Source organism: Lytechinus pictus, chromosome 12 (genome assembly GCF_037042905.1).
Source record: "Lytechinus pictus isolate F3 Inbred chromosome 12, Lp3.0, whole genome shotgun sequence".
NCBI lineage: Eukaryota > Metazoa > Echinodermata > Echinoidea > Temnopleuroida > Toxopneustidae > Lytechinus > Lytechinus pictus.
In genome coordinates, this window is record NC_087256.1 from 18,634,485 (window position 1) to 18,696,369 (window position 61,885).

General features: G+C 36.5%; 3 protein-coding genes and 1 long non-coding RNA gene across 5 annotated transcripts in view; all 4 read right to left on the reverse strand.

Moving 5' to 3' along the window:
* LOC129273640 (coiled-coil domain-containing protein 142-like) overlaps positions 1-12,343 on the reverse strand; it is a 15,297-nt gene extending 2,954 nt beyond the window's left edge. Inside the window, exons 1-5 of the mRNA XM_054910707.2 lie at positions 12,149-12,343; positions 10,447-10,626; positions 9,214-9,328; positions 8,360-8,537; positions 6,743-6,948 (exon numbers count right to left, since the gene is read on the reverse strand). Coding sequence (XP_054766682.2) covers positions 6,743-6,948; positions 8,360-8,537; positions 9,214-9,328; positions 10,447-10,608 — 661 coding nt within the window. The 5' untranslated portion in view covers positions 10,609-10,626; positions 12,149-12,343. The remainder of the gene's footprint in view (positions 1-6,742; positions 6,949-8,359; positions 8,538-9,213; positions 9,329-10,446; positions 10,627-12,148) is intronic.
* LOC135156202 (uncharacterized) lies at positions 1,939-5,291 on the reverse strand. 2 transcript variants are annotated; one of them, XR_010295331.1, is made up of 4 exons: positions 4,796-5,291; positions 3,163-3,259; positions 2,658-2,777; positions 1,939-2,179 (listed from the first exon to the last, which is right to left on the reverse strand). It is a non-coding gene; the product is annotated as an uncharacterized LOC135156202 (long non-coding RNA). The 2 variants fall into 2 exon arrangements; XR_010295330.1 differs by having other exon boundaries at positions 4,800-5,290.
* Positions 12,344-33,049: 20,706 nt separating the features above from the next.
* On the reverse strand, positions 33,050-42,942 carry LOC129273641 (uncharacterized). Its single transcript, XM_054910708.2, has 3 exons — positions 41,254-42,942; positions 37,145-37,240; positions 33,050-36,010 (listed from the first exon to the last, which is right to left on the reverse strand). Exons 1-3 carry the CDS (start codon positions 42,929-42,931, stop codon positions 35,826-35,828), a joined length of 1,959 nt encoding a protein of 652 aa, XP_054766683.2. The 5' UTR covers positions 42,932-42,942; the 3' UTR covers positions 33,050-35,825.
* Positions 42,943-50,176: 7,234 nt separating this feature from the next.
* On the reverse strand, positions 50,177-56,417 carry LOC135156137 (uncharacterized). The gene is made up of 5 exons (XM_064107567.1): positions 56,003-56,417; positions 55,093-55,316; positions 54,167-54,363; positions 52,782-52,946; positions 50,177-51,812 (listed from the first exon to the last, which is right to left on the reverse strand). Exons 1-5 carry the CDS (start codon positions 56,334-56,336, stop codon positions 51,071-51,073), a joined length of 1,662 nt encoding a protein of 553 aa, XP_063963637.1. The 5' UTR covers positions 56,337-56,417; the 3' UTR covers positions 50,177-51,070.
* Positions 56,418-61,885: the final 5,468 nt, after the last annotated feature.

A 61,885-nucleotide genomic window follows, 5' to 3' on the forward strand; every position in this document is an offset into this window, starting at 1 on the left:
CTAAATCGTAGTTACCATACTTGTAACTCATGATGAAACGGGCCCCAATTTATCATGTTTAATACGTTTCCTGTCCCCTTTATTCTCCAGCATTTCTTACTCTGTTTTTTTCTCCATTTAATCATTTACCCACTCAAAATTCTTTTGTGCCGCCTTTCTCCTACATATGTAGAGCTCATTTTCAAAAGGGGTTAGGTCCATTTTTCATCAAACTTGATTCTTATGTCTTAATGTAAAGATTTTTAGTAGCTATATAAGATGATACCATAGAAAAGTTGAAATTCCTATTAAAAAGTGAACTAATATGGCAAAGAAAAATCACCTTTTTTCAAAAGGGGTTAGGTCCATTTCAGTTTAGTTGCAAAAGGGGTTAGGTCCACACAGACTTTTTTTGGAAAATGATATCTTAAAAAATATGAAGACAAGTAGATATCTTTTATACCCAATTTCATGTTCTCATCGTAGGGTATCATGAAAATTCAGTTTCGCATAAGAATATTGCAATATGGGAGAATTAAAAAAAAAATATTTTCTTGGAGTGGACCTAACCCCTTTTGCAACTAAACTCTTCTGAAGAACTCATTTGTCAAAAGGGGTTAGGTCCATTTTTCATATATTTTATTGTTTTCTGTCTCTAAACCTTTAAATTTTCAGTCACTCTGATGATACCAAAGAAAATTTGAAATTCAAATGAAAACGTGAATGGAAGTGGCAAAAAAAAATTTTTTTAATCAAAAGAGATTGGATTCACTTCAATTTACTTGCAAAAGGGGTTAGGTACACAATTATATTTTTTTTAAGTATATAGAAAAAAAATTGAAGACGGGTAGATTTCTTTTATACCCAATTTTATGTTCACATGATAGAGTGGTACATCATGACAATTTAGTTTCTCATAAGAATATTGCAATAAGTGAGAATAAAAACATGTTTTTTCTCGGAATGGTCCAAAGTGGCCCTAACCCCTTTTGCAACTAAACTCTTCATATATTTCCTTCTTCTTTTCCCACTTGTTATCTGTCTCCTGGTTTCCATAAATCTCGTCTTATATTCTTCCACCCCTTTTGTTCCTACTTCCCACATTCTAGCTCTCTTACCACCCCCCCCCCTCTAAATTATCTCTTCATATGTGCCCCTCCATTTCTTTCTCATCTCTTTTCAATCCACTTCTCATCACTCTTTCCCTCTCTCGATCTTCATCTCATTTTGAATTTTGCAAATTCCAAATCCCTTTCATTTTAGCTCTGTACAAATGCTATATGAACACAAATGAAAGACATAAAGGAATTCTCTGGTTAGTGGTGAATTTTATTAATTAGCCATAAAAAAATATCACATTATCAGAGGATTAAGCTTTACCTTTTTCTTAAGCGTATGTTAATACTTTGAACCAAAAGAATATTTTTTTTGTATGCTGGGGCAGCGATCCTGGGGAGGGCACAGTTCCCCCTACTTCTTTAAGCACTGAAAAGTGCCTTTTTATGCAAAAAAATGCCCCCTCACGAACGTGTACTGTGTCCCTTTCACCTGACGAGAACCTGTTTTAGGTGTTACCAAGTGATCTTCCTTTTATGCAATTATTTTACCCAAAAATGCCCCCCCCCCTCCCGGAACGTGTTCTATGCCCTTTCATCTGAGAGCCCGTCTCATGTGTTGAAGAGTGCCCCCTCGCCTTCTTGTAAGTGCCCTTTCTCAAATCACTGCCCCCTTTTACCCAAGAAAAGTGCTCCTAAAGAACTTGTTCTGTGCCCCTTTCACCTGAGGACCCGTTTTGTGGTCACCATGACGATTTCCCTTTGAAACAAGAAAACAATATTCTCATTTTGATAATATACTTATGAAGGATATCCTTTGTGCATTAAGTTTAATAATTCATGAGTGGGGGTATGTAAGCAGTTTCGTACAGATGGAGGGGGGGGGGGCTTGAAGGACACTTTCAACTTCACTCCGCCGCTCCTATTTGTATGTTTATAGCTTCTCCTTTTGCAACCAGTTTTAATGAAAATCAACAAGAAATTTCATACGTCATGAATTTGGGGTTGTGATATTTTTTTTTTTTTTTTTTAAATCGGACTTGGAAAAAAAAAACCTTTTCCATCTTCATCAGGTGGTTCCTAAGTCAGACTCTTCAATGTTGAATTGTTGGATTTCTTGAATGAAAACATCTGTTACACCAGTCCTGCAGATTAAAAAAAATAGAGAAAGAAAATCAATGAATTTAAATTAAAATTGTCGTGATTTATAAAACATAAATGTTTTAAGAAAAGTTAGACTAGACATATATATGTTTCTTCAACACATAACAGGAAATCTTACTTCTACTACCGGTAATTATAAACTTGTACTTCTATAAAGCATATTACTTAAACCTGTTCTATGCAGTTTACATACCACTCTCCATTATAACTACATGTACTCTATGAAAAAATGTCAGAGAGTTCTCATAAATATATGAATCAACATATGTAAATTATATAAATAGTCAGAATTAAAGTTGATATGTTTTGTTGAACAGAATATTTTGATCTGTGATTAAAAACGACACTAACTATAATCTAAAAACAAAATTAAAATGGGTTTTTCAAAGGCAGGTCTATTTGTTGCCAAAAAAAATGTGAACAACCTCCATTATTAAAAATATTCACTAATTAACTCACTCATATAACTGCTGTAGGTTGTATTTCTCTTTGTGGTCTAGTCGCTGTTCTATTAGGCCTACTTCACCAATTATTTATCATCATCAATCACCTCCATGGAAATTGTAAAACTGCATCATCCTATTGGACAAAATGTAAAATAAAAAGATTTAAAAAAAATCGTAAATCTACAAATATGAATATCACACTAAAGAATGAATAAAATTAATTTTGTAAAATATAAAAAATAAATATTGCTTTGTTTATAAATAAATAGGAAATAAAAAGGCCATTTAATTACTAGTAGATCAAGGACATGACCTTATTTTATAAATTTGCCCCAAGGTACATAACTTTTGGCATTGGTTCTATTTTAGACTCGAGAGCCTGTATATTTAAGAAGTGTATATTCATTACAGATCCTACCTCTTTGTGGCTCGGATTATTTTTATTTAATGTAAACATGGTTAACATTCAATGCATGTAATGTATATGTAATTTTGTAAGGTTAGTTTAAGTTTTATACCTGGATGAGAATCTGCAAAATGATGCATGCACTTATGATCATCATCTTGAACCATATAGGTAGACCTCTACTGTTTTTCTTGTTCTTCAAACTCAACCTGTTTGTGAAAGAAAAGAGAGAACAATAATAAGTGATCTTTTTCATGGCCGTATGTATAGGGGGAGGGGTTTGGGTAAGAGCTGAAATGTGAAACCTTCATCAAAAAGAGAATTGCATGACATCCTTCAATTTTACTTTAGAAAATGCACAAAACGGCCCTAGGTAATATTGGTCGTTTCTGGCCCTCGCTTTCTGAATTTTAGGTTTCTCTAAATTTTTTTCACATGTCTGCCCCCCCCCCAAAAAAAAAAAAAAAAAAAAAAATCTGGATCTTTTTATTTCCGAATCTTATTTCATTTGATTTTAACATAATTTCATAATCTCATGCACTAGGTCTAGATCTATTTGTAAGAAAGTATAGATCTAGTCCAACGAGACTCAGTTCTGTGCGACAGCATTCATGTATCTAAATTAGGTCTACTCGTCTAGATCTAGACTAACGATGGACTCTCGATCTATCTAGACCTAGAAAGTAAAGCTTCGGTTCTAAACCAAGATCTAGACCCTATATCGGTTTAGAAATTTTTGATGTCTGACTCTGGCTTTTATTCCTGGCTAAGACTTCATTTCCATTATTGACCGAGAGTAGATCTAGATCTAGTCCTTGGTCCACTGACAGTCATACTCGTACATGTAAATGGAGTCGTTTAGGCCCAGACCTAGGCCTAAATTACAGACCTAGATCATAAGCCCTGGCCTGGGGGTAAGTGTCGAGGGTTGGGAAAGTATGAGTTAGACTAGATTTGAATTAGGTAGGCCTAGCTCTCGATAGCATCGATGAATAAATAAAACTAAAGTAAAGTAGCCTAGATCTAACTAACTCTAAGTAAGTATAAAGTAAGTAAAGTAGGGCCTAGGATTAAGAAGATCTAGGTCCTAGATCTATTGATAATAAGACAAAATGCAGAGCAGCATGTTATTTCTAAGACCGAGTCTAACTTTATTTATAAATAACAAGAGTTAAAATGGGTGGGGGCTAAATGCAGAAGCCTGAAGTTATGCAAAATAAATTTGATATCTGAAACAAAGACAAACAAAGTGAGGACTGAGGATTGACACAATGACAGGCGTATCTTCATCCACACTCCGCTTCACAGTTTATTCCTGACTGAGTCTCGATCTACTGAAGATAGATGCAGATCTCCCTGTAGATCTAACGTTACAGTGTACAAAAAGAAGCCTCATTCTTCTCTTGTTTTAATCAATCGTGGGTTGGTCCTTGTTAGAGGTGAACCAAACCAGCCCGATTATCTCTCGATTCCCAGCCGGCTAGGAGCCCGTACAAAATACATGTGGTTAACACAATAACACAGCGGCATAACCACAACACTGCAAGACTGCAAGCTACAGGCTGCACTGGGCGACGATGACAATCTAACTTCAATTTCAAAGACCAAATTCTGCTTTCCTTTAACAGAAGAATGATAGCAAACTCTCTAATTTGTTAAAGAAATAACCTAAGATCACAAAATACAGTATATGAAATGTGTAAATAGTCCACTGAATTCATGTGGTTATATCAATTAATACGTACTCACCGGAGTGTTCGTAGGTCCATTTTGTGTGTGGAAAGAAAAGTTTCAGAATGAATAAATTAGATGACGTAATGAGGTCAAATGAATAATTAATTCTGTAACACGATACCACTAGTATCGATGACAAAGAATCGGGGAAATCGCGTATTATTGACGCTCTTAGCCAATGAAAAGGCCGGATTATGAATATCTTCATGCTCATGAATGTCAATGAGGGCTTATTTTTGTCTTCAAATGATCGCGGTAGGCGGAGCCTAATCTCATTTGTTTTGTGCTGAACGCGCACGCAGCTTTCGGTCTAGTAATATATTATAAGGTCTTTGATCCCAACTATGCCATTGTCTCCACTTTAATAAAAAGACCCGAGAGTAATATCTGTCTTCTATAAGGTCAGCCACTATGTTTCCTATAGGTAATTGGTTATATGCCAGCTTGGCGTTTACCAGCAAGACGCTGTCCTGCCGAGTTCCTACCGGTGTTACCAGTAACAGACATTTTTGTTTTACATGTCTGCATATATTACGTCTATTGCAAACCTAATGTAATTCAGCCCTTCGGCTGCTATTTTCAGCATATTCATAAATAAACCATTCCATAAAAATGCTATAAAAGAAATGACCACTATTGTAAGGTATCAACCTCAACTGCAGTTCACCCAATTAAATTTTTTGTGGTTATTTTGTTGCAGGGCTTTAGGAAAAATATCCATCATGTATATACAATTTTTACAGTCAAGCTTGTGCATCAATTCCAAATTATACGGCCGGGTGACCACATCTAACCAATGATAAAATTATATGAAAGTACATTAATTTTGATTGAGAATATTAAATCTTTAGAGAAATTATTTTAAAATCCTATTGATCATATTGCTTACTTAAATCAACAACCGAGTTCACACTTTATCTTTGGTTTCATCTTCAGTTTTGGTAAATACCCAAAATGTGTGTCACTGTTCTATGTCATTTCTAGATTATATTAATGTACATGTATGTACCCCAAAAACAGTTGTGGTGTGAAGGATATGAACTCAAAATGTGTTGGGGGATAAATTTCCTGATTTTACACCAGATTTTAATTTGATCAGTTGCTTTCTGAATCATGGAATGGGCTGAAAATATCAGGATATAATCTTAGTCATTAGCTGTCTATTATCCAATTACTAAACATGTAAAGTAAGCACTCAAACAGGTATGTTAAATGTAAGCGAAATTACCGAAAGAGGGTGCTAGATTTAAATTTAAATCCTAATGGCCCGAAAAATGCCATATTTAAATTCTAAAGGGTAAAATATGCATTTAACGACTACTACGCCTTTTTAATTTTGTAAGGTTCGATTATACTCGAGTATAGTTCACATAACTGACAATTTACCAAAGCTAAACACATGCTTTAATACCAACACCAAACATCCGACTTAAAGAAGAAGTTCATCCTGACGGAAATTTTGTTGTAAAAATAGCAAGAAAAATTATAACAAATATTGGTGAAGATTTGAAGAAATCTATTAATTATTAAGAAAGTTATTAGAATTTCAAGTTTTTGACTTGTGACGTCATAAACGAGCAGCTGCCCATATGTTATGTAATATAAAATGCATAAATTTAATTTTTGAATGGTTCATGACGACTTAATTTTAATTTTCTTTTTAGGAGCGCATGTGAATGATTTGTGTATTGATATAGTACTAAAGGTACAATAAAAAACATTTTTAATTTTCTGAGAAAATGACATTTCATTTATTTTTTACTATATGATATCTAGGAAAGCTGCTCACATATGAAGTCACAAATCAAATGTTCAAAATTCTAATTAGTTTTTCATTCTATGATGGATTTTCCTCAAACCTTCGCCAACATTTATTATTTTTTCTGCTATTTTTACAATAAACTTTTAGTCAGGGAGAACTTCCCCTTTAAAATCACCCAATGTACACGCATGCTTACTAATCTCTTCTCTTGAGGAAGCACTGGCCATTGCAGTGCGTCTCAGTGGCTGCTGCTTTAGAAGGATGATGGCGCCCTCAAAGTTGCGTATTGCATCGAGGGACAGGACGCTCTGTTTACTTTCCGGATCCAGCTTACTGGCCTCAGACGACAACCACTGTCGGACGTAGCAGAAGTCTTGTTCTAACTGATGTGCCCCATGCACACTGCATAAAAAAATGTATACATGGAATCATCACAAGGAATTACTTGTATTTCATTTGGGTTGTTCAGACATGGTTAAAAAAATTGTTCTAGCTGATGTGCCCCACGCACACTGCATAAAAAAAATGTATACATGGAATCATCACAAGGAATTAGTTGTATTTCGTTTGGGTTGTTCAGACATGGTTAAAAAATTGTTCTAGCTGATGTGCCCCATGCACACTGCATAAAAAAAATGTATACATGGAATCATCACAAGGAATTAGTTGTATTTCGTTTGGATTGTTCAGACATGGTTAAAAAAATCTCTTGAAACCTCCATACACATTAAAGAAGTTGATCGATCATATCAGTCAGCCCTATGATCAATTGCTAGGCTTTACGCTATGAGGCCCTATGCCAGTATTCAGTTCCATATATTCCAGCCAGAATTTTAAGTATTTTACTTAGTATTCTGCTTAAGTAAAATGCTTAACCATCTTTGCTATTCAATTGCCATATATTACTTAAGTGTACAAATGTACATACGCGAAGTCAAACATGCTGTGTGCACAGACATGTATAGTGCACATTATTTGACTAAAGCTTTATAACATCACTATGGTGATTGATAATTTTTTTGCTTAATGTTGGCTAGATAAAGTTTTAAAAAATTTGTTTTATAGCCTCGTCGATCTGGCACTGCACAGCAGCTGCCGGGATCACGATCAATTGGGCAAAGTATTTCATGTCTATTTCAAACAATAAATTTCAAAACTATGTATTTTTAAAGCTTTTTGCTTTGCCAAGTAAAATACTAAGTAATTTATTTATTCAATGAGTACTTTGAATTGTACACCGGCCAAGGTCTCCAGCATGGTTGGAACATTGATGCTCACAATTATCTATTCCCCACCTTCTTTCCTCCCTTTCCCTTCATCGAATCTCTTTTCTTACCACCACCCACTTCCTACCATCTTATTTTACAGCATTAGCAGAGCGTCTCTTGAGGTGCTTCAGTTATGTATGCCTTCACAAAAAACTGGGATTCAAGGTAAGATTACCAAAGAAATCATTCAAGTGAGCCTGAATTGCAGACAATTGCAATTCCATTGAAAAAATAAAAAGGGAAAAAACATCCACATTGCCAGATGCAGATTTGTCCCAATTAATGCGAATGAATGATAATGATAGTTCATCTGCGTTGGTTTAAAACATTTATTATTTAAGCTTTTGTTCTCAAAACAAGAAAAAAAATCTTGAAGAGTTACCTCAAAATTACCTAACAAATATGCATTAATGACACAACATTGGCTGAGGTGATTGAAATTAATTACGGATCCCATCTGGATTGCATTATGCCAGTTGATCATAAAGTCATGCATAACTTTAAGTACAGCTTTGTGAAACTGTCCCCTGCTCATTCTCCCTTACCTGAACTTTGGTTTCTCTTTCAAGATGAAGGTCATCCAGCTTTCTAGCATGGTCTGGACTGCGATGGACATTATGGTGATCTGAGCTGTTGTCTTGAGTTTGGTCACGCCTTCAGCAATTGGCACAAGGAGGTTGTCTACGATGGTGGCCGCGTAGGAATTGTGGACACTCGGTAATTCTTTGGTGGGAGAAAAAAAGGCATGTCAATGAGAAATTTGAAGGAAAAATTGTTATACGTGCTATAATCATCTTGGTACAATACTACGATTCCAATAGAAGACATGATAGTGATCTGAGCCATTCTGAGATGTTGTCTTTAGTTTGGTCAGGCCCTCTGTGATTGACACCAAGAAGTATCTATAATGGTGGCATTTTCGTTGGAAACAAAACTCTTTATAAACATATTAACAAAAAGGGCACTGACAGAAATCAAAAGGCCAGAGCCCCACCCCCCCCCCCCCCCCCACCTTCAAACTGATGCTATTGGTTATAAGGCCTGTTGACTGGCCCAAAAACTGTTATATGTAAAAAAAATAAACAAAAACATAAATGCAAATTAAGCATGGAATGAAAACACAGGGACAATTTGCTTTCAGCTTACATGCGCTGAAGTTAATTGGGAAGCCATGATCTTTTTTTACAGAACTTTGATGCTTTTTGTGGATGAGTTATTCTATAACTCACAAATATAAAAGGACTGTTTCGTATGCATACTTTAAGTTCAGCTCAATTTGCCAAATCACATGACAATTGAGTCCTATCAAAAGACAGGAAAGGGTTCATTTTCAAATTATGTTTCAAATATTTTTGTTTGATTTCCTATAAACAGGTTTTAGTTGCTGTGACATTCTTACCATCAGTAGTCTTCTTCCGCCAGACCTTTCCCATTGGCATAGCCTTAGGCCAGAACTCATCGCTGATCTTCAAGCAGTCTCGACAGAACTGTCTACTGCAGTGACTGGATAATCCCTGTTAAAAAGCAACAAACATACAGTTATTGTTGGGACGTTTTGTTCTAGGCCCCATCTTACAAAGAGTCACAATTGATCCAATCAACCACAACTATGGAAAGCAAGCAATGCCAACTTTTAAAATGCATGTTTGTTCAATTTATTTCTCAATATGATGTACACTCATACCTGTACATTCATCATTGTCTTGACAATTCAGTGAGCTTCCTCTTTGTTTACAATGGACTTTGTACAAATTTCCTGTACGAAAAATTATGACATTAATGGATTTCCATATAGATGATGTTCATTGAATCAATCACCATTCTTTGTAAGACAAAACCCAGGTATTGACAGTTAAAATGAAAGAAGTGTTCTAGTGGGGGATTGCAAGAAAACGATGTTCAATTGCTAATCAAGTGTAAGTCTAAAAATGAAGTGTAAAGGGGGTGCTGTAACACGACATTTGCATCTGCGACAATTGCTCCCAGTTTCATTTTGTCTAAGATGTAGTAGGGTTAGAGTGAGTGCTGCAATAGGGTTTTATGTTAGGTTTTGGGACAGGTTTGGGGTAGGGTATAGTGCATTAAGGTATTGTAGAATACCATGGGTTTCTCATTACATTGCAACATTTCGTCCGCCTCACATCCGGAGGTCGGGAGTTCAAGCCCCGGCCGTGTCAGATCAAGACGTCAAAAGATGGGAGTTGCTTCCACCCTGTTTGGCATTCGATGATTTAAGGGATAGAGCGACGTCGATCTGGCACTGCACTGTGGCTACCGGGCCCACGATCCATTGGGCAAAATGAATTTTGGGATGATTTCGAGTTCAGATTTTGAACAATAGAATATGGATTTTTATTTTTTCATTTTGTTAATATTACATATGATAGAATATAGAAGAAATTGTGATTTGTGATGTCATCAGTTCTGTCAGAAGTATATCAACCATGCTGTAATATAACTTTTTTGTTAATATCAAAACTTTCAAATATCATAATTTTCTTATTTCACATATGATTGTGATGAAACTCTCATTACTATATTTTTCTCTAGTTATTCAAATCAACTTATTTGTTGGGGTGGACGTGACCTTCAAATGGCCCAACACCTATAGATCCGCAAATTGACATCTTACCTGCAGTCTGCTAAGTTCAGCGTTGAGTCTATGGTGGAGGGACTCCATATGTGAGTTGAAGTTAGCGACCGCAATCTGAGGTTGCTGGCGCCTTGGACTGACAGGCCCTTGAGTAGTGGAGAGTAGTGATCGCAACACTGGCAGGAGTTTCAGTGTGGCCATTGCATGGTCATTCACCACCTGAGAGAAATGAAACAAGATAGTAGTGTCATTGCAATATTGCATATAGGTCTGTATTCCATTTCGTCTCACCCGGCATGGTCTAACCTTTCAAGTAAGGATGTCCAAAATTAATCTTCTATCCACTTGGTCTAACACCACTTAGTCCACATAGTTAAATTAACTAGTTATGAACCAAACTTTTATGTGACAAAATGCAAAATAAAGAGGAATTCAGACTAGATGGGAATAAGGCTAAATGACAATTAGTGGAAAGTGGGTATAAGACCTGGGCCCCATCTTACAAAGAATTATAATTCATCCAATCAATTGTAACTCTATGGAAATCCATCAGTGTCGTAATTTTTTTGGAGGAAATTTGCAAAAGTAAATAGTAAACAAAGGAGAACACACCAAATTGTCAAGAAATCAATGAATTTATGGATACACATTCATATATAAATTTTTTTTTAACAAACATGCATTTTATATGTTGACTTTGCTGGCATACCATAGTTGCGATTGATTGGATCAATCGCTTTATAAGACGAGCCCCAGGTGTAGTGTATACCAAATGGCAATGAGACCAATTGGGTGATGCCAATGTGGTACTTGACTACCTGATAGGTAGACCAACTGCTTGTAGACAAAATGAAAATAAAATGTTCATTTTAGCTGAGAACAATGATGGCTATATATCTGAAATGTTCCAGTAGAAATAATTTTCTATGTCAATTCACCCACTGTCCAGGTGGGTGTTTCATAAAGCTGTTTGTAAGTTAAGAGCGACTTTAAGAACGACTGGTGAGCCTTTCTTGTGGTAAATGATACTCACCATTAAATGTTCGTTGGTGGTTATTTAGTGCATAAGAGAGGATCACTTGTCGTTCTTAAAGTCGCTCTTAACTTACGAACAGCTTTATGAAACGGCCCCCTGATATACATAGGTTTTCAGCAATTTCATAAAATTACTTTCATAGAATCACCAAGTTTTTGCTATCTGATGCCATTGTTCTTTTCTGCTTCAAATTCACTTCAACAAAATGTTTAGTTTTACAAGGCATCAGACTAATTCATTCTGTGCCATATTTCTATGGTAATTTCTAAAAGAGTTCTTAAGGTATGTCTTACTAAACCTAATTCATGCACTGACATAGCGACAGAACTGGCTCATTGCATAACCTATTGAAAGTGCTTATGTTCTTCCTTGGACGTCCCCCATTTAGTGCTCCGAAGTTGGATTCATCTACAAATAGCAAGCTGGATGGTGCACAAGCACAATTCATATAATATTGCTATGGTATACTGTAAAGATGGTTTGCCACATCTTGGAAATCCTTTGGATTGTAACAATTTTTTAATGTTTTATAAAACAAATAATGCACAGGTTTCAGTGATTTTAAATGACATTGCAGACATCTCAGGTATTTATAATTTTTCGCAAAAGCACCATTTGCAAATACCCTTGAGTGTGTTGCAGGGCCAATAATACACTCTCGCCTGTGCATTCGTGCATTATTTGTATCATAACATTCAATCTTACCCTTAGATCACCGTAGGATATAAGCAGGAATGGTCCAACGGTCCAGTTAGCGAGGAAGTCCTGGCTCTTCAGATGGCACCACTGAGCAGCAGTTCCTAGACTGACCGCTAGCCTGGTTAGGGCCTGGACCACTCCATTTTGGCAGCTGGAAATCTGTGCCTGTGCCCCGTGGATCAGGTAGTTAAGACCATTCTTCCCTGAAAATTTGAGGAGATACAGATAAAAGAGAAAAGAGAATGCAGGTTTAAACATTTTTCAAATCAAATGACTTTCCTGAGCTAAAGATTGTAAATTTCCATGACAGGCATCAGTCACTCTTTATGTACAAACTCAAAATAAAGACACATTAAACTACAGTTACAATAAAACATATTATCCATAAAGGCCTGGCCAAGCACAAGTTTGCAAATGACTGTAAACAGTTTAAATTCATGAATTTCCATGGCTTTCCAGAAAAAGTACATATTTCCAAATATTTTGCATGTTTGTTTCTACAACAAAGAAGAAATTCCACAAGATATTCATACCTACAGGAGATAAGAGGATATTCTTAATTGACTTGAACAGTCGTGTCATTGGTATTCATGAATTCAGCACAGCGGGATACAGGTCCAAAAATAACACAAGTTTCTGACATGGAATGTTAAAACAAAATTATGCAACATACCAATGAAATAATTTTTCCATGTTACAGTAGGCCTATGTGTCTATCAAACATGCAATGTAAAGTCACAAGTTTGTGTAAAATAAAATATATAATAAAATGGTTCTATGGGAATATTAGTAATTAATATTCCCATAGAACCATTTTATTATTTTTTTTAATTTTTATTCATCTCTTGCACTTCAAACATTAGTTTTAAGACTTAATATGGAAAACCTGCAAAAAATATCGAACATATATTTGACTTTGGCCCCATTTTGAAATATCCAAAATAGAAAACAAGCCATTTGTCTGATGTCAGGGCACATTTGGGCACATATGCATTATGGGTGTATTGGATAAATGATGTATAGTTAATAAATTAAAAGCGAATCAAAATTGTATTTTTACTCATCCAAGTGCAACTCAAGATTCTAGATTCTGAGCTTTATCAAACAAAAATAGATGCATCTGCTTTTAAGTACATTCCTATAAAATTCCAGGAAAAGGTAAACTTATATAATACATAGAAATTAACAATTATTTATACATTAAATAAATATCATCTATAATGAGCAATTGAAATTATATCTTACTGCCCGAACATTTTATAATTCAAACACGTACGCATAGGCAGACATAAATTGTCATCTTAAAAGCATTAAAAGCATTAGCATCATTCACACGACCTTTAACTTAAGCGTCTCCTTTAACGATTTGACATTCAAGAAGGCAGCTCTCAGGTTACGATGACTACCAAGAATTACATTATTAAGAACTGTGCCACCCTCTTTGTAGAGCGACGATCCGAGGAGCACCACTCAGGCAAATTTAAATAGATGCGCACATATATGCGGGACAAGATATATATGAATTGACAATGAAAATGTAACCGTAATCTCAATAAACATTATCTGTAATGTGATAATAAACACTTGAAGCTGCTGATCATGCTTTCGCTGGTGTGATGGTAATGAGCTTGGAAACATCACACGGCCGTGTGCCCTAGGAGATGGTGAAGAGCCTTCGCATTGACGGGGTGGCTTTACATCCGCCAATGTTTGCTCAGTTTCAAGATTCTAGCCGAGTCAGCCCTCCTTGTTTTATCAGAGTATAGTTACAGAAAACAATGATTTTTAAGAAAAATTTGTAATCAATTGAAGACTAATTGTCACCATCTGGTTTAATTCCATAAACCTAACCATGTGAACTCAAGAAATCATAAATGGTTTAATTCCAATTTAGTCTATCTACCGTTTGGCACTTTGTCAAATGAAGGCTTGGTTCATTAGTAGACCAAATGGTCCAGTCTCACAGGGAATTTATAGACAAAATAGTAAATAGGCTAGGTGAAAATTGGACCAAATTTAAAAGAACTGGTTCTAGAGCAAAACCATTTGAATTAGACCATATGGGGTGAGATGAAATGGAAAGTTTAAAACGTGGTTGCAGACCTGGTGGCAATTTAACATGGCATCTTCTTAACATAACCATTGTCGGTTTAGAGAGAGATAGAGAACTTTATATTCACCCACCTGGGCTGATAAAGACAAGCTTGCTCAGGAGGGAAGAAGACACGATGTGACTGATCGCTACTGATAAAATAATCCCTACAGAATATGAAGATGATGTTGGGAAATGGAAGCTGAACAGAATTATGAAGTGCAGGTAAGGATAATCATAATGAACACTTATTGCAGGGTTGACATAACTACAAATTATAATCAGATTCATTGTGGGTGTGATGTCGGATACGTACATGCTGATCTTTGTGTCTCTTTTCCGACAACCTTCTCCCCTCTCTCCTTCTTCCCCCTCCCTCCTCTCTCACTCTTTCCCTCCCCCTCTCTGTCTTCCCCTATCTCCTCATCTCCTCTCTCCCTCTTCCTCCTCCCTTCTCCATCTCTCCCCCTTCCCTATTTCTCCCTCTTCCTGTCTCTCCTTCCTCCTCTCTCCCCCTCCCCTATCCTTTCTCCCTCTTCCCCTTCCCATCTCTCCTTCCTCCTCTCCCCCCCTCCCCTCTCCTTTCTCCCTCTTCCCACTCCTCTTTCTGCCCCTCTCCCCATTTCTCACCTTCCCCCTCCCCTCCCCTTCTCCTCTATCCTCCTTTCTCCTCTGCCCCTCCCCTCTCCATTCCTTCTCCTCTCTCCCAACCAATGAATCTCTTAATAACATTTTTTCACCTCTGTAAAGACAAAACACATCCCTAATTTCAACTTTACTTGACTCCTAACATGAAGCTATATACGCAAGCTACCTGCGTCAAACATCAACCCATCTCTTTTCACCCATTCATTGCATCAAACTTGACATTCACAAAACAGGGGAATATGGTATATTAAGCACTTAAAAAAATGCACTCAAAATGAGTAAACTTCATTCAAAACTGGCAATATTTGCATTCATACCACCTGAGATATTTCATGCAGTAGAAAAGAACAAATTGAATTCCCCCACGTCATTCACCACAATCACAATGTAGAAGAAAATAGAAGATTGATTGTATAGGTACTCTCCTTTCTCCCTCTTCCCACTCCTCTTTCTGCCCCTCTCCCCATTTCTCACCTTCCCCCTCCCCTCCCCTTCTCCTCTATCCTCCTTTCTCCTCTGCCCCTCCCCTCTCCATTCCTTCTCCTCTCTCCCAACCAATGAATCTCTTAATAACATTTTTTCACCTCTGTAAAGACAAAACACATCCCTAATTTCAACTTTACTTGACTCCTAACATGAAGCTATATACGCAAGCTACCTGCGTCAAACATCAACCCATCTCTTTTCACCCATTCATTGCATCAAACTTGACATTCACAAAACAGGGGAATATGGTATATTAAGCACTTAAAAAAATGCACTCAAAATGAGTAAACTTCATTCAAAACTGGCAATATTTGCATTCATACCACCTGAGATATTTCATGCAGTAGAAAAGAACAAATTGAATTCCCCCACGTCATTCACCACAATCACAATGTAGAAGAAAATAGAAGATTGATTGTATAGGTACGTCTGGAAGTGAACCATGATTTAATTATTCACAATCTAAAGGGTGTGTTCGGACAATCTTCAAGGATGCCAGTCAGTTTTACTTACTGGGTATAAAATACAATAACACAGTAAAGCCTGATATCATGTACTACATGTATACCATACAAAGCATGAAAAGTCTGGATATACTTGTCAGGGCCCAAAACCTGGCAAAAGCCTGAAGATTGGCATCTATGAACTTTCTTTCGTTCAAGTAACTCCTATGCTACAGTCACACCAATGAAACTGACTCCAAACTGACGAATGGAATGTCATTGGAAATAATGTAGTAGTTTTGGGTCCCGTTTTCATAAAACTTGTTATAATAACAAATTTACAATAACAGTTAAAAGCTACTGAAATCCTTCAATCTGATTGGCTCATAGTATATTTGTTATAGAAATTGTGCATTTGTAATTATAACAAGTCTCATGTCAGACTTTTTAGTCGTGTCGCCGGTGACTATGACATTGGCACCTGCAGTTTCTGCAGCATCACATTATACTTTTTTTTCAGCATTGCATGTTTGCATTTTTACACTGATTTGTTCGACCAATGAAAAATGGTTGATCACAATATCTTTGAAACCCTTGATTCTATGGTGAAAAATAGTTGAATGCATTCACAAAATTCTTAAATTCTTGTATACAGCTCTAAATGTGAGGTGGACAGGGAGGGGGGTGAGATGGGAAGGAGTGCGGGGAGAGGAGAGAAAATGGGGAAAGAAAGTGTGGGGCAGAGGGATGGGAATACAAGTGGGTAAAGTATGGCGGGACAAACACTTATTATAATACCATTTTCAATCAATTTAAATCTGATTGTTGGACAAGTAAGCAAAGTTGAACTTCAAAGGGGGGGTTTAGAGGACACATTTACTTTATAATAGTGGAGAATAGAGATAAAAGTTATAAATAGCTATAAAGGAAAATGAGGGAAGCTAGGCAAGTACGCCCCCTTGGCAAATGGTAACTGATATTGGTGTTGGGTGATAACCAGCGCTTGGATTAGATTAGGTATTATCTTGAAAGGTTAGGATGCCATTTCCTATAAATGTGCATTGCTGAGTGTGATAATTCAGCATTATAATATCTTTGAAGAGAGTAAATTCCCAACATTTCATACCATGAGACAGATGGGGGAGGAGGGGGAGTTGAGAAAGACCCAAGGGAGACACAGATGAGAGGAAGGTCAAGAAAGGGGAGAAGGATGAAGAGAGAAACAGAGAGAATGAGACAGACAAAGTTCTTTAAAAAATAAAGAATTCCTTCACATTTTACAACTGAGACAGGGTGGGAAGAGGAGAACGGGCCAATAGAGATGCAGATGAGAGAAAGCTGGAGAAAGGAAGAGGGACGGAGGGAGAGAAATAGAAAGAGACAGTCAGTGTTCTTTAAAGATGGAAAATTCCTTCGATCGGAAGTAGTGAAAGGGCCGGGAGAAGGACAGAGAAGAGGCAGCTGGAGATAGAAGGTAGGAGGGTGGGAGGAGAGAGAAAGTGGGAGAGGGAGATAGCTTGATGGAGAAAGAGGAAGAGCGGATGAAAGTAGAGTGATAATTTTCAATTGATACAAGGGAGGAAAAACACTAAATCTGGAGTTCTAGACAAGAGCTAGACCAATTAGGCAGATACTTTTAACCGGACACATCTTGATACAAAACACCACCCCCCACGCACACACACACATCCCAATAAGAGCTGGATGCAAATACAAATTACAAGCATATCTCAAACTATTCAGATATGCCTGATCAAAACAAAAAAATTAAAAAGCTTTGTGAAAGATGCATGTGCATGCACCAAAAACATACACCTACATGTACATGGACAATGTGAAAAGACTCAAGAAAGAGTACATTTTCTGATGCACTCAACCTAAAGTATAGAATTACCATAATTATGTGTGCACATATCGATTGGTATTGTCTCTGTGTATAGAATGTCACTGCCAAATTTATTTCCTGTCTGGCCAGGAAACATTAGGACAAACATTTTCTAATCAGATGGACGAACTCCCCTTTGGAAGGACATCATGGCATCTCTGCCGGCTGAAACTGGAGCAGCCCCTGCTTTTCAATTTAGGAAGGGCAGCCAGCCACTGCTCGTTATAAATCAGTCCACATGCTCTGATTATATTTGGCTCTGATGCGAGTCGGGGGGTATCGCAGGAGGGCGGACGGTGGAGATAAGCGAGGACTCAGTTGATCTGACCCCTACCTAACTAATAGATTGTCCCTATTCATGAGGGGTAAAGTGGGGATGATGATCAGGCAAATCTGCTTAGCCTGCATCAGCCGTAGACGAGGGATTCCTCCGCATTCGGCTGACATCTGAATCAGCCCTACTGCTCCCTTTATTTATTCAGAGTCGTCTACTGTTCTAGTTTGAAAAGAAAACATAGGAATTGTGTCTCGTTCTACGAAAGAGAGGAGTGTTCATCTTTCATTGGTGGTACTGGTAGTGTCGTACTGGCTTTTAATCTGTGTTTTAAGAACATCAATAGGTCAGCTGGAGCAACAGCAACACTGCACCAAGAAAAAATGCATTAGGCACATTATACAGTAAATGAGATGTACATGTATTATCATCATCACCATCATTATCGTTGCAGACCACCCAACATTTAAATTAAAAAGGGGATAATTTTGCGCAGATCACGCATGAAATAAAAAAAAGTATTTCCCAACTAACTGTTTGATCTAACTATTAAAAAAAGGGAAAACCTGACCTTACTCCAAAACATTAGAAGGAAAATATGGAATGGTTGATTATAAGTAGTATGAATTTCATGTGGTTGAAATATTAGTTTTAGCCTCACCTCAAAATATTTTTCTTATGTTATCAAACACATACAAAATATTGTAGCTCTATATCATTCTTCTTAAAGATAATTATGAAATGCTTGTTTACAGCAAAGCAACAAAAAGTGTTAGAAGTAATTGATGAAATACTATTTCTAAAGCAACTAAAAACTGATTAGTTGGAAAACACTGGAATCATTATTAATGAATTATCGACTCAATTCTGCCAAGACTTGCAAGCAATGTATACATATGTAAAAGCATGTATGGGATTACATACAATGTTCGGCCTTCCTATTTATTTTCTTCCATTTTTTTTTTTACTGTGAGTTCACCTAGTGAGTACATTTTAATGCGAAAGAAATGGACTATTTGTTTATGAAACTCGCCCTTAATGTCATAGAGAGATTTTGGTAGCTCATCAATTATTTAAATATTAAAAAAAAAACCTATAATAATCTATTTATGAAGAGCAATATTGAGAACAAAATTATCAACCAATAAATTTTATTTTATGAAGTGAGGGAATTAAAGAGTGATTGGTTTTCAATCATTTTTTGCTTGATTGTATGTTGCTTCTATTAATGATGTAGTTGTTCTTTTTGTTGTTAAACCACAATTGCACTAGAACAGATTTCTAAAAACCACTTTAAAAAAAAATCAATTCATTGGCAGACAGGATTGTGGGAAATTGACCGCATATCACATTGGATTGGAATTGCTTCATCATAGTGAAATAAAGGAAGGAAAAACCTGAACATGTATTAAAAAAAAACTTGTTACAATAACAAATTTAAAATAAACAGTTTCAAGCTCCTGAAATTATAGGATTTGATTTAAAAATGGATAGTGAACTTGTTGCAGAAATTGTACATTTCATTTTGTTACTTTTATTATAAAAAGCTTTTATGAAATGGGAGACAGTAATGGGATTCATACAGACGGCAAAAAGTGAAATATGATTTTTTTTTTTATCGTGATTAAAAAGAACTTTTGTTTGGGTTTTTTTATGTGGACATTAAATATTTCAAGGACACTCGCAATTTAAATTGCAACACTTTATGTATTAATTACATGTACAAATCAAATACATCAGGAAGGAAAATGATACCAAAAGTGCAGTTTATCAACAAAAACTAAATAAACTTTTGAAAAAAATCAATTTACTACCTTTTGTTAAAGTTGACTGTGATACATGACTAAAAATAGCATATACATAATACACTCCATATTTAGCTACATGAATTCATTTTCTATGAAGAGAATTTAATTGTTTAACGTGGCATTTCCAATTATCGATTCACCAGTCGATTTTTCACAATGCAGTATTCACTTTTGCAAGGTCAGTTTATGAAGCTACGATAAAGTAGGGCAAGTTTAAACAGTACAGGGTTAAGTGGTACAGTAAGTATAATAAAATCAATATTCTATTCAGTGCTACAGTACAACTGGGTAAACAAAATGTTTTGCTCCAAATACGCCAACAGAGAACCCCCCCCCCCTCCCCCGACCACCATTACCCCCCTCCCCCAAAAAAATAACAAAATAATAATAATCATAAAATGAAATGAACAAAATTAAATGGAATGAAATGAAATGAAATAAAATAATAAATGGATAGAAATTAAAGGAAAAGTTTCACCTATTTTCTCCCAAAACAAGAATTCCAGAGCAAAGCCATAAATTTCTTATGGTTGAAACAATGAAAACATGGACATCATTATCTCCAGTAATCCACATGCCTGTCCAAATAGGCTAAAGAAGGATTTTAAGATTTATGTCAAAAAATTGAGCTTTATCTTCTTAAAAATCCAGGAAGATAAATCCAGGACAGGGCAGACTACATGGACTTCGAATTATTGATTACTTTATACTTGTTTATCCTTATACAAAAAGGTCAATAAAAAATAATAGAAAAGTTCATATAACCTGCCATTGTCATGTTGTACATGTACCGTCTAACTTTATCTGTACAGAGGTTTTTTATTATGAGATGAATTTAAACTATCACTTACTGTACAACAGATAATAATCCAAGATTTGCATGTTCAAAGGAAAGTTGTAAAAGGACAATGCCGTGGGTAGAGATTATGGAAATTATAGGATTTTGCTAAATTAGCCTATATTCACTGCTTTTCATGAATAATGTGAATTAATAAAGTTCTGAAGTACATCATTAAAAAAAAATAATTGCACAACTTTGCTTAATATGCAATGCTTAAATTTTCAAGTTCAATTTGATCTTTCTACTAGTCAATAGTAGGCCTTGAAATGAAATATTGGTCGATATCAAATGGGTATATTTTTCCTAATAACCTCTGAAATAACCTTAGTATACATCACAAACCTTAAATTTTTGCTTAATAAGTCTTCTTCATTAATGTACAAATAGGTTTGATTCCTCCACGAACATACATATAAATGTCATTTTGATGTTGGTGTGGTGTTGGCCTTTAAAGGTCAAGTCCACCCCAGAAAAATGTTGATTTGAATAAATAGAGATAAATCTAACAAGCATAATGCTGAAAATTTCATCAAAATTGGACGTAAAAAAAGAAAGTTATGGCATTTTTAAGTTTCGCTTATTTGCACAAAACAGTGGTATGCACAACTCAGTGACATGCAAATGAGACAGACGATGATGTCCCTCACTCACTATTTCTTTAAATTATTGTTTGAATTATACAATATTTCATTTTTACAGATTTGACGATAATGACCAACTTGACTGAACTATATAGTATAAAACACTGCTAAATCCACATGTTCATGGAGGAATAATCGTTGTTTCACTGGACAATGAGGAGAAATTTAGAATATTTCATATAATAAAATACAAAAGAAATAGTGAGTGGATGATGTCATCAGTCTCCCCATTTGCATGCCGACCAGAATGTGCATATAACTGTTTTTTTTAATTAAGCAGAAACTTTAATATATCATAACATTCTTTTTTTGCATCCGATTTTGATGAAATTTTCAGTGTTATGCTTGTTAGGGTGGACTTGCTCTTAACACAAGATTTACAATTGGAAACAAGCATGATCAATGTAATGATCAATCAAAAATGAATTTCAAAATTGCGAGTAAACTAGATCAATCAATTATCCAATACAACATCCAGTGTGGATTGTGTGCAATACACCTCAGTGTTTAATGGAAGCCAAGGCAGCGGATCTCAAGTGTAACACAAGCATTTCAGAGCATTGCCAGAAAACAAAGGTCATGAAAATAATTGCTTTCATTACAAAACTCTGGACTGAATTACCATCCAATATCACTCAAGATTAATTAATTTTTATCAAACTCTAATGTTTTCCATTGATACAATATTAATGTAAATTTCTACAATGCACTCATCTCCTTATGAATAAAATATTTGATGTACATTACAGAAAAAATACAAGAAAATAACATGATATGAACTGGTCTATAATTGAATCAAACAGTGACAATACTGTCAAAAGCAAATACGTCATCTGGATACATATTTTTGATATCAGTAGTGGTGATGATTTCATTTTTTTATTTGATTATTAATAACGTATGAATGTGCTTGTTAGTAACAAGAAACCAAAGGGTTAAGGGATAAGGCCTTCTCAAAGGGACCTGGAAATGAGGATAAATCCCTTATCAAAGGACCAAAGCGTATTGATCTGGTACCAAACACTGGTCACTAGATTACGACAACATCACACTATACCGTCGCTCTATATCATCACTCTAACAATTTTGCCCCTTCAATGAGCTATCATGCCTTGTTAAAGCTAACATCTAAATAATGAAAACTTGAGTTAAGTATATAAACAAAAATCCATCAAAAGAGATAGCTAACTGTATTTGCAATCAAAATGATTTCCGATGCCTTTTTCAAATGAAAGTTATCTTCTTGTAACTTGTTGAACATCATACTGTACGTTCATATCTACTACTGATTTCAACATCCAAATCCTTTCACAATTATATCTGGGTTAGGTTCTCTTACCCCTCTCTAACAACACAGCAAGGGTAGAACCAGGATTTGGAAAAGGCCTTTTCATTAAAAATTATGACAAGCCCCACGCTCTCCCCCCCCCCCCAAAAAAAAAAAATATATTAAAAGGTCGAAACTCCCGAATGAAGGTGATTTATGTCATGAAAAATCAGACAAGGAAAAAAGTTTTCACTTGCATAAAATGACCGATTATTTCCACTACAATTATTTTTAATGGATCTCCGGGACAGGGGGTGGGGGCAACGAGCTGGATGTGCCTATTCCTCTCCTGGATTAGCAACTGCAATACAGTTGCAATATAGGTACACAGATTTCATTTGTACAGTCTAATCTGTATTTGGTCCTCAATTTGGCAAAAATTGTTAAAAATTTTCTATTTTATTTTTACTTTTAAAAAATAAATATGGGTAGCCAAAAAATTTGCCTACAATAGGGGCGGAGGCTGCAGCTTTTGTCTTTGCCTTTACAACTCTTAAGCTGTTACACAAAACGTCAGCAATACGTCTGATGTGGAAGATTATGAACCATGGTTGCGAAGCATCCCCCGCCTATACACTCTGGTCTCGCATTTATAGCTGTTTCTTTCTTTTTTTTGGTGTGTGCTTTTATACAACAGGAAACAACAAGCAGACAGTCATCTGAACAATTTAACATCTACTCAAGATCATTGTCTTCCTCCTTAATGACAACACCTGTGCCCTGTCTTACAAAGAGTTATGTAATTGATCCTATCAACCACAACTATGGAAAGCCAGCAATGTCAACATTTAACATGCATGTTTGTTCAAAATATTTTCTAGATTTCTTGAACATTCTGTATGCTTCTCTTTGTTTATAAAAAGAAATTGTGCAAATTTCCTGTAAAAAAAAAATTATGACATTGTTGAATTTCCATTTAATGTAGTAAGATGAGGCCCAGATTATACACTCTACAAACAGACTCGTTACAAATTTACTAGACGTACATGTAGATGAAGGGTCAAATAGGTGCAACAGAACTATTATCTTAGTCATAGTTGGATTTTTCTTGGTCAAATTTGACTAGAACATGGTTATTGCTGACTCAAGAATAGTGAAGAAAAATGTAGGATTAGACATATCAGCTGCACCAAGATGATTAGTGATCTAATCATTTTTAATAAATCCAGATTGGCTGCGAATAGTGACCAGCCAAATATTAGATTTAGATTTAAACCTTGTTGATTTAAATATAAATCTAGAAGATTTGAATTTAAATCTTTTGAGATCTTTTCTAGAGTGCATACCAACCAATCAAATATGCATGCATCCACAATCAAAAGCTCTATTAATAGCTATTAACGCACACGTACATTATTTCTAGCAAACATTCTCTTTCAAATACATGTACTTCTATATCTACTCCTACTTTATAACTTAAATCCTTAAAGGTCAAGTTCACCCCAGAATAATGTTGATTTGAATAAATAGAGAAAAATCAAACCAGCACAACGCTGAAAATTTCATCAAAATTGGATGTAAAAAAAGAAAGTTATGGCATTATAAAGTTTCGCTTATTTTTCACAAAACAGTGATATGCACAACTCAGTGACATGCAAATGAGTCAGTCGATGATGTCCATCACTCACTATTTCTTTTGTTTTTTATTGCTTGAATTATACAATATTTCATTTTTTACAGATATGACAATAAGGACCAACTTGACTGAACGATGTAATATTAAAGAATAATTCCACATGTTCAGGGAGGAATTAATCGTTGTTTCAGATAACAATGAGGAGAAAATTAGAATATTTCATTATTTCATATAATAAAATACAGGAGAAAGAGTGAGTGGATGATGTCATCAGTCTCTTCAATTGCATACGACCATGATGTGCATATAACTATTTTGTAAAATTAAGTGAAACTTTAAAAAGTCATAACTTTCTTATTATACATTCGATTTTTATGAAATTTTCAGTATTATGCTTGTTGGATTTTTCTCTTTTTATTAAAATCAACTTTTTGTTGGGGTGGACTTGTCTTTTAAATATTCAGGTTTGTTTTTGCAATATCTTATTACTGCTGTAATTTAGAGAGACCAACCACTGCCCATTCATAGGCTTCATCTTTCTTCTTCTTCAAAAAGTAGTTCTACATCTACTCCGGATTAAACCATCCTCAAACATTCAGGTTTGTTTAAAAAGGAAAAAGGAGTATTAATTACACAGTAATCTGACGAGGCTTGGTCAAATTATATTCTTCAAACACTGATGACTTATACCTGTGTATTAAATAAAAAATCATTAAAACAACGAAAATAAGAACACTTGATCCGTGGGAACATTCCAAATACCTCTCCTGCATGCGTAAAACCGAATAAAATTTCCAATTATGATGACATACATGTGTAATGTCCGGAAATGGTATCTTTTGGAAATTCTTGATTTTACATTATAGTTGGATCTTATAGCAAAACAACATATTATAATTCTACAGCAAAAAAATATTGTTGATGTAAGGTTTTGAACATTTGGTCACTCTTCTGCCCTTTATAAATGGTGATTCAGGGAATAATTTTGCTTTACAAATATGAATAGCATTCTTGGTCATAAGAGAAAAGCTCTCAGCTAAGTAATGTGCAGTCCTATGTAAAAATATGCTATGCAAAAGACTATATGCATAGCAGTCTTTCAAAAATGTGGAGAAAATTGCGATGCGATACCAGGAAAATTATTCCCTGGTGATTTATTATTCTACTCTTTAAAATGCACAGTGTAAGTTTTCATAGCGCTGCATAGAAACTGATGGGAGATATGTGATCAATTCTAATCATTTCATGAAAAAGTCACCTGAAATAAGAGTGGAAAGTCTAGTAAATTCTCACACGGATATTTTCATAGAAGTTAGAAAACGTATCAATTCTTGCTATCACTACAGAACCTTATCTGTAAATTGCGCTACATAAAACAACAGACAGTTTATATGTAGAACCCTAATTAAGCTTGGCAACATGGCCCAAGACACAAGTGTCTGCATGCGAGAATGATTTATAACGAAACGGAAAAGACTGATCAAAATATCCCGTGATCTACATGCACATGAGGGGGAAGTTCTCCTGCTTCTCCCTCGAGAATGTTGCAGACGCTGTTTTAGCATCCTGTCTGGATTAAAATATTCACAGCTAGGTTGCCCCCTTCTCCGTGCCGCAGTGCTCCAGACAAAATTTGGAGTTCGGGGTATAGCTAATTTAAGGTAGTGATGGATTGGTGCTATCAGTTTCGTTAAATTAAAGCGGGATTGCCTCGGGGAAGAGACGGAAAAAGTAAAACTATTTCGACTTTTGCATGGCCTGGCGAGAGAAAAAATGGAGAGGTGTAGACAAGAAGTGATGATGGTGTTTATTAAATATATCGTTTCAAAGTTTGAGTACATGAGGACTGGAGAACACATTCATGCACAAGTAGGAGCAAAGATATAAATTGTTTTCCCATCAAGACTAGCCCCCCCCCCTTCTCCTCTTCACCCAAGTCCCATCTTTTCTCTTTCTTTCTCTTCACATTTGTCCATCATATCCTCTTCTCTCTCTCTCTCTCCCTCCCCTCACAAAAAACTCTTTCCCTAGTTCCCTCCATGCTCTATCTCATGTACATGTATACTCTGCATCTGTGTCCTTTTCTCAACTTTCTTTATCTCTCTCTCTCTCTCTTTCTCTCCCTTCCTCTGCCTTTCCCTTATTCTCTCTCAATGCAATTTCCTTCCAAAATCCTCCCTTTCTGTTTGTTTTTCTTGACATCTCCCCCCTCCCACAATCTTTTTTTTCTTTTTTTTCTTTATATCAAACCCATTTTAGCTTTAGGACTGACTATTTTTATCTAAAATGCAGGGAGACAAGTAGGACACTTACACAGTATGCATGCACATTATTACCAAAAGTCTGCTGCAAATGTTTGACACAGATGATCAAACATAGTGCAGCTATATACAGTGCGTCCCACAAAAAAGGAAACCCGTTTTCAGGGATACATTTCCAAATTATCAAACATGTTTTAATATGAACTGATACTGATGGTAAGAGTGGAATCTCATCTTTAATTTGAGACCAACAGCTTAGCAAATCATTCACGCATGGCAGGTTACAAACAATAAATATTGAGGCCTATCAGAAATGATTTGCGCAGAAACTCACGTAAGAATCTGAATCGACACTCATTTCAGGGATCACTGAGAGAAACTTAACAAAGAATACAAAAGAAATGCTATAAAATGAGGCAATCGTCGAATAAGCACAGTTGTCGTATCACAAACCAATCTTGTCCAATTTTTCAGCGCAACCTGATTTTGACATTAAAATTTCAGACTCGTCTTGCTCATTAATGCGTGAAGTGTTCGTCACAGACAAGGTATCAAAATGTAGAGGAATAATTGAATTGTATGATGAAATTGTATGTAAATGAAATATTATAAAATCAATTTGCATTTGAAGAAAAAAGATGTGGGAATCCCAGTTTTCTTTTTTCTGGGACACACTGTATATAAACTAAATCACATTCAGCAAATAAGGTTGTACACTCATGTTGCTGACGATGACTCCAGAGCATGATGTACAGTATTAAAGCAAATGTGCAAACCGAACACTGGCATCATTCCTAATTCAGAACAATGATCTTGAGAGGGGTTGAAGAAAGCAATAATCTTCAAATCATGAATGATGATCGGTCGATGAATGAGGTTGCTTTATTTCAAATATAATATTGCATGACAATGATTATCATTTATATATCCCTGCTGAACATCTACATGTAATTACATTCTTTTAAGAGGAGGGAGCCAGTAGTGAGTACATGCAAGTCTCATGTTTTTGATGTATCAACATGCAATGCGTAATGAGCCAACAAATTTGAGGGGGCTCGATATGGCGTATCACATAAAAGTAATAAAAACATACGAGCAAGAGACATTTTTATTTTAACTACATAAATCCAAGTTTGTGATAGATTTTGACATAATATTCAGAAAATAATATAATATTTCATCCTTTTCCCTAACCTTTTCTCTTTTTTTCTTGGTCTTGAATTTTTTTTTTTTTTTTTTTTTTTTGGGGGGGGGGGGGGGGCAAGAGCCCTCCCATGTGTACGCCAGTGTCTATATACCACATTCAAATCATGAATTTTGGGGTGCAGTGCTGTGCATTTGGGATGCATCCCTTTTTACACGTAAAACAAGAAAATCGCCATGAAATGCGTTCTTTCCGAAGTGAAAGCTGTGGCGAGGATTTTGATAAGCTATAATACCAAGGTATGCATCAAATTGGTTTAGATTGTTATGTCATGATAAAAAGCAGATGTGACCTCTCCATCTGTGCAATCCAAGTAAATTTTGAGGGGTTTAAACTAAGACTGGCTATAAAAGATTTCTTTAAAATGGGGGAGAGATGGTCATGATTATAGTGAGGATATTCTTTCCATAATAGGACCACTTTCAAATACACCTGCGTTAGCACCACTCATGAATCTTGATCCATATGGAGAGCGAGCATGACCCTTACACTCGGGCAGGCCTGTACTTGCTTTAATCCAGAAAGTAAAATCCAGAAATATGGTGAAAACAGGGCTGGATTCCGAACAACAGGTTCGTCATAATCATCCCCAGAATCATTAGACGAAATGTCAATGGATCTTCGGGGAGCTTGCCTAGTCTCGCATCATGAATAAAATTGATCAGTATGCTAATGAGACTCAATGCACAGCATCAATTCATTGCATTTATCCATTTCCTCCCAGCTTTTATTTTCTGTTCCTTCCTCCCTTTTCTTTTTCTTCTTTTTATCCATAATCGGATAGGACAGTGAATGCTAGAGGGGGCTGTTCAGACCCAGAGCAATTAGCCAACTACGGAAATCTATTTACAAAACACTTGTCATCTGATATTTAATTTGTTCATCCTTGTGTGGACCAATTACTTCTTTACAAATAATGATAGCCTCAGTGCAATCCAATCTCTGTCTATTCATTATGTAATTGTGGTGGAAATTGGTTTTATAAAACAGAACATTTACAAATACTAAAAAACAAAATCATGAATAAACCATGTCCTCCCTTTACTACTTAGCACAGTTGAACCAGGAAGTCCCACCAAACTCCCTGGTTGTACATTATATAGTGTACCACACAACATTTATGTATTGTAAATGGCCTCATTTTTTATCTTGATCCACTGGTTCACACACAGCAAAAACAATGGTGTAAACATTACATTAGTTGATGTTGTGAGAAGACTCCAGCAATCATTTAAAGCTTGTGTTAAATTCAAAGAGTTAGTTCAACACACATAACACATTTTTTTTTTTTTGGAGGCTACTTTTTTACAACCTACTGCCTAATTCTGCAACATGAAATATGCTTTAACACTGCAGTGAATGGGGTTTTCTGGGGCTTTTTTAGCATTTGAGGGGTGAAATGGCCCAAGCCACCATGTACTTTTCTGTGGTACCAATTTCCAGGATTACATGATTGGTATCAAATTAACTTTTATGATTTAGAATGGGCATGAGCACGTTTTCCCCTTGAGTGTGAATGGGGCTACTTTGTAAACTCCCTGTGCAGTACATGTAGGTGAGAATACCAAGGAGGAAGACTAATTGGTATGAATAACATGCATTCAAGAGAATGGCTCGAGTGTAAATCGATTCAAAGAAATAATAAGATTTTGGAAAGGTCACATTGATATTCTAAGCAGCATAGAAAACAAATGAGATAAAAATAGAAGTCTCTACAAAGGACAGGGAAGATTAATTACGATATTAAAAAAAATATTTTTATTTTGCATGAATGGATGCAATACATGTAGATATGTGTTACCTTTATTTCAATTTTGAATAATGACATAGGTTAAATACATTCACACATTAAAGTTAAGGATTTTGTTTCAACAATACCTTTTAATTCAAACCAATAGGCCTATCTTTGATGAAAGACTATTAAAAAGTATTAGTAAAAGGAAATACATTATTGATTACATCCATTTACGCAATAGAAATAGATAAAAAATCTTGTCACCTCCAGCTGCAAAAGACATCAGTGCCTTCGTGGAATACAGCAATCGATCATTAAACCATATATTCAAGTTGTGCATATTTACAGATCTTGATCTCTCTGAATTCATGAATAAAAGAGTCTAGAGAGAGAGTCGGTCGAGAGGAATAATTCATTGATTGCGTTCAAACCCATAATGCATGCATATGGGGCATGAGGTGCATACTTATTCATAGTTGTACAAAGCTATCTTGATTCATATCTACTCCGTTTAACTAATGGAAAAGAAAGAATATACTGAAATCTGCATGCATATAGACAGCAGAGGCATAACATAAAAATCCCTGAGCCCGTTTTTACCGTACAGATTTTCTCCTAAGCCAGAAGTTCAGGTTGATTAACTTTCATATTCAGTTAACCTCCAAATTACATTGAAGAGTTTGGTTGTTCACATAAGCAGCAATTTTCTCAACAGAAGATGGAACAAAATGGTACATGCCTAATGACAGACAATTAAGATTATGTAACCAAAAAATCCTTGAAACATGGAGCTTCATTTCCTGTACATGTATGTTCTCTGACCATGTAATGAGTGGATACCATTATTTAGGGAAATAGTAGGAAAGTCATAACAAATTGAATAATTCAACTGAGAGTCATACGTGTACTTCAAATAAAAATGTGTTTATAGGACTACACACTAATGTGTGGCCCAAAAACGTCATCTTTCTTTTATATAAATGTGAAGGCATATATTTTCATGAGGGAACATATTATTACAATCTTTTGCACTGGCAATTTTCGCTTTGATTCTTTGACGTTATAACAAGATCACCTGTATTTGAAAATAGTGAACATTTATATCATGTCATATCCATCATGAATACATGTAGAAGCTCATGATGCAGCAAAGAAAGGAAACAGAAAATTAAATATGGAAATAATAATTGAAATAGTAAGAAAAGTGGGGGTGGTGAGACTTACATACTGGAAATCTTATCTGAATAGCCCAAGGTTTTCAGTGAGATTTTCGAAGGTGCTATGAACAAAATTGCACACTCAAAATGATTGCCTTTAATCTTTCCCACACCAGCAATTTCCCTTTAAAAAGAGAGAGAGAGTAACAGCGAATCGCTGTCCTTATGGAAACGCAGACTGATCATTCTTGGCGTGCAGGGTTTCATTTTAGTCTTCCTCAGATAACAAATAATGAGGAGACAATGAATATTGATAACTAATCTCCCCTATCTATAAAAGCCACAGGCAGACGAGAGTTCACTAAGGAAAATTAGACCGTGATATTGTGAGAAAAGAGACTGGGACAAGGAAACAGGAGGGGTTGGACACCGACGACAATAAATTATACAAGTTATTATTGTCAACAAGAAAATCAGTCTGCTGGTATGAGCCTACTCTCTGATATTGCACATGGATACTATAAATGGAATGAAGATAAGTAGGCTCAAACAAATGAAGAAAAGTTATATAAACTAATGAACAATTGTGTTTATGAAAATTAACCATAAAACTGTGTGATTGCTAAGTGAGGGAAAATATAAAAGGGGGACATATTGTTTTGTTTTGTTTTAGCATGAGCATCATAGTACCTGCAATTTAGATTAACTATTTAGAGCTACATGTACATGTAGTTGCATGGTTTGAAGAGGAAAGTCAGATTGACGGACCGAAGACTCAGATAGCATGGTTTGCTCAGCATCAAAAGTGTCAAATAGCACAATGCCCGACTTGTGATTATTCCTTCCTTAAGACAAATTCTGCAACTTTGATGTGACCGCACTTGTGAACGTACTTGTGGCATTGTAAAAATATTAAGGCTAATATGCCTAATTCGAGCACTCTGATTGGTTGTTGCTTCCACCAAACATGCTTCAAATCTTAGATCTTCGCGGATGGAGATTTGACCCGAACCCGTCACAGTTTCAACACTAGAATCAGCAAGCCTGCTGTTTCTACAGAAGCTTCTCCAATTTGTGTGAGGGCCACACATTCTATGTTCATGTAACATTTTGTAAAAAATAGCCTCTTGCCTCCAGCAACCAACTACAGTGAGAAGAGGCATTATGGTATATACTCTTCAAGAATAAAACCCAAAGAGTATGATTAAAGTTGAAAACAGAGGGAAATAATTATCGTTACAAAAGTGGAAATGTCATACCAGGTATTGGCCTCTTGGGTTGTAAGAACGGAAAGGAGGCAAGGGGAGAAGATTCTGCTGCTAAAATAAATATAGGAAACAAAACTGAAATCCATTATGATTATGAATAAATCCCAAAGCAGATTGTAGGGGTTGAGTACTCAGTGTTACATTTATTATTTAAAGAACACAACCATTATGATTATGAATATGAATCTTTGATCTGGAAAGCACTTTATACTATTATAGGGAATGCTGCAAGAAAATATTTGTCATTGTAAATTTTTGTTGCCATTTTACAGTTGACATATTACTTTTAACTACAGCACGTAGAGTTCCTTGATGTAAGAACCAGAGCAATAATCAAATACAAATTTGCAATACATGACATGACATGATTTATTTTCGGATTCAAAATAGACTTGCAATTGGTTGCAATAATTGCAAGTTTCTGCAGAGGGGAATTTGAGACACAGTTTTGATGTACATGTATTACCTACATGTAGTGCTGTTTAACAGCAGAATTCTTTTGTCATCATTAATTTGTCTGGTAAAGGCCGGGTCAGGTACATCAGGGACTCAAAGTAGTGATTATGTATGAATTTCAATGACATGTGCTGATTGAAAACAATGTATTTCAGCTCAAACAGTGTTACGTCTCACAAAAATATGTGTCCTCGTTTATCTCTCTCTTTCTCTTGGAGACACCTCGAACGATTCCACGACTCTACCGATTCTATTCTAAGAAAAACTAGATTAGGAATGATCGGCAATGGGTATTCAACTAGGGTTGATTCAATGGATTGGGAAATATATCAATGCAGGCGGTTACACATTAGGTGAAATGCACACAACCGAAGCCATTCGCTTTCGGAAAATGGGATCGCATCAAGGAAGTACGATGTAGACGGCTCGGGGATACACTCTGGTGGCAGAGACATCTCAGTAGGCACTGTCTCTAATAATGAATAATGATGCCAGGAGTTTGATTTTTTTTTCCTTGGACTGAACACTGCATTCAGTGACATGGTCTCCCTTCCTGTTTAAATGTCATTGGTGTTGTGTCCAGTTGCGCTTCAGAATGCATGCAACCCTCTCCTCTTTCCCTTTCATCGTCTTCCTTAGTCTTTGCCCCTTTTATGTCTATTTTTCTTGCTATCGCTTACGTCTCTTGTTATCGTGAAGATGGAAGTTCCTTTGTCCTGAATTTTTCTCAACTGAATTTTGTCTCTGCTGAATGTTCCCTTTCTACTGCGCTCACTTTCATCTCCTCATCTTCTTTTTTTTTTTTGCTCGATCTCTCTTTACTGAATTACAATCTATCTTTCTCTCTTTATTTTTTGCTCTCTTCATTGACTTTATTATATTTGAGTGTGTAGACTCACACTATGCCCCCTCCCCATTCTTTCCCTTATTTTGTGTTCATTTCTCTCACCTTCTTTCCATCTTATCTCTTATCTCTCCCTCTTTCCCCTTGTCCCTCCTTCCTCTCTTTACCTCTCTCTTCACACATTCTTGCCCTCTCTTCTCTTCTCTCTTCCAGATCTCTCTCCTTTCCTCTCTCTGACTTTGACCACCTCTCCCTCACCTTCCCCACTCTAGTCTCTACCCCCCCCCCCCCCTCTCTCCACTTACTCTTGCCCTATGCACCAATCTCTCTCTTTCCTTTCTCCCCCCCCCCCCCTCTCTCTCCCATTCTCCATCCTGTTTCTTCCTCCTTCCCCTATCTTCCATCCTCTCCATCCATCCATCCATCTACTCTCCTCTCCACATCCCTCTCCCATTACTCATTCATACTGCTCTAATTTCTTTTATATACCCTTTTGTCTCCCTCGACCAAAAACAGTGCAGAGAGATCAGCTCAGTCTATTCAGGCTTGATTAAAACCAGGAAGCATTCCCCTCCTCATCTCAAATCTGGGCCAGTCAATTAGATTAGTAAACTCTCTAATAAGATGAAAATCTACTTCCATGATTAAGGAAAATACCTCAAATAGTCCCACGGCTCCCAACAATTAGCTGTTTGCGCACTCAAGTACGAACAATGTACACTGAACATGACTTTCTGCTGCAAATATGTTAACATGGATTAGTCTGCGACCATAGACTCTTATCAAACATTGCATAAAAAATGATATTGGGTCAGATGCATAAAAAGTAGCAATTGCTTCAAGCACAAGCAGTTGCTAGCCAAGCAAAAGACCATGCCTCAGCAATTGCTTTATTTCGTATGCATAACCCTTTGCTAGTACTTGAACCCTTTTCTTGCCTTCAGAAAACAATTGCTAGTGGTTTGAACAATAGCAACGTGACGCTGGTGCGAACATGACTCACAGAAAAGGCAGGACCTTTTAAAGCAAAATGTGTGGCAGTGCAAATTGCCGCTTCTTTCATATAACATCCTTTCCTTAGACGTGGTGTCAAACTAACTAGGAAGAAAACATGTACATGTAGGCTACTATACACCTTGGGATTTTCTCTCAGGTGCATAAACATGATTAAAAAACGCAAACGCCCTGATCAAGCAAACGCTCATGCTGCTCTGATGGAGCTTGAAAAACCCAAGCAAGTGTTATAACGCGCAAGTAAAATGTTCGCTTTATGCATATGCTTTTTAGCAATAGCTTAATCGTCAAGGAAGTGCTAATAGTCAGTTAGAGATGGCTTAATACTAGCAAATTATTTCTACGCATACAGAATCATGCAAAAGCCTAGCAAAAGCAATAGCTACTTTTTATGCATCTGACCCAATGACTTGAATGCAGCCTAAATATGACAAACAAAACAAACTATGACACAATATCATGCATGATTTTGATCAGGGATTTGAACGTAAAAACCAAAAGTTTCCTGCCTTGTCTACGTACACGTACATTTGAGCAGTGAATAAGAACCTGTCCATCAACCGTGTATGTGACATTTTCTAGTTTGACGCATACAAGTAGAACTCCAATATTGTTAATGCATGTGTTCACTCTTCTTATACATTGCATAGATTATTCAGACAAGATTCCTTATTATGTGACCATCAGGCTCAAAAGTCGCTAGGCAACGTTCTCTGAAGGAGGCCAATATCTTTTTGTTTTAAATGGCCGACAAATCTAAAAGAGAAGCTTCCCTGTACCTACCATAAATATCTGGGATTAGCTTTTAAAGATAATTTGAGGGAGAGTTCGATATTTTTTGTTGTTGAAAATGTTCTTCTTGCTTTTAATATATGCTTATATGCCATACATATATTTAAGTTTTAGTGCCATTTAAAACGTTCACTCACATTCATGACCCACACAATGATACAAATACACTAAAAAAATGTTGAACATACTTTTTCCCAAGTTATATCATAACCCTAAAATATGCAAGATCACTAGTATGTTATGATTAGATATGTTTTGCAAAGATTCCCCCCCCCCCACCTGATCTCTTGTGCACTAGTATCATCTTCGTTACTAAAGACACGGCGGCCATAGTTCTCATTTATAGTATGATCACTAGTTAAAAATAGCTAGTCATCAATTTCCTCTCACTAGGCTATTACTGTGCAGAACATAATTATCATTAATATAGAATGTTTCTTTTTATTTTTGTTCATACATTCAACCTTGCTAGCTGCAGGATGGGGGGCATGAACCTATATTTTATGTAATATGGGCTGATTCAGTTGGAGGAATGCTGCGGAAGCCATACAACTTAACAGAGGTTAAAAGTGACAAGAAATAAACAGTACTATCTAAAAAATTTAATTTTTTCTCTCTCTTAAACAAATAACAAGCGCAGGAAAAAAGTCATCACTCCAAGAGTGGTGATATTCTTTCTTTACAAATAGTAAGATAAGCATATCCAGTATTTTTTTTTTTTCATTTTTTGTGTAAAGAAAAATATTTGTCATCATTTTGAGCAAGCAATACGTTATCTTTAAAAAAGACCCAACATTTGCAATGAAACATAAAAACAAAGTTTAAAGCCTGAACATAGAACTAATTTCCGTCATTGCTTGTTTTTGTTTTTCGGAGGGGGGGGGGTTGAGTGGCTCAGGGTCATTTTATATACATGTACAACCCTATAATTTCACCTACCTTTTGGATGCCCAGGACCAGAGGGAACCAAATGTTGCTCTATCGTCTTTAGAAAACATAGAAGAGGAACGATGGAACGTTGGAATAGCTGACAAGTCTTGCTCTCCATTTGACCAGATTCCAGGTGCGAGATTAAACACTTATCGGAACGCATCGACGCTAACACTTCACACATACCTGAAAAGAGGTGTAGAAATGGTATTGATTATTAAGATGTATAAGGTATCAGCATTGAAGCTGTAAACACCTTCACACATACCTGTAAAGAGGTGTACATGTAGATATGGTATTGATTTTTAAGGTGTAAGGTAAAAGCTTTGATGTTTATACACTTCCACATGTTCCTACAAAGAAGTGTATATATGGTATTGAATTTTAAGGTGTAAGGTATGAGCATTGACACTAACACTTCCACACATACCTTCAAAGAGGTGTACAAGTAGATATATATATATTATTGATTTTTTTAATAAGGTGGAATATATATAAAAGCATCATCACGAACACTTCCACACATATACCTGCAAAGGGTTTAGATATAATATTAATGTCCAGGTGAAAAGCTGATACATCATGCTAATACTGTACACATGCTTGCAGAGAACTGTCCTGCAAAACAATAACATAACCAGCAAAGCTTATATAAAACAAAGTTCATAAAGATTAGGTGAATCCTCCAAAAGTGACACCATTCCAATTCATTCCTATATTACTAGTATATGATGAGGAAGACATGAATGAAAATGTACTTTACTGGATAAATTTTGCAATTTCACATTAAAATTTATATACATGTAGATCTGGTGCACAATCGAAATAAAATATCTGCCTTTTTTCTTTTAGATTCTGAAGCATTTCAGGATATTATCTCTGTCCAGCTTTCTGATAAACTATCACTACATTTTTAAATACATGCTCTACACATTAAGGCCTTTTTACAGAAAAATAAGAAATTACTGAGAGACCATACTAGATGTTTCAAAGATAAAATTTCAAATTCATACAAGAATATATAGCTTACATTTTTTTAAAGCTACATGTATAATTTTGTAACAATGGGTAATAAGATTGGTTCATTTTTTCTTTAAAAGAGGCCTTAAGAACATATATCGTGCAATATTGTGATTGGATATCAGAAAGTATAAATTACTCAAAACTATAATTCACATTATTAACCCTAACCCTAACCAAATCTTCAGACAAGCTTAAAAAACACTAATGTACTTTTTAGAATACAACATATGTCCAAAGACAATAAAATTAATCATTGTAAATTATTTTTCAATCCTTTCAATTCTAACTGAACCTTACCTCTGTCCCATACAGCTAGTACAGTCCTGAGTTGAAGGGACGTTGCAAGGCTGTGCAACGCCTTCAGGGCACCTTGTGACAAACGATTCTTTTGTTCTGAAAATTGAAGTGAAAGTGATAGATACAAATCTAAATTCATTCCTCTTCATCTTCTGAATTCCAAGGTTACACAAAGATACTACAAGGGGAAGATCGGACAGAACATAGACCGCGCAATGAAACGCTTGGGAAGAGCGCCCTACAGCGTTGAGTAAGTAGCGACCTTTTTTTACCTTTGTGTATCGGGATCTGGTTGTGTACAAAACATATGAGAGAAATGGTGAAGGGGTGAAGGAATAGAAGATTTTTACATTTTAAGATTTTATTTCTTCAAATATTTGTTTTAAATTAGAGATGAATATATTTCAGAATTTTCTGGGTGGAATTATTCCCACACACCACCCTTGTGCCCTCTCCAAAATCCCCTCTTAATTTCCAATATGTTTTTAATACACAGCTGTGCGAAGGTTTACTTACTCAACGCTAGTTGGCGTCCTTCCCCATGAGCATTTATCGAGCGTTTCAAAAAATTGCTGAAGTGTCCGATCTTCCTCCTGTAAATCTTTTGGTTGTACATTATAAGGTAGTTTCAGACTGCCTCAAAGTTTGTCAGTGTGAAAGCAAATTACGCGTAATCTCCCTGAAAGGAAAGTACGGACTTGTTAAAATTACGAGAACTTTCAGTGGGATTTTTCCACGGTCGCAGGCATTTTGACAGTGTGAAAGCAAATTACTGGAACTTTTAGCCCAGTGTGTAAATGGGCGCAGTCACCGTGTGTGGCTGCTGATCCGGCAATTTTGAATCTGGCGCCTTGCTTGCTTTATCAGACCAAATTGCCCATGCTCGTAACTTCAGGAACTTATCCCGAAGCAAATGTTTAGGGGCGGTGTGAATGCAGAAATAATAAACAGGTATTCTTTAGCCTCAAAAAGTTCTTGTAATTAAACAAGGATTCTTGTGATTGAGGCGGTTTGAAACCACCTATAGAAACAGTATCATTAGACGTTAATAGATTGGAGTTGCTGGCTGCTACCCTGTTTGGCATTCAGCCATTTAAGGGATAGAGCAACATCTACATGTATCTGGGGCTGCACTGTGGCTGCACTGGCTGCCATTCCCACAATCAATTTGGCAAGATGAATTTTCAGAGTATTCCTGTTTCAGATTTACTTTTTCAAATAATAAAACAAGGATGGAATTTTTTTAAAGAAAACAACCTTTTGACTTTCCAAGAAAACCCAGATTCCCCAACAAAATCCTTGAGCTACTACAGATGTTGCAAAGTTTAGAGATGCAATTTGAGAACCCTCTTCTTCGTGCTTCAGGCCAGGGCGATTGATTAGAGCATGCGGTTACCTATACAAGATGAAATCTGCATTTCTCTATCCTATATGCCCGAGTCACATCACCAAAACCAATTCCAAACCAACCAAAGCTTTTATTTTAATCTGCATCCAAAACCTAGCTTTTCTCTCTCCAATACGCCTACATAGAGACTAATCATATACTACAACGTGTAATATGCATTTCTGATGAATCAATACTGTAAGAAATAGATGAGGGCGAGCAGCGATTTCCCACTCATGAGAGTCAAAATCGCCCCTAACATTCCCCAAAATGAATGCTTTGTGGCAACCATCTATTCTACATTATATAAAAGTCGCCTCAAGATATGCCACAAAACAATAGTTAAGAAAGTTCAAGAAATAGCAGAATAATAAAAAATGCTTGCATAACTGCTTGTTGCATAAAAAAGGAGAGCTTAAATGAAATAGTCCCCAAAATTCAGCAGTTGCCCAAAATGTTGTAACAAAAACAATAAAGAATTAAAAAAAATATTTCCTATCCTCAGCATTTGTTATAAATACTATTCATTTAAGATTTAGTCTTCTGAAAATATTCAAATTTGTACTAAAACTGTATAAAGATAAAATTTAATAATGAAAGTGAGATCATAATATCATACATGTACATACTGTACATGAAACTGGAACAAATTTCTGACTTGCTCAGCCCAAGTTGCATCATGTACAGTATATTTTATAGCAATATATATTACATATCTACTACCTTTAATAAGAAGACTATGTATACTTATCACTTTGATTCATAATGAAATATGTCAATATACGCCAGTTACAAGTTGTGTAAATTCAATCAATAGTTACGTTCACTGTAAAGAGTAGGTCTCTTTAAAAGGTTGATATTACATTCGATGCATATTGTATTACAGAGGCACTTGTGTGCATTTCTTCTGGATCGAAAATTTCCAAGTAATATTTGTCACTATATTTTTCTTGTTAATGCAGGGGTGACAGATCCTTTTAGAAAATTTTCATAGCAATTGCAAATTAAGTGTAAATATGTAAGTCAAAGTTAACTTCTTGGTCATCAGTCTGATTCCTTTATAAAGAAACTACATGTACAGGTATCACTGTCTCAAAATGAATGGAAAGGGTTGTTTTAAATATACGAACTGGTGTTCACTGTTTGATATCATCAAAATAATAAACATTTGGTAATCTACTGAGAATTTCATGCACACACAAACAGTAATACATGTATGTGGGCTACACGCAAACGGCTAGCCCAAACGTTTCAGATATTTTCATCAAAAGAATATTAAGCTTTGGCAGTGATATCAGAGGGCTATTTTTTATTTTTTACACGAATATCCCAAAAAACTTTTGAAAGCTCACAATTATTCTCATATTTCTTACAACTGGAATATTACTATACTTAAAGGACATATGTATGTAGGCATGCCAGGGGTTCAAAAGCCTCTTCTTAATGAAGGTTTACAAATTTATGCCTATCTCCCCACAATCTCATCAAACTAATGAGAACATCAAACAGCATTATTTATTATTTACATCTCCAATAAGATTTCATAACTACTAACTCTAGATCAGTATTGAGAAAAGTACATGTACTGTATGTATCTGAGGGTGTTTTTTCCATCTCTGCAGGACAGGGATTTATATTTTTCAGTAATGGCATGGTAAGGCCTAAAGGTACAAAGTAGGTATTGGTTGTTGCTTTAAAAATACAAAAATAACCATCATTTATGTGCACGAAATCTACTCATCAAACTGCAAAAAGGTTTCTTCTAATTTTTTTTTTTTACTGTAGTCACTGATATTTTTTATACTGTACATGTAAGTTATTGAAATCCTTACATTAGATTTGCTCACAGCAAATTCATCAACAGTGCAAATTACTGACAAGATAATTCATGAAAGATTCCCGAGATCTCCAATGTAAATGCAATGCACGTCACTCCACTTGCATTTTCTACATCTTTGCGATTGGGTTTTAACTTGAAATCAATATTACCGTCGGATGACCCTTATTTTTTAAACAACAATGGAAGCCCAAGAAGGCTCCATCCCCAAGTGATGCTAAATGGAAAACATCGGAGCATCGAAATGTCAATGGAAATCAAATTGCAATCCTTTGTTGAAGATGTCAGATTCTTGTGTCGATGGGGCCAAGTTTCAAGAGTTGCCAAGCAGTTGTTCCCAAAACATCAGTATTGATTACTATTTGTGCTCAATGCAATGTCAGCTCAAGAAAAATCTCACTACCGTTTTTGCCATGAAGTTACATGTAAATGTAGACACCAACTTAATAGAGGGAAGCTTTTATAGAAGGTAATTGTGACAAATTATAAGTCCATACACACATACTGTTTATCTATGGACTGTTGGGTAATGTAACTCCTATAGGCTTTGTACAGGTATCAAGTAGTTGAATAGTCAACAGGGTAATATGTTATTTCAAGTATGGTGTTGATATTTTTAAAAATACATCTTCATGCTGATTTTGATCTCCAACCTCAATAACTACAAACCTGAAATCACAATTTTCAAAATCTATACATTGTAGGGGACGGTGTTGGTGGTTGAGGAAACAACACAAAAATCTTCTTTTTTTTTATTCTGAACAAAATTGGGAGATTTGCTCCTGTTGACTGGAGGAAGTTGAATAAAATGAATACAAAAAAGTGATAACAGAGGTATATCATAATAAAACTGATATGCACACATGTATTTGTTAAATTCTTTACCTTTGGTACAAGACGACTCCATGACCCAAACTATAGTTAAGGCTGCAAGGTCATCCACCTGCAATATATGACCCAAGACTTCATCAACATGATCCAAGCCATTGGACTTCCACAGAATCTGTTGAAGTCCATTTCCAAGGTTAGCCCCAAACTCCTGCCACAGCTGCTCAAAATAGAGTCCACAGAGCTGTTGTCGGGTACCCTGGGTCAGGGAATCGCCCCATCGGACTGACTTCCGATGGGACGTGTCCCGGGATTTAAGACCACTTCCACTGCTAGATGATGAAGGCCCTGATGTCTTTGACTTCCAGCTGGTGTCCACTGCGGCGGGTTTGTCCCTTGTGGTCTTGACCACTTGCCTCTGCAGTAGATTGGTTGATGTTGCAACTGCTCCAAGAAGTTTCAAAATGAATTCCTCCTCATACATTTCAACATGGCAGAGAGGAGAAGTCCTCCCTGATAGGTCCAAAGCTTTGTGGTCTTTGAGATCCAACATTGCACTTAAAACAGTACTACTTGATGTGAAGGATACTGATGCTGTCTCACTATCCGTCTCATCTGAACTACCTTCAGATAAGCTTTCAAAGTATTCTTGCCAGTCAAATGTGAAACCTGGTGTTTTGACAGCACAAAGCAACTTAGAGTTGGCCGTTAGGAAATTTAGAGTTCTAATTGCGACTGGACGTGACCTTTCCTTTGCCAAGATGGTCAGTAGACGATTGCACGTGTAGGGTATACAGGAGAGTACAGCACCATCTCTGTTCAAGAAAGGGCTATCTTTTGTTGTCGAGTCTGATGCTTCTGATAAGAACAAGAAACGTTCCAATAGAACAGTAGGTCTTGCTAGTAGTCTATTGAACTCCTCCATTCCGCGTCCCACATTAAACAAGAGTTCCTGTGACATTGAACTTGCATGGTTGAATGCTAGCACCCGAATACCTGTGTATATTAACCTATGCAACCACAACAAAACGCAGTCTCTCCAGTAATATAGCGTGTTGCTCATATTTGTAAGGTCTGAACGGAGTTGCGGGAGAAGCAATTGCAGCCATTTGTCAGAATGAAGCTGATGCTGAATCGAAGACCAATCATTGAGCTGTGTCCGTAAGTGTTCACATAGACTTGGCAAGTATTCTAATTTTGTGGATGGGTCTGAACACTCACAATTCTCCAGGGATTTTAAGGTGTTCTGTTCAACCAGAACTAAACCTTGGACACTGGTCACCAACTCCCGTAACTGCGATGCCCTATACATGCAGTCTCTGATTAGCTGCAGTCGTGCCCTCTGAACCAAAAGCGCATGCAAATCTGAGTAATGATGAGCTATTGACACACTATACTTGTTGTGAATGAATGCTGATGATACCCTTCCACGAGTACGCAGACATGGTCTGTTCTGTGGTTTCAAGAGCTCAAAGCATTCCTCCAGGATCTGGACACTATGTGAGATCTCCTCCTTTGAGTAATGTGGTAGACATGACGGTGTACTATGGGCTTGGGGCCTTGGTGCTGGAGATGCTGTAGCTGCTGTTGCAGCAATGGTGGGTAGTAATTCTCCCTGTGGGGTACCAGGGGATGGTGGTGGGGTGTCAAGATCAAGAGCTGGGGTACCATGGAGAACTTGTAGGGGAGGCAAGCGACGCACGGGCGGTTCCACCATCGTGGCACCTGGATCCATTTTTAAGACATTAATCTGAAATGAGATAAAGAGAGACAAAAATACATGTAATTACATGCAGCAAAAGGCTATATTCTGTTACTGCAATGTACTTGTGATTTGAGTGCAGGTATTTTTCTTTCAACTGCTGAAAATTTTCATCTAATCGGTGTGATGGCAAGAGAAAGTTCTTTTTACACAATCAGAAAAAAGAACAGAGATGTGCTGTACAATGCTATTTCTTCACGGTACAATTTCACTTGAGCATTGTCGTGCTGCATCAGCAATTCTGCTATGTACGACAAAGCTTGTGGTATCACAAGTGAACGCTTTAAATACAAAAACAAAGATTTTTGTCCTGATTGCTAAAAAGAATTGTTCTCAAATGTTTGCCCTACTTCAATTTCTTCCCACTATAGTAATAACGTCATCAATATCTTCCACATTTCCGTTAATTACTATTCTAAACAAAACCATAGAGCTAACCCAATTTACAGTTGGCTTTGACGATTTCAACTTAGTTTACCACAATTACTTCTTTAGATTCTTGAAAACATTTTGACACATATGTACAAAAAAAAACAGATAAAATTCCTCAGCAGCTGAACACGAGTTCCACCTACATTGTCCCGTTGCATTTTGCGTTTCTAGTGATCTGTCAGCGGTGCAAATATTGTTAAGATAAAAGCTCTCTGACTATATTATTTATGGCTGATTAGAGTAGATCCATCACTGCATGTTCCTCTAAAAGACAGACAAGATGGTTCTAAATTGATTTGTGTGATGAAGACGACACAGAAGGGGTCATTTACACTGGGAATGAAATCCCATCGGTTGTCTTCACATTGCAGCGTTTTATCCACAGCCTAATACATGTATGTACACATCCAATATTCCTTACATATAGGAAGACAATGTAATGAAAACAAAAAAATCAAACTCTACTGAGCATCTCTGCAGTATACATCGCACTCGGCTTCAGTGCATAGACCAGTTTGTAGTCATGTTCCTAATGAGTTCTATTAAATGTCAACAGATATTTTATAACATATAGCAGTCTTTTTGTGCACTAATGATCATATTAAAGCACTGTAATAGAGGAGCATCACAAATTGCTTTCTATCCACTCATTCAAAGGTGAATATCTCCAGGGGTATATCATTGAATGCACCATCACTGAATTTGTGAACGATTGTATAGATCATTCCAATTTACAGATGCACCTTTCCACCACAAGCTCCTAGAAAAGAGTTATTCCTTTCACTCACTTTTATAGTAAAAGGGGAATCCAGCCTTGGTCATAACATGTTGTGTTGGAAAGGAGAATACTGGTAATAAATAAAACAGAATGGTGGAAGTTTGAAAGAAATCAGACAGACAATAAAAAAGTCATGGCTGCTTTAAAATTTGGATCCCTAAGACTATGTAGATTTCAAATTCGCAACTGGGTAAGTAAATTATGACAAGGGGCAAGGACAACTTTCCCATAGGCCATGTACTTACATGTATATCAGCAATTTGTGGTTTTCTCCTAAGGGGCAATAATCTGAATATAACTCAGGTAGTATATTGTTTTTTATATCCTACATAGATTGAATCCTGTATAGTGATTGGTTCAAATAGCATCATGTGACCGAATATATTTCAACTATGATGTTGCGTGACGTCAGACCTCGATATATTTTTCGCTATACCAATATTCTGACGTCACTATTTCAGAAAACTGGATATTTAGCTAAACTCTCGGGCGCACCGGCCAGCGAGCTCTCTCTCCCGGGCAAGTCCCGCGATGCGTCGGCGCAGGCACTCATCTGCGTTCCGCTGAGCGCGGTGGCTCTGAGAAAAGTAGCTAGGTAATTCAAGGCAAGTACAGTAACCTGACTTTGCAATCTCAGCGCAAAGATTTTGGTTATAAATTATTAAAAGTAGGATATAAAACAAATATATCAGGCGTTTCATTCGAAAGCATAGTGGGAATTATTAATCCTCGGTTGGACTGGCAAACTACTATTTTTCCCTCGGGGCTTCGCCCCTCGGGAAAAATAGTAATTGCCAGACCAACCTTGGATAAATAATTCCACTATACTTTCTCAAAGCCTGATATATTTATTTAATGTCCTCATTAAATAAAGATATAATTTAAACTACCGGTAAAACTTTTGAAAAAATGTAATTTTAGCCATTTTATGTATTGGAGACTTGGAGTACATGGAAGAGTAGTCCTTGCCTTCCATCACTATGACATCACGCCGCCAATTTAAAGACTCCATGGGTAGAGTACATGTAATCACCAATATTTACAACTTTTAGAAATTCATAACTTCCTTAATACTGTTTGTCCGATATTGTTCAAACTTTCACCTTTCAACTTTTTATTATTTTTCTTTTTCCTCTAAAAACAAGTTTTTATTTGGGTTTGATTCCCCTTTAATGAGGCTCAGTGTCTGCATAATTTGAGAATTGCTATGTCAGGCAAGTTTCATGTTGCTCGGTTTTAGATTAAGGTACAGATGACCTTTACCTACACATGCTCATAATATATTTATGAACTTGCTTTATTATTATTCTTCTGGTTTTCGATAAATGGACTATCGATTCATACACACAAATGACAAGTAGTTCACAAGCACAAATCAACTCCACAACTCAAAAAAGATTATCCACTATGAATGTCTTTCATCGGTCTTTCTGTTGTCCAAATGGTAGTTCAACTCCAATAAATATTTTATATAATGATGTAAATGGTACAATGTTTATCCCTACCCAACATCAGGGGTTTTTCCCTTCAATATGTTCACGTCCAGTATAGTGTGAATAATGTGATGGGGATCGCTATGGTGATCGCTATGGTGGAAGAAGTCAGTTTAGAGAATAAGCAGGTGAAAAGATATACTGTAGTGTAAAGGATGCAAAACAATAGTTTTCTATCCTGCTATCAGCTACATGTAAATCTATGAAAATGGACTAAAGTGTAAAACTAAAAACAGTCCTTCACGTTTATAATTTCGTGGAGCTCAATAAATCGCTCTCCTTATTTTTTGAGGAGCTCAATTGAGCTCCTCAGAATCGCTCTCCTTGAGGAGCTCAAATCAATTCAATACAATACATGTATGATAAATTGTAGATTTTTCTTAACATCGTATATGCAATAGCTGTGTAGCTATTAATTAATCTGTGGTGAAAGTAGGCCTGGGTCAATACGTTTACAAAATATCGCGCTCCTGCTAAAAATAAAAAATAAAAAAAATTGCTAAAATTTCACATTTTAAATCTTTAAATCCATGAAATGGCCATCTATTTTCCATAATTCCTTGAAATTATTTTGATTTAGTTGAAAACTATCAGAAAAATGAAGAATATTCACCTCTTTCCCGAATCTGATTTGAATTTAAACTCGGTAAATATTGTAGTCCCATATGTAGATTTTCATGGCAACACCATGGAAGTCTACACGTGGGACTACAATATTTACAGAGCGCGATTTTTTGTTCTCCTTATTTTTTTTAGGAGCGCGGTAGGAGCGCCGGCGCGATCGCGCTCCTCAAAAATGAAGGTCTGTAAAAACAATATTAGTTTCATTATCCTTATATCTGTGATATCACTGGCAATGGACTACCGCTATATAAAGTGAATGGGTAAACATGCAATGTACATTGTTGTTCATGTACATGTACATACACAGTAAAAGGATCATGCTCATCTTGAAAGCATTATTCATAAGCATGTTCTTTCGGTGTTATTGTGCCTGGAGCTGAATAACAGGAGAGGATATCAAACCATCTTGACCCCAATCCTACATCCTGGTTGCGGCTTTATCAATGTTTCATTTGCTAAAAAAAATATCGCATCAAAGGGGATGAACATGCGTGGGTAGAACCTGAGAAATGTCTCCTTTTGACTAGAGATTCAGCTAAATAATACTGTAAAAGTGTAAAGTAAACTAAGGGAGCTTGTCAAAAGTCCATGCACCGTTCTATACCGTCTTTACTGCATCCGGGTTTTCGCTTCGGCTTTCCTGCCCAACGTTCCCTTCTCTTCAAAGGAACGGCCGCCATCAAAGGCCCATTGATGCCACCGTTCTTTTGTTCGTCTTTCCTGCAAGTCTTAATTTCTGTCGAAATATCGAAGAATCTATTCTAAATAGCTCCCTCTACGACCAAAACAAATGCGTGCCTTCATATTGACTGTCGGATCGGAGAGTTCGGGTCACTGTTCTGAACTGTGGTTCGCATCTATCATGTCTGTAATGGAAGTTCGGGTGCATTTATAAAGCCACGGTAGCTTAATAAAAAATCACGCACGTTTCATAAATCGTTATGGATCTTTCGAATTTGCTGCAATAACCATGAAAACCTCTTTTTTTTTTGCAATTGGAAGAAAGTCAATTCATGATGTTTTAGGTGGGAAAATAAGATTTCGCACATTTTCGTTTCGTAGGCCCAAGCCATTCGTAGAATTCACGTCAATTTGTAATGTTCATTATAACTCGCATCTGAAACAAATGTCGGGAGCCCCCCCCCCCCCCAAACAAAAACAAACAAAAAAAAAGACAGAAGGAAATAGAATGATAAAATAAATATGACCGGAACAGCTTGACACTATTACGCATAGATATATCAAAGATTTATTAGAAACTGTTGTTAATAGTTTGTTCAATTTTTGGACGGGCAACCATTTCCCCAGGATAATTTCTTTATCTCCTTGTTTTAAAGAAGCGGGACCAAAAGGGAAGGTGAAAAGATGAAGAAGAAAACTAACAAGTCATAGGGAAAGAAAAGGAAGGGGAAACAGAGAGAAATAGGAAAATAATATTGGGATGGAAGAAGAGGAAGGGTCAACAAAAATAGGAAGGAAAACAGTTGAAAGAGAAAAAAAAGGAAATTTGAGAGGGGAAGAAATTTAGGATCGAGAATCAACGGGAGAGGGGGGACAAAATAATATGGAAATGGATAGAGACAGAAAATAAGGGGAAAGAAGTAGAGAGAGCTGGTGGACGATGGGGGAGAAATAAAGGGGGGAAGGGAGAGAGTGAAAGGGGAACAGAGGGAAATTAGACATGGAGTGGCCATGCTGAAACGGTTCTTTATTCATTCAGCTAACAAGAAGAGAATGAAGAAAAATGAAGCCTAAAAGCTCGGATTTAAATTGGCCGCAACTTTAATCTGATTGCGAACCCCTTCTAGCAATATTTCATGAAAAGATATACAGAGCAAAATAAGTGAATAAAAAAGGAAAATGAGTCAAAGGAAATTGAGAGAAGAAAAAAAAATAACTATACTAAGATTTAAGAAAAACATGAGAAAGAGAAAGGGAAAATCGTGTACCGAAGAAATATAGTTATCGAATTGCTAATGTAGGAACCTAAAGCACTTATACCACATCAGTAATTATCAGGATAGGAAAGATAACAAAAGCAACATGATTATAGGGGTTGAAGCGGGCTCCTATTTGCGGCGACGGAAAAAATGGATTAAAGATTCAAAGATAAAAGGAAGAAGAATTAATGCAAGGAAACATGACAAGGGGAAGGGATAAAGAAATGAGGAGGTAAAACGATTAATAAGAAATACAAGTGACAAAAATGGAGTGGGAGAATTGCAAACAGGAAACCCTCTTACATCTGCAGATCGCTTCCCTAGCTCTGTCATTGCCCATGAGTTCTTGGACCTATGATAATTACCCGTTCCGCCCGATTGGAATGACTGTGGGGGAACCAACCCGTCGATTTAATTTAACATGAATCAGAAGACCATGCCGTAGCCAGTGGCGTAACAGGCGGGGGGGGGGGGCAGGGGGGGGCAAGTTGCCCCCTCCCCCCTGGCGGATTTCACCGGGAAAATAAAAGAAAAACGGGAAAAAGAAAAAAGGGAGGTAGAAAGAAAGGGGAAGGAAAGGAGGAAAAGGAAAGGGAAAGGGAAAAGAAAACGAAGAAAAAAACATTTTTAATGGAAAAGGAAGGAAAGCGGGAAAATGTACGAAAGAAGAACATTTGAGAAAGAACAAATCATTCCGAACTAGGCCGATGTAATGCAAAAGCACGGTGGGAAATAAATGAAAAGATGACAAAATGGTAACAATAGCGGGAAACGAAGGTAAAATTTAATTAATAAAAAGCTTAATTGGAAAACGAAGAAAAAGGACAAGAAAAAAAAAACGACCGGGCTACCGATAATTGAAATTAAAGAGCGGAAAAAAGATGGACTGCATACAACATTTATTAAAATAGCGGCAATCTGCGAGGTTTAAATGACTTTGATATCAAGAAGTTTCGGGGGCTCCGCCCCGGACCCCAACCGCTCAGCACTGTGTATGGAAGGATGGGGCCATGACTCCCAAAAGTTCTATAAATAAGAACAAAAAACGGAGGAAAGAAAAGCAAAGGAAAAGTGTAGGATATGATTTTATTTACTGAATTTACTTCATTTCTCTATTATAAGTATTATCTTCGTTAGCATTTCTATCATTTCCTTATAATTTTATCTTCATAAATCGATGAGGTGGGAGGAGGAGAAGAATTACGAAGGACGAGCAGACGTACATGTAGAATGGGGGAGCAGTAAAAAGGGATGAGAATAATAATGATGAGGAAGGATACGAAGAGGAAAATGGAAGATAAAGAAAAAGGAGATGCAAGAAGAACACGAAAAGAGAGAATGAGGACAAGAAGAAAATGAAAAAGAAGAATAACGAAGGAAAAGCAGTAGGAGACGTATAAGGGCAGGTGGGCAGAAGAACAAGAAGAAGAGAGGAGACGTAGAAAAGGGAGGGGAAGCAAAATGAAGGAGCAACAGAAAAGGATGAGGTGGAGAAAAAGAATAATGAAAGACGACAAAGGATATGAAGAAGACAAAAGGAGAAGGAGCAAGAAAATTAGATGAAGGGGGCGAAGGATGGGAAGAATAAGGTGGAAAAGAATAACGACGGAGAAACAGAAGAAATAGAAGAGGGGGGGGGGAGAAGAAAAGAGACTAATGGGCAAGAGCAGGAGAAAAGGATGATCAATAATTGAATCAAGAAATTTACGAGTCTTTTCATGTCATTTGAGAGCAATAACCTTCATTTTTTTTATTAGTCTACAGTCAATAACCAACCTTTCCTCTATTCAACTCAATTCATCATTACATTTCCCATTCTTTCTACTCTCAATCTTCACGGATAAGGGCAACTCTTTATAAAGTCCACTCTTTTCAATCAACCACGTCTTCATATATCCATCCAGTCAATTCAACATTTTCAATGAACAATTTTTAATCAGTATACAATTTTGGTTAATCAATCAGCTTTATTTTCTCTTCAAACTTGTAATATACGGAATAATATTACAGACATGTATTGCACCATTACAAAATCAACAAAAGTTGAACATTTTGATTATGATCAAGAAATTGCAAAATAAGTGAATGAATAATAAATGATAATTAAACTGCACCACCAAGAAAGAATAACACCTGCTTGTTCAATAAAAATACCATCAATAGCAGTAATATTGAGATAACAGCAACTTATCATGACATGAATCTAATATACCGGTAATTGCGACCCCACAAATTAAAAAAATATACATATAAAAACAGAACAAATCAAATCATGACTACAGTAATAAATACATCTAGTTGACTTCAGTGAAACATAAATTATAATGGAAAATAACATTTTTCACATTCAAATGAACATGAACGATAAATCAGTCAATAAAATACCACCATAAGTAAACACAATTCGTGGATGCATAGTGTGAAAGAACTTGGAACTTGGCATGGAATAAATATCGAATTGACTATACTGAAAGCACCTTCTGCATATTTTCTTCCATATAAGTATATAGCTGGTAATAAATACAAGTCCAACATGTGACACAACAAGATCATCACAAAGAACATGTTAGGCAAAGTGTTCAGCTTAAATAAAAGATGACAAGCAAAATAAGTGAATTTGATGTCTCGCAAAGAAAAGATAATTATGCAGTAATTCAAATAAATACACAATCATAACTTCATGGAAGTAGTTCAATTCCAAAAAAATACATATCATTGTCAAATTTCAATATTGTTATGTGAAATATGAATTCATCATTACTCCTGAGTTCATCATATGAATAAGGTATCCAGTAAATGTTGTCCACTTATAACTTAACCACAATTATATCACTTGTTCTATAGCTTAATGAAAAAGTCTGTTGTGCCAAAGTTTGTCAGCTTTGTTACAGAACAGGTAGCAAGGGCACCGCGAGCATTTCCCTAGGCTATCCACTTGACGACTTGGCATGCTTGCATCTGGAGGAGGAGGGTGCTGGGTGGCTTTCATTTGAAGGTAGGTCTTGTAGGTGTCTTGTGATGATAGTACTGGTGTGGTGAACTTCTGGAATGCTTCGTAAGCTTCTTGGTGCTGTATGGGATGACGTGTGCAGTGGAGGCAGGTGGTGCTAGTGCATTTGGAGAAGAGAAGCATTCCATCCATCCGGCGCAGGTGCGAAGAGGAGAAGTAGAAAGATTCCATGACCTGCGGGTGCTGCTGGAGTTGTCGGAGTGAAGAAAGTGCTGTCTGGACAGATGGAAGAGAAGGTTGATGGGTGGCATGTGCTGTGATGTGTCTTGTGTGGATGGGATGGCCGTCGAACTCAAGTCCTTCCAAATAATCTTGGAGTAAGCCCAAAGCCTGGTTGAAGACTGCCTTCTCCTTCTCCTGTAGCTCTCCTGCTGGTAGCTGCTGTTGCCTCGGAGGACGACTTTCACCAGGGAGAATATCGCTGAGGTAAACCCCACAGAGCTTCTTGGTCAGCACACCCCAAACACGTTCAATGGGATTCAGTTTGCTGTCACCTGCAGCATAAGATACTACGCCCATAGTATCCAGTCCAGCATCCTTCCATACTTTCCCCAAGAAGTACTGGTTGACATGAGACCTGAAAAAAAAAGAGAATATAAGCCATGTAAAATATAATTGTATAATCACTGCAATAGGAAATGCATGTAACTTTGCCAAGCCTGTGTTCGACAAAGGAGAAATTTAGTTTTAAGAAGAGCCAACAAAGAGCAAAAAAGTGTTCAGAAATGTTCAAAAACGTGCAAGAAATTGATAAACTAAAAATTATTTAATGGTTGATGACAATTAAACTAAGTTTGCTTCTTTCAAGAACGGGTGTAAAATGACATTCTGTTGATGTTTTAACAGCTCCAAATATGGGGATGCTCATGTCGCAAATAAAACAAGAAGCTTTAAAAACAATTTCAATATTTGATGGATCTTCCATCGCTTACCGGTATATTTATAAAAATCACTATCATTAGGAGTGGGTTATTAATGGGTGAGTTTTGGTTTTAATATGGCAACAGTTTTTGTGTATTCTTTTTACCTTATCTCAACATGAAATGACAATATTTTTTTTGTATATTTTTTTTCTGAAAAGAGGGTCTAAAAATGGGTAAATTTAGGTAAAAATCACCTATTAACTCTAAGTAATCATTTCAAGTAAAACAAATTACCTCCCCCACCAAAAAAAAAAAAAAAAAAAAAAAAACATATGAATAGACACCAAAACCAGAGAAAAAGACCACCAAATAAAGAAGTTATGGTGGATTTATTTTTTTTTTTTTTTGGGGGGGGGGGGGGTAGGTTTGGGCGGCCATTTTGATTTTGGTCTGGCACACTTTTTTCTCGGACCCGAGATAAAAATATTGTCATTAAATTTTGAGTTACATCACAAGGAAATAAAAACTATTGCCATATTAAAATGACAAAAAAAGTATTTTTGACCCATGTATAGCCCACTCCTATTATCATCTTTTTTTTTTTTTGGGGGGGGGGGGTACCGGTATACCCATTACCGTACCTATGCTATAAAACAGGAAGTTATTAAATGACAAATATTTACCGCGGATTGAAGTCAGCTCCATTGTCAACGATCAGGAAAGCAGCTGTTCTCCCTCTCCTGACGAGATCCTGTAGTAGGGGTAGCAGATCCGTCATGTGGGCTTCTATGGTCGTTGGAATACCTGGTGGGCGGTTCACAACATGGGTTGTGCCTGATCTCCTAAATCTGCAAGACAAAAAAAAAATCATCTAGTACTTTCATATCATAGGAAGCAAAAAATTAGAATCCAATAAATTGTATACCAATGAAACAAAAAATGAAAGGCAGTCATATCATCTTTAGTCTTACAGCTCGCATAGTATTTGCTTGAAGGGGAAGTTCACCCTGAAGAAATTTTGTAGTAAAAATAGCAGAAACTAGAAATTTAAAATGCCCCCACTCAACACGATCAGAAATTCATTCAATATGATTGAACTTAATATGTGCAGAAACCAATATGCATATATATGATGAACAAACATAGACCATCAAACCAACGTGCATATAGCTGCGACCTGCGGAACCCGTATTCGAACTTAGTCTGTATTTTGGTGTCATCGACCGACACACCCAATTCTTTTTATAATCTGTTGAATATTTCATAAGTTATCATGTGGAAACCAACTTCCATATTTAATGAGCTGTGACCTTTGACCTGTGGACTCCGAATTCAAACTTAGACTGTATTTAGGTGTCATCTTTTCTGCTATTTTTACAATAATCTTTTTGTCAGGGAGAACTTGTTTTTTCTTTCACAGAATGATTTTATTCAAAATCAAACACGAAAGCAATTCAATTTACAAAAAAAAAATCATGAAGCAAGCAAGTGTCGGGGTGAACTTCCCGTTAAATGAATGCCCAAATATTCATAAAATTTTGTTTTATTGTGCTAATCTCCAGCAAAGTGTTAGCATGTTAAAAGATTCATTAAATCTCTTTCAAGATTGCGAATTCAATTTCAACTTTTCGACATAAACTAAAACTATGTTGGCAGCAGTGAAAAAGCATTAAAATTACAATTTGATTTTACAATAATGCATTCAAGAAAATAAAATGTTTGGGGCCATCAAGTAACTAAACTTGTCGTATTTGTACAATTAATAATAATGCACCTTGGCATGACTGAGAGCCATTTCATTTAACTGTCCATAAGAGTGACTTTAAGAATTTCCTTGGGACTGCCGATACACTTCATTTTTCAAAAGCACCTTTCACCCATACCACAATTCAAACAATTACTTGTTGATACTTTATATGATAAAAAAATTGATAAATCCATAATTTATTGTTCGAAATAGACATGAAATGAAATACTCCGAAAATTTGCTTTGCCCAAATGATCATGGGCCCGGCGGCCACTGTGCAGCGCCAGATGCATATGTACCGGTACTTAGAATTTAAATTACCTCAAATGTTCTCTTCCCTTGTCATCTTTGTAGACTTGTTTCGCACCGGGCTCCATGACCAAGTACCCTGCAGGGGTGATCAGATACCCTGGACTTGGAAAATCGTGGTCGAAGTAATCCGGGGCATCAGTGATAGGGAAAAACCTCCCTGGCTGAAGTCTCCTGTCTACAGCAAGTGTAGCTTCGCCAATGTGCACCTGAAATGAAAACAAAACAAATACCGAATCAGTATAAATGCATGCTACTGCTTTTATTTATATTCACTAAGTATTTAACTAATGGGTCCTTCCAGAGTCAGGTACATTACAATTTTACATTGCTATTCTATTACTTGGTGCTCTCAGTTTTCTAGTGGTAAGATTTACTGTCACACATATATTAAGAATTCCACTTGAAAACCAAAGTTTCAAAGAAAAACATTTGGAAAGGCTGCAGATTGTATTGTGCAAGCCATTTTTACTGACCTAAAATGATGTTTAATCTGAGCAAAGATCTACATACTGTACAGTGGTGTACGCAGGGGGTTGGTTACGGGGGTTCAACCCCCCTTAAATTTTTAGATACCCAATCACCTAAAACCCCCTCCTAAGAAATAACCCCCCCCAACAAAAAAGGGGTTAGGAAATAAAATTGGCGATGAAGACTTTCTTTGGGTTGTCAGCATTTCATTCAGCTTGAGCCCCCCCCCCCTTTAAAAAATTATGCGTACGCCACTCGTGACTAATAAAACAAATGTTAAACTTCATAGAAGCGAGCGAGAATGTATAATTTCAAAATTACTTTATCAATCTATACAAGCATCAATTTCTACATACAAGACTTGGATTTCATAGCACATGGCTTTCATGTAGACATTAAAATCTGAAGAGAAAATAACTGGGAAAATATTACAATGAAGGAGTTAATATAACAAAACGGGTACACACCTTATTCTTATTATCCATAGAAATGGCAGCACTGATTTCTCCAAGATCAGCCAACAATTCTAATGAGTTCTTAGCCCTCTCCCGGCAGTAGTGGGTATCTTCCCTCATGGCGTTGCTACTGTTCTTTTTCGAGGCAACCTTGGCGTCTATCAAGCCCCTGTAGTCTGATGAAGCGTTGTTGCGTTTATTCGGAGCAATCATCCATCTGTGGATCATTTTCAGTCCTGAATGTAGATATAAAGAAAACATGATATTCACAAGCTGCAATGTCTTGATCACAAATTGACAATAACAACAATAATTTAGGCTCAGTCAAGAATGTTTCATGGCTGCCCACAGCCCAGGACTGAGCACTACATACATGTCAGTGCCTATAAAAAATTGCAATTTTTCATCCACTCTACAGCCCAGGTGGGGAAAAAATCCACCCCAACAAAAAAGTTGATTTGAATAAAATGAGAAAATCAAACAAACACTGAAAATTTCAGCAAAATATGATGTAAAATCAGAAAGTTATGACATTCTTAATTTTCACTAGGGATGCTGCACTCCTGCAGCCTGAAGATGGTCATATCTATAAAAAAAAAAAAAAAAAACAGAATAAAATTTACAGAACTGTTGAAAATTTCATTATAATCAGATGACAAATAACAAAGTTATTGAACTTTATAAAGATTAGCATTATTAGCTTTATGAGTGATTTCTCCAACAATGACCATCTTCTGTGTACAATTCTGAAGTATAGAAGAAAGTAATTGAGCCCAACCCTGATTTTTTTTTTTTTTTTTTTGTGAAAATGGATTTTATTCTACTAGGCTACTGTGCTGTGGAATTTCCTTAACTTAGGCTTAAGGTATGTAACTTGTAAGGGTTGAACTAGCTAACTTAGAACCTAGGCTGTACTCCTTACCAAGTTGAGGGAAACGATCTTTGAGTCCAGGGACGGAAGCAAACAAATGGTCTCTTATCTGCTGAAGGCTGACGCCACAGTTGCCGGTTGTCAAATGACGACGGCGATGTGCCTCAAAGCCGTTGCTTTCGACAAAAGCCCTCGCCGTGTCAATCACTGTCGGGAACACCAGATCCACGCTGGGGCGTCCATACCGTTTGTGGCACGTGTGTTTCCGTACTGGTCGTGGCCTCTCTGCATGTAGCAGGGGTTGTTCGATGTCAGAGTCTCCATCATCTCGAGCTCCCAACAGCCAATGAAGGTCATATTCTTGATCACCAAGTCCATCAACCATCTTTGCAAAAGCAAACACCAAAGTGGCTTATCCTTGTATTTCGAACGTAGCGTATATAGACAAATTATAATGTTGATTCGATATGATACTCGTATGATGGTGGGCCCTAAGTCTGCGCACCTAACAATTTGAGTTAAGATTTAACATGAATTTCTTCTTATTTCACAAAATCTTTTGGATAATAATGTTCCTTATATTATTGAGAGTAAGTATACCAAATTTCTCATTAAAAAATGAAAGAAAATATAGGATTTTCTTGAAAAAACCTTGGGCAGTCATTTTCAGATTGAAAAAAAAAATGGTACCCCATGTCTGCGCACTCATTCACTTTGCACACGATTCGGAGATTTTGATGAGAAAGGCTGTATTTTGAGGCCGTCACATGAAATGCCCTGAATTCATTATTTTTTCACCATTTTGAGTCGGATTTTTTTATGAATACCTGTCTATGTATTGCATGTGTAAAGTTCGTGCTCGTTGCGTATCTTCTTTTACTAGAATCGCGCAGATACGCGGGTGCGCAGACTTGGGAGACCGCGCAGACATGGGGGAACTGACCATACTATTGAAAACAAACGGAATGAATACCGGTACAGAAAAGCACTCGTAATTATACTGCGTGCAGCATGTGCGCGCGTGCGTGGATGACGTATCGATCGCGACATACACATACCGCTGTGTATACGTACGCTTCAATGACCATGCACGATGTGTGTCTGCCGTATAGCGCACACGATCACATGCTTAGAGATGTTTTTATATGCAAAATCACTTGTGTATCTTTTTTTTAATTGACCCCCTCCCCATACATATTTAACAGTGGCTTAACTACGAGAGGACAATCGGCTGGCAAAAAAAAAGTGTGGAGGGGGCGCCTAGGAAGACAAAATGTAGTGGGAAATAAGAAATTATTGTTAATTTACATGTATATTACAAAAAAAAAAAAAAAAGAGAAAAGATGGAATATAGAGGGAGAGAGCAAGGGACATGTATGGGAGGAGAAGAAATCATTTTATATTATATAATTATGCTACAGAGGCCTCGGAAGCGGGGAGGGCGGGCGGGGGAGCTTCAGCCCCCCTTCCCCCCCCCCCCCCCGGCCCCACTTTTTTCCAAAACAATGTACAAATACGTAAAAAGGACTATAATGATTGTGATTTTTTTGCATGGTCAACCATACCCCCCCCCCCTCCACTTTGAAAACCGTTCCGCGGCCCCTGTGTTTACATATTTACATTGGGAATATTTTCATCATAACTTTATGAAACCTAATTTGCTTAAGTATTTTCCCATATGTTTATCGCGTGGTGCTCGCATTTCTGTTTAGATATAATCATGTTGTATACATCCCATCTTCAAGTCACATGACTCTCAAATTTCAAACGAAATCTATTAAAGAGGTGGAGTTATAGACTTTCATTATTTTGATACCAAGTAGTCCCATACGAAAAATTGGGATGATTTGGGGAGTACAAATAGAGGACACATCAAAGTATTCCGACAATCACCAATCCCCCACCAGTCGGACCACCTCCTAAATATTCAAGAATAGGGCCATCTCTCCCATGAACAATATAGGGTATTCTCCCTATTAAAATCTTGACAATGGGGTCAGCTGAGTACATCAGCGCGCTGGCCTGGGTCATTTTCAACATCCGGCTTGCGGGGAATTTAAATAAGCATCAAAGGGATCGTTTGATTGTCATGTTGCCACGAGAAAGCTTTTTTTTTTCTTTTTATATATACATGTATGTCTATACAATGTTGTGCGCATCATGCCACGGTCACATTATATTTTTCAACTTGTTTACACTTTCCTAAAGGTTAGGGTATGGTGTTGATAGAGAAGCGCAGAGCCCGGTTTTTTATTATTATTTCTCTTTATAGCAGACACGCTTCGTTGTGGGCTTATTCGCGTTATTACTATTTTTTAAATGCTGAATACCCAAAATATACACAAAAGCGAAGTGAGTTGTGTGCTGCCCTGGCCATGATGTCGACTCAAGACGACAGTTGTTAACACATGACCCCCCCCCCCCAGAAAAAGAAAAAAAAAGTAGAACCCTACATGCAGACGATGATGTTTATTTTTCGAATCTAAAGCCGGGCTGAGTGCTCTATAATGAGTTCGTAATAGATAAGTAAATAATAAAATGTATTCATTATTACATCAGCCATACAAATCTGACCTCTTTGTCATGTTTATCTTAATTTGTTATCGTGTATTGATTTTTTACAAACAGTATTATCTTTGATTTTTTTTTTTAATTTCTTAATACAGAAGAAAATCAGTTGACTAATAAATCGATTTTTACTCACTTTTGGAATTATTTTATATGATTAAATTGTTATTTTCATATAAAGAGTTTCAAATTTTCATTGGTATCATCTAGAGCTAGGTAACAAAATTTAATGACAAATTGTCCTAACCCCTTGCAAATAAACTCTTTATATGCAACCGCTATGATTTTATGAAAAGGGAAAGTGTAAAATAAACTAGAAAGAAAAGATTGAAAAGACATGTAGTGAAATTAAGGGGTTGGGGTTTTGTTTTTATTGTTATTCATAAGTGTACTACATAAGTACATTGTATTCTTTCTTGGAGTTTTGGTGGCCCTGAAAAGGGCCGTTTGGTTTATACTCAATCTTCAAGATGAAGATGAGGATGAAGAGGAAGAGTTTCTCCTCCTCATACGCACTTTCCGGCATTTGCCGTTGACGGCCTCTCTCATACGTCGCAGATTCTTTGGCGAGTCGAATCCTGGATATGATTTTGCGACCTGGCCGCGAATAGCCTGAAAGCGGTTATCGGAGACCAGTGGTGCAAGCTCTGGAAAGGCATTGCGATCTCCGTTGAAGCTGAAGGTGGCGAGTTCTCCGGGGTTGAATACCATGCCCATTAACTTGAGGAGCAACTGTCGACCTGTTGTAGCGAGAGAGACAGCCCGCTGGAATCGCTGCTTGTCGACCATCACCGAATGCTCGCAGTTTCCGATCTTTACCAGAGTCTCATCTTCTTCCACATCTTCGAAGAGGGGTGCCGTCCGTTGTTGTGGGCGAGACCGACTCATAACAACTGCATGAAGCTCAAGGAGGAGATTCTCCATTCGGACCATCCTTTCTTCAATGGCAGCAATTCGTGCATCTCTATCGCCAACCTGGCTGGAAGTTGCGGCGATGTCGTCGTCATCCCAGTGTTCTTCTTCTTCCGACTCTGATAGCATCAAGTGCAGATCGTCGCTTGTAGAATTCGCTTCGTTGGTTGAGTTGTCCATGACTGATCATCAAGTGGATATGAGAAAGCCCATAAAATACGGCGGTATTTAAACGTTTCAGGGAGGATCGCTTTCTTGGGTAATTTGCATAAATCTTCCCGGATGCTATACCTGCTAATCGATAAATGAGCTGAATAAACCAATCAGGATAGTGCGTTTATAATAATCCTTAAAGAACAATACTGTAAGTGTGATGCCGAGGGTAGCACGCGACCGGACCAGTATACCGTTGATCCCCATGATCGATAGATGCAGAAGCAAGCGATACAAAATTCATTTTTACTACTTAGAAGTATAATGCAAGTAAAAACAAAACGTAGTGGGGGTGATAATATTTTCTATATTTAATGTTCCTTCTGGAACTGATTTTGTACAATAGAATAGGTAGTATATAAATATATAGGGCCTATATATTAATACAGGGTGCTATACAAATATTCGACGATGCTCTATCTTCTTTCGATTCAGGTATAGATCAGATCAAATAAATTACGTTGGAATATAAACATGGAACTTTTCTACTTTGTTTTTATTAGACCTAATATTGATCATACACGTAGACTATCGATTATGAATTAATGCATACATATAATATTTAATTTATTTCACTATAATAATATATAAACCGGATACTTAAAAATTTACATAACTTTTTATATTAATTTACATTTTTATACTACTCAATGAATGCCCCTTTCTGAAAATAAATAAATAAATAAATAAATAAATAAATAAATAAATAAAATAACAAAATAAAAATAATAACGATAAAACACAGATGTTTCTGTCCTTTCCTTGTACATCACCTCGGCCTTTCCATTATAACTTTTTTCCCTTCGTGATGGAGTTTTCTAATCTAAGAAAAATCTGATTAATTAGAGCAGGTTAAGGTTTCAGAATAATTTTGAAAAATTCAGAGATCAAACATTACTTGCAGAAAGGAATGTTTTTTTCTGCATATGCACATGTTTTCTACTCTGTTTTGCGAGTTAAAGATTATTAATAAGGCTAAATTATTTTGATATAAAATCTGATCCGCCCAAGATTGGCATTTTATACCACTCAATGAATTCCCTTTCCTGAAGAGGGATTATTTCAAATTACTCAATCTTTTCCAATTTTTTGACGCTCATAATTTCTTCCTAAATCCATTTTTGTCACCCCACCCCAAAAATTTTCTTTGCCCCCATTAGCCCCAATACTTTTGAAAACACTGGCGGTGCCGTCTTTAATCTAATTGTCAAAATAATGTTTTATCAGCAAGCTTTGCTTATCAGTATATTACATCATCTGATCGAGTTTTTTCTCATCTCGATCGTTCTCTGCATGGGTATAGTGTTTAATTCATTGTTCTAATTGTCATGTTAAAACTCTTCGATTAACTTTGATAAATGATACGTAATTTTGTCTTTAGAATTTTGTCGAGTATCAACAAGCATTCTAAATTGTTACAAAAGTGCAGTGATCATCGGATTTTTTCAGATGTCACGAATCAAGCACCATTTCTCGATGATGTTCTATTTTAGAAATAATCTTTTGAGCACCAAACGAAGTATATGTTGTAATGTTATTCAGACCCAGATCGTGAAGTCTGTCCCGATAGATGGTTTACAAGAAAAAAATACGCAGACATTTTGGTCGGTCGCCAAATCGCTGGGAAAAAAAATGAAAAGGGCTAAATTTTCCAATAAAACACATTTGATTTCATACCTATCACATCACAATCATTTAGGGCCATGCTCATATAATACAGTAATAGGGAATGGAATGGTGACATGAACTTTTCTGACCGGGATTTACCAATATAATTATAAACTTAAAAGCTTTAAACCATAAAGAAGGAATATTAGCGGATACACTGCAGTTTTTTGTAATAAGAATAGATTAAATAGGAGGCCTACAAGAAGCATACATTGTGTGTGAATTTTATATCATCAAAAATTATGTTTCTTGGTATTATTCATTGAATGTGTGACCTTCGTAACTTTCAGTATTTTCATTTTATAATCATCAAGGCTGCCACATTCACTACCACCGCCACCACCATCATCAGTGTTAATTATCATCACTATCATCAGCAGGATCATTATAGTCAAGTCAACAGCAAATCATCTATGTCATTATCGTAGTTATTGAAATTAGGATCATTTTGGTAAGGAAATAATAAAAATGAGAGAAAGGTTGTAGCGGGAAGGGGGGTGTGAATTTGTTCTAAAGTAAAATCAATGTGAGTAGAATTAACTTTGTTTTTATCTATATTGCAGTGATGGTAAA

Excerpts from the sequence above, each read along its gene's own strand:
- LOC135156137 (XM_064107567.1), bottom strand. The coding sequence starts at position 56,336 with ATGGTTGATGGACTTGGTGATCAAGAATATGACCTTCATTGGCTGTTG. Across the intron at positions 55,317-56,002 it reads AGATCGTTTCCCTCAACTTG|GACTGAAAATGATCCACAGA; the intron begins GTAAGGAGTACA and ends ATCTACATTCAG. Across the intron at positions 54,364-55,092 it reads CTATGGATAATAAGAATAAG|GTGCACATTGGCGAAGCTAC; the intron begins GTGTGTACCCGT and ends TTTTCATTTCAG.
- LOC129273641 (XM_054910708.2), bottom strand. The coding sequence starts at position 42,931 with ATGGATCCAGGTGCCACGATGGTGGAACCGCCCGTGCGTCGCTTGCCT. Across the intron at positions 37,241-41,253 it reads GGAGTCGTCTTGTACCAAAG|AACAAAAGAATCGTTTGTCA; the intron begins GTAAAGAATTTA and ends TTCAATTTTCAG. Across the intron at positions 36,011-37,144 it reads ACTAGCTGTATGGGACAGAG|GTATGTGTGAAGTGTTAGCG; the intron begins GTAAGGTTCAGT and ends ACCTCTTTTCAG.